The following is a 72,089-nucleotide window of genomic DNA, read 5'->3' on the forward strand; positions in this document are numbered from 1 at the left end:
CATTCTGAACACAACGAATTGGCAGTGTACCTTTCAGAACATTAAATCTATTTTTCATGAGGCCAATAACACGTGCGACTTGTATCCTCACGGAGGAAATTTTCCTTGATATCTCTACTTTCCTGGCGGATAGCTGTTTCTTACCTTTCGTAAATGCTGGAGTCAAAAGTTCACAGCTGCAACGAGTAGCAAAATCTGCATGAAGGGTAAACCCCCGGTCAGCAAGTATTTGGTCACCAGGCATGTGATACTTGGAATCAATAAAGCCAGACTCGCGAACTATCTGCACATCAGAAGCCCTCCCACCCCAACAACTAAACAAAAATGTGACAGTTCCTAATGGGTTGCAAGCAACAAATACTTTAACAGTGCAGTGTTTTTTGTAGCTACTGTAGCACTGAGCTCTGGCTAGCAGGTTCTTTGGTGATTCAATGAAGATCTCAAAGCAGTCAACAATTGTGGATTCCTGTCATCATTTGGCATTTTTCATCATTTCCTTCCACAGACTCTGAACACTTATTTGTTTCTTTCAGGAGTTTTTCAAGGTAAGCAACTCGCTGAAGAGCATTGTCCCGTTCTGTTCGCAAATTCTGGACTTCCTCATACAACTGGGCTCGCTCAGTGGTCGACATTGGCACATCAGCTACCATCTCCTTTTCTTGATCAAAACTGTCATTTGTTGTTTCTACAATCTTCTCGCTTTCTTGGCTCACAGTGCCACTTGCACACTCCTGAGACACAGACTTACTAGTACAATCAAGAGAATTTTCAAGATTTATGGCAACTCTGGCAGGTGATGAATCCGTTTGATCTTGAGGAGCGACACTGGGAGGCGATTCCGTTTCATTCAAAGTGGTAGATGGGCAGGCTTTGAATGATGCTCTTTGGCGGCGCTTCAAGGGCTGACATCTGCCAGGAACTGTAACTGTAAAATAAAATAAAATTACTTCACGATCCTGTATAGCTTTAATGCATAGGCTTGCCACCTGCCCCTTAAAATAAGGAAGAGTTATGAATTGGGAATTAAAATTTGCGTTCCGTATTGAACCAAGATGGAATATTTTTAAATAGATGCATTTCTATGCATTTTAGGAGTTTTTGGGATGTCCCTTTTTTTTCATGCCTGCACGGGTTTGGGCGTGGGGGGGGGGGCGTCCCTTATTTCTATTTCTGAAAGGTGGCAAGCCTATATGCGTGATATAGTAATCGTATACCAGTTTGAGATCTCCTTGATGCTCTCTCAAATCGTGCCACCTTACACAAAGAGCCAGTACTGGATTTATCTTCTTTCTTTTGGAAGATGGAGGGTACAAAATCTGGGTGGCTCTCCATGTTGACCTTATCACCTAGGAAAAACATGACGATTTTTAATTTGGGACCACAATAATGACTTACAATAATACGTGGAATATGTACTGTGTGGAACTGAGAAAGTTGGTAGTATATTTAGGAAGTGATTATTTCTGCTGTGACCGGTAATTCGCCTCCCAAGCGTTATTTAGCCGTGAATAGTTGTAGTAGAACTAAATGGGGTTGTCACGAGGCAAGAACGCAGTGCATCACGGCAAAATAACCAATTCCCACCAGGCCAATAACATACCGATTGACTTGGGGCAAACAAAATCGATTTAAGTTTACTCACCAGTAATAAAATGCAGGCTGCAAACGTAAACGTGCCTGGATTTAGGTTGCCACGGCCCACAGGCAAGAATGGTCCACGGAACCATCTTCTCTTACGGTTCCTCAATTAATGGCTTTCAACCATTTAGTCCTCCTTTTCTTCTCGCGAGGAAGAATAAAGAACTTTAAATGCGGCTCCGAACTCTTCCTTGTGTGACAACCCGCAACACAACAACTTCTTCCCATTCTGACAGACAAAAAAGACCGCAAAAAAGAAGAAAGTCCAGCATGTTTGTATTAGAATGCATTACAAAGCACTCGTCTTTTGGCCCCTTTTCAATATGGCGACGCTATCTTTTGGCTGGTGATGTCATAAATCCCCAGATGTCCGACTTGGTCCATTGTTGAGGTTTAACCATGTTGACTATTATAGGCCTCTCTAATATTTTGAGGTGGGAGACATTGCACAATTAGTGGTTGACTAAACACTTATTTGCCCCACTGCATATCGTGTATGCGCGTAGGGCAGCAAATGAACGGCTTTTCCGTACGGAAATGAATGCCGAAAACATTGTAAAATGTCAGACCCGACACCGTTTCCATCCTGAATGTAATCCATGGACAGTGAAAATTGATCTGTGATCTAGGTTCTCAATTTTCTGACTAAGCCTGTCGTGATATGCAACAATTCCATTTATCGCACGGCTAATGAAAATGAAAGCGGTAATTTTCCCGCTGCGATTTATCACCTCACGTGCATATGTGCGTGCGTGCGTGTGCGGCAGATGTGCGGCGGACATGCTGTTTAAAATGTGAAGTAAGGTTGGCCAACCATGTTTTTGAATAATATCAATGGTTAAACAATTAGAAGCATATTTTCGTTATTTTTTTAACGCAACCCTTCCAGATTCTTTGTTTAACCCATAGCAACGCCCTTGACAACAAAAATGCTTTTCTTTGGCAATCTTCAGAAATTACGTCACACTGGGAAGTGCGAGGGAAGTCCGCCATAGAACAGTATTGTTTGTTGCATTGTTTCTCGGTAAGATGCCACGGTGGTGTGTGGCGATGTTTTGTTCTCACTCTAACGAAAAGTTGTTTTTTGCAGGGCATGTAAATGGACATCTTTCGTTCTCACGAAGCGAATGAATTTCATGCCATCATCGAGTAGTGTTCTCTGCTGAACGAATCACTGCGAAGATGCCTGCTTCCTTAACCGGTCTGCTTATGATCAAGGATTTGCCAAAAAGTAAGTGTGATTTTTGGATAGATGACTGATGACTTTGTCAAAGCAGAGCTGCCAACTGTTGTGGAATGACCAGTATAAGCTAGCGACGTTAGCCGAAAGTTAACTCGTGGCAATCCCCAATCATAGTTGTTGTTGCGTTCGCTAGGTTAAAGGGTATGAAAACGCAAAGGGGGTGTGAGACATCAATAGAACCGTTATGTGCTAAGATAACAAATATTGATAAAGTTAACAAAAAAATCAATCACATTAATGAGCAATTATCGAAAATAGATAAAAAATGACGAACATTTCCGAAAGTGTTCCGGAAACAGCCGAATGGGGCGGAGACGTCATAACAAGGAAACAAAGGGTCGAGGCAGGTGCCATCGTTGTTTATCGACGAGAGAGTTGCGTTCGTGTTTTATCAAAAAATCGCTAAAATGGTTCAAACCTGTCATGCTATGTGGTTTACAAATAGCCATTTGTCGCAATGTAGTACCCATTAGTTCCCGAACGCGAGAAAAAGAGCTGGACTACGCAGACAATGAGTAAAGTTCGTCAGTGCTAAGAGGGCTAATTTTGCAATTTTACAGGGAAACGGGAACCTGACGAGCCAGAAGATGTGCCTACAACCTCAAAGAAAACAAAATTTATGCTACTTCCCAATCACTAAAGACCCACAAACTGCGAAGGAGTGAATTCGTGACCCCTATGTGAATAAATCGAGTGATTCGAGCATGTCTGTGGAACAGGAATATCAGCTTGTAGAGATCGCAAATCACGGCGACTTAAACGTACATTTGAGACAACAACTCTACCGAAGTTCTGGATTAAAGTAATTTCGGAATATCCCGACATCGCTTGGAGCGCGCTGAAAACTGCTACAATTTCCAACATCGCTAGCTTGATGCTAGCTTCTCTCACTCTCCCATCTCGTCTCAACGAAACAAACTCAGCCCTCCCACCGATTCAGCGGGTGAGTTGTATTTTTTTCCCTGCACTTAACACGACGGGGCTAAAAGCAAATGCTATTTTATATTTGCTGTATTTTTCTGCCGCACATTGCCGGTGTTCTGACAAAGTTGGCATGCACGTAATGTTAAAAATGACCACGAATTCAGCGATTCCTAAGTACACACTACAAACTTTCTTTAAAGAAACGAATATTAATTTACGTTTGCCATGTTTGGCGTACACAACAACTGCACGTAGCCCTCTCACTTAATGACTTTGCCGTGTCGTTAAGCGTTAATTTACGCCATTTCCGTGTTGCACATGTATGTTTGTGATGTAAATAGTTTTTTAGCACCATTGGATAACATTGACAGTCCAACTGAATATAAAAGAGGGACAACGGTCCGTGGAAAAAAAGACCCAAATCACACCGGGGACCCCTGCTCTAATCCCATTCATATTTGTGCCGGTTGGCAGAGCGAAACCGATGATAGCATATTAAATGATAATTATTCTATGCATTACTTTATTTTGCGGTCACGGTGTATCAGCTTCACAAAAAGAAATGCAAAACATACCATTTGGTGTTTCCCACACGAACTGTTGTCGGGGTTTCATCAGTGTGATTATGGGGTCAGATTAGTCTCATAAGTACACACACTCATTTAACAGGAAACACACACGTATTGTGGGATTCGTAAACACATAGCACGCGAAACACACACGTATTGTGGGATTCGTAAACACATAGCACGCGAAACACACATTGTGGGATTCGTAAACACATAGCACGCGAAACACACACACATTGTGGGATTCGTAAACACATAGCACGCGAAACACAAACACATTCATCAAATGTGTGTGTGAATTGTTTTACGCGCATTTGTAACGAGCTTCCAATTTCAAATTCCCACTTACGAGTGTGTTGATCGTTTTGATACTCGTCATGCGCAACTGAGAAGAACACATGCATTTTTTTTAACTGGAGCCCGTCTTCAGCCAATCAGACGTCTTCTTCTTAAACAGCCAATCACAAGGGCTGGGCTGTTTCATTACGTCACTGCTGTGCGCCTTCAAGTCCGGTGTACTCAAGTGACAAATGGGGAGCCCTGTTTTTGACAGCTCCTCAACTCGACCGCGGGGACTATCGATGCAAGGTGTCCCGTCGAACAAATGTAGCATACGTGTAGCATACGTTTAGTTAGGTCCTGCCACTGACTGTCGAAGCACTAATATTAAAGATTATAATTAGCATATTTTAGCAGGCTTATCAAGTCACACGTAATGATATTTTACTACGATTAGCATTTTTAATAGGCTTACGTCGTTTAACGGTTTTGCCTTTCTCTGTCATTGACAGCTGAAGACGTCCCATCCATTTTGAGTGGGACGACCTCCCATGCACTTCAAATGGATTGGATGTCAACTAGTGAAAAACTCACTGAACCGCTCAGCAGAGGGATGATGAGAGCAAGATTAGATGTCTAATACTGTACTATATGTGGCACATTTTTAACAGGCTTTATGTCTGCTAAATAAGTCTTTTTAAGACTACTTTCTCCATTTCAAGCCTATTTGAAAGTCATACTTGGGAAAATTCAGACTTAAACCAGACTTCTTAATGTATGATTGTGATGTCTATGCTTAAACCAATTTAAGACCATTTTAAAAGGAAAAAAAATAGACATTATAAGCCTGTTAAAAATGCTACCTACAGTGACAGTACTATTTAAAGCATGGTAGTCTATTACGGATATAAAAAAAATATATTTTTTGAAAGACTTGGAGCAACAGAGCTTAACCCTTTCTTGCCAAATGTATCACATTTGATACACTTAGGATTTCATGATTTTGAGACAAATTCAGAATTTAGAACTCTTTCCTCAAAAAAAAAAAAAAAAATGGATGCAAGTCAACTCATGCATCTGCATGTTCCATGAGAAAAACAGGATTTAACAAGGAAAATAGATATTAGAGCGCTTATTACACATTTTTCTTTACAAATTTGGAAAAAAAGGTTTAAGACCTTATTTTTCACATTTTGTGATTCTCTGACAATTGCTTCATATTGCAGGCATTAAGGGGTTAAGACCTGCCACATGAATTTTACTACCTTTTTAAACACTTTTTTTTATCGTGACAAACCTAATAAGTGATCAATGATGGCAAGAGAGGATAAAGCGCAGCAGCAAATCCTCAGATCTGTTCTTTGGATGCCTTTGAAAGTAAATAGTGACATTGAGAGCTATCAGGAGTTCAATTATGTGAGGTGAGGCGACCAAGTAAGTTTCAGACATTTTTTTTTATTTAAATAGACATCTCAGACTCCCAGCCTGTAGGAGGGCACAGGCTATATCTCCTCGAGCCTTCAGAACTTCGGGAAGGTGGGTCTAGTTGTGCCTGAGATCTCCATTGGCCATATACTCTTCCACAAACTGAAATAGCATTTTAGGCATTCTGTTACATATCAGTGCTAAACAACAACAGCAGCAAAGTTTTATTGCAGAGACTCCGAAATCTTAAAATCATTACCTTTAATGTGAAAACCCCACAGCTACTGTTGTTCTGCTGCTTGTTATGGGCCACAGTTTTGGTAGTCCAAGTTTCTATTTGGAACTCACGGCCCGCCAACCTCAAGAAGTTCCTAATTATTATTTTATAAGCAAAACAATGAACATGAACATTGAACTTTTAACTTCCATATTAACATAATACTAGGAATTTAAACTTTCTGAAGCGGTTACCTCCAATTCCGCAAGATTTTGCTCATATTTGTCTTCGTTACTCAAGGGATCGATGATCACCAGTGTTCTCTCAGAAATGTGGACAATCTATAAAAGGTTAGTTCCTTTGTGTAATTCTGCACAATGACAGATTTATGTAGTTAACTTACTAATGAAATTAAACTTCTGTATGGCATCAGCTAAATTAATAGCTATATATAATACATTCCAGAATCGGTAGGTCTTAAGAAAATATAAGAAACCCACTAACCACTAACATCCAATGAGCGCATACAGGACAGGACAGGACAAATCCACTTTTTTTCAACAGGGAATTTCCTCTGAAGAACATACAATACCAAATTATTGTTATTTTGGGTTACTGGCCGCTAAATAATATAGCTAAATATTGGCATGAAATAGATTACCTTTCTAACAGGCTGAAATTTTCCCAAAAGCAGACTCCCAGCTACCACAGCAGAGAGTTGGTGAATCGGCTCCTGTTAAAAAAAGGGGTAACAACATTACAACTATACTCCGCCAAAAAATAAATGCATTGAGAAAAACTATATCCAGCACTTGCCTGCTGCCTTTCAATGAGGATATGCATGTATGCATCAATTACTTGCATAGCAAAATTTTTAAAAAAAATTGGCAAACGGCAAGAATCTTTGTTATTTGCTAAATACTTATTGCTCCCACTGACTTCATCAGACAGCCAGCCGTTGCCTTTTAGCGTATGAAAAGACGTGTCATATAATTTATACGGTCCAACGATAGCCTCCACCTTGCCTTGGTCCTCTGCAGCCCACAGTAATTTAACTGAAAACACAACATTGTTAAATAAAAAAAAGTAATTATTTACGGCACTTGACCAGATGACCATCCGGTCAAAATTATCTACTGAATAGGCCAAACCACCAAACAAATCCTTTCGGTCGTTCACCAATTTTGTAAGAGCTGTACGAAGTAGAAGGGTACAATTAGATATACATTTTAGAACACCCAAAAAAAAAAAAAACTTGCCGTTTTATGTTGCTATTTGTCCTCTCATCCAGCCCATTCGTCTGAGGATGATATGCAGCTGTAACACTCCTTTCAATGCACAGGAGGGCACAAAGGTTATCGTTGAGCTGAAAAATTGATACATTGTAAATAAATCAAATTAAAAGAAATAATAAAAATAACTATAAAAAAGGGGGAAAACAACAATGCCAAAATCCCACTGTGAAAATAATTTAATGCATTCAGATACCTAATTGACAAATTCTCTTCCTTGGTCGGACAGGATTCTTTGGGGGCATCTATGTCTATAAACAATTGAGCAGATCAGTTATGCCACTTCTGATGCTGTTTTGGTTTTTAAAGGAAAGGCCTCAACCCACTTGGAAAAATAATCGGTGGCAGTAAGAAGGTACTGAAAGCCATCCTTGGTTTTTGGGAGAGGCCCAGTCAGGTCTATCCCAACCAACTCCCAAACAGCAGACACCTGTGAAAGGCAAATTCAATATTGAACATATCTCTTACAGCTATTCCTACACAATCTGAAGAGCACCATGTTTTATCTTTGAAGTTTTTAACTTAATCTGGGTAGATGGCTCCCACCTTGATATGAAGGGAACACATAAAAACCTAATTTTCACGCATGTCCAAATATTAAATACATGCATGACATTAGACAAAGCTGTTTCCAATTTTTCACGCATGTAATAAAAACCAGAAATACATTTATTTGATTACACACGGTCACCATAAAAAAATACCTTAATGCTTTGTAATGGCTGTGTCACACACAGCCAAAGAGTTACCAGTCCTCTGACATCCGTCGCATTCAGAGACCTTAAAACAAATCGTCATGAGAAACGGGTCAGGTTAATAAGATCTGAAATAGCTGACCAAAATTAGTTTGTGACAAAATGCAGAAATAAACCATCACATACCCATCAGTCAATGTCCACTGTCATGCCATCCCAATAATTTCTGGAGTACATTGAGGATCTGGTTTTAACAGTGCCTGTGTGTGCACCAATTGAAGCCGAGTGTACTTCATTAAACAGTGATCGTGCTTCTGTTCGGGACTGGATCACATATAAACACAAATACACACAAATAACAATTATATAGCTGTATACACACACACACACACACACACACACACACACACACACACACACACACACACACACACACACACACACACATATATATATAATTATAAATAACAGCAACATCACAAATACTTTGCCTACTCACCCTTCAGTTTGAGCTTCTGCATATATCTTCTTAAAGCACATTTCTGAGATTCACTATAAATTAGGGAATTCACCCCTAGACATAAAATTGAAAATCTCCTGGAACCTCTTCTCCATGTTGTATACCAACTGTAAAGCACATGCACAGAAAGACAACTTTGAAAAATGACTTCCAAATACTTTATACATACACTCCCGAAAACAATGATTAGCAGTTACGCTTTTTTGAAATTTTTTTATATATATATAGGACTTAGCTTTCTCAAAATATAATGGCTTAATTGGGTCACTAGCCATTTGTAGATATGGTTAATTTCTGTATGATTTCAAGCACAAAACTCCATTAAAACCCAGGTGACCCAAATGTTTAATGCTTATATCATACAATGCTAACTTCCGTATGCTGTTAACTCGCTATAATGTAAAAAAAATCTCTCTTGAACAATAACCGAATCGCCATTAAAACCTTGGCGACCCACATGTTTACTGCTTATCATGAGACGTTAACTTCATACGCTTTTGTCTTGCAATATCAACAATATTCCAATTAAGTATTTCGTGTATATGTAATTGCTTACAGAGGTTAGTGGTCAAAAGGCACTATAAAAAGAAAACACTGTAGAAATTTACACACCTGCACGACAACAACAGCAGGAACTGCGTCGTAGTCTAAAAGGAATCTCCACTCAACAAAAGTTTGACACGTGAGCATCCCTGGAGGGGCGTGGTTGCAATGCGCATGCTCAGTAGCGCTTTGGCTATCAATGTAACAGGGCTCCCCACAGCCCAGCCCTTGTGATTGGCTGTTGAAGAAGAAGACGTCTGATTGGCTGAAGACGGGCTCCAGTTAAAAAAATGCATGTGTTCTTCTCAGTTGCGCATGACGAGTATCAAAACGATCAACACACTCGTAAGTGGGAATTTGAAATTGGAAGCACGTTACAAATGCGCGTAAAACAATTCACACACACGTTTGATGAATTTGTTTGTGTTTCGCGTGCTATGTGTTTACGAATCCCACAATGTGTGTGTGTTTCACGTGCTATGTGTTTACGAATCCCACAATGTGTGTTTCGCGTGCTATGTGTTTACGAATCCCACAATACGTGTGTGTTTCCTGTTAAATGAGTGTGTGTACTTATGAGACTAATCTGACCCCATATCTATCTTCTCTGTTATTGCAACCGACCGCCACACACGCCTTCACCATTTTGATTATTAATGTTAACGAGCAGAAAAACACGCCATAATAGGAGGAATTTACATAGCGGTAATGCGTCAACATGACGAGTTGACGGACAATATGGCGCGGGGGCGTGGTTGTGACGTCATGTGAGTAGGGTCTATAGCGCCTCGCGTGCTTTCATATACCCCAAGTACCTTCATTTGGCCGAAAGATGGCAACATTGTTTCATGTATTATTACCAGACTGATTTTTTTTTTTTAATTTATTTTTTTATTGCCAGACTGATGCTATGATTTGGTATGCTGTGCTGACGTCAGTCATTGCAAACCAAACCACACAAAATCAAAATAATATTAAAACACTTCCGCCCTATGAAACATACCCTTACAAGAATGGGTATTGTTTGTATATTTTATATAAAATATAGTATATTTTTCCTGGTCGGAGGTTGGAAAACTCCGGCTTCCCACCTTCCTCGAACGCAGCAAAAAGAGCGGCCACTTTTTCCTCTTTGTTCTCTTTGATCTTTGATCTCCTCTATCTCAGTCACTTAACCGAAGTCACTTCATTCTTTCCAATCTGGCCGACCGATAACTTCGACACGTCGTCAAGCATTCAGAAATCAAGCGAGTAAAATGTCACCGGCTGCAGTAAAAGAGGAGCCTCCGCGTCACCAACGCTCGACTGTGTGCAAAATAATGCACGCAAAGAGTGTTCTTCACAGACTAGAAGGTTGGTTTACTTTCGATAATACGTATATGCTACTGTACATGACAGAAAGAAGACGAATCTCAGTGATGAGAATTAAAAGTAGTGGTGTCAAGATATTAACATTTTTATTCACACTTAATCGCATTTTTCATAGTTAATTGGCCGTGGAGTCGGCTTTCCGCAGGGGCAAGAGGGGGCAGTGCTCCCTCAAATAAATCTCTTGCCCCCTCAAATGAAAACATTTACACGTTGAGAAAGCACATTTTTAACTCACTCCATATACAAAATCTGCACATGGCTCTTAATATGGTAATTTATGCACATAACTTTGGCGGTGATAGTGTGATAGCGTGACACTTCCGCGAACCACCTTCAGGAGATATGCTGTGTTCACGTGTTTCGGGAGATCTGTATTTCCAAGTTGGAAAATCGTTCTAATGTGCTGTTAAGTCGTAATGTGGGATAAAGACATGGTTGCTATAAATAGGAGTAGCCTATTTTAATGCTCCAACGATACATCACAAGTTGCGTGACTGTTTGGCGCTTTTTATAGACGCCATGAAATAGAACATCATTTTTTCGATTAGCCCAACAGCACCTGAATGCAGCATCAATATTGGCATGTGCTCGTCATCCAGTCGATGGCAGGTGCGAATGGCATCTTCCCACCTGCTTTACAGGTTAGTTCCAATTCTTGTTCTTTTTTGTTGCCGACTGTATGTGTTGATGCTTGTTTGGTCGCCCATTCGCATAAATTGTAAATTTCAGTGGTTCAACCTTACGTATCAGGCAGTTAACTGAGGTAAAGTACTCTGGCATTGAATTAATGTAGCAGAGTATCTGCCGTGTTTTAGCCTACTGGCTATGAATACATTGGTAATTAAATACGATTTGAGTGAGAGGCTTTCGCTCAAGAGTTGTCTAATATTGAATTAATATGGTATGTGGTATTTGATCTTTATCAATACCGATGCTATTTATTGCTATTTGTTTATATGACCAAAATGAATCGAACTGAGTCAATTGCCTCTCTTTGAGATATAACCTGTAAAAATTTTGTAGGTGTTTTCATCATCATTTCCAGCTGTTTTACAAGCATTTTATTTGTGACTGCAGTCCCTGTAATCTCTGACAAGATGTATTATTATTTTTTACTTGTATTTGACTCAAACAGCATTACTCTTGCAAATGGATATTGGAAAGTTATTTGCTCGCAGCAAGAAAGAATGAGAGAGGTAGATAGGTAACCAACCCAGGCAACATAAACCACTTTTAGGTCACAAATTACCAGTTGAGGAACGAGAATTAATTGCATATCAGTTATAAGTGATATTTCTGTCCAGACAAAATAGAGCAGCAGAGTGCAGGTAGAGGTAAAGGAGAGATGGAAGTTAATGAGCACAGGTGAACTATGGGATGTCCCAATTTTGATTTGGAATACTGATGGCTGAAAAACAAAACAAAAAATGTCACTTTTTTACAGAAACTTGTATTTTGGTTGGATTTTATATAGTTTAAAGTGCTATGTCTGACTCTTTATGACAGATTAGTGGTCAAAAAAGTTTTTGCTTGCTCACCAGAGCTTCGCAGTGCCCCACATATGTTGCCCCCTACACATTTCTGACTGCACCCTCATACATGCCTTTCTACAACCGGCCCTGGTTAATGCCCAGATAGCAGACCGATGTTGAAAAGATGTTGAATCAACATTTCCCTGTCGATCTTATATTGCTGAATCAATGTTGACACCCGACGTTGATTTGTCATCACTTTTGCACCCTCGATTAATTTTGTTCCAATGTTGAAATCCTTCCAAAACCTAAATGTCATTTCGATTATTAAAAATATTGGAACAATGCTAAATCAATGTTATGTTTTCCTTCTTTTTCAACCATGACTATTATTGCTTTCCAATATGCCTATATTTAGAGGACCTGCTTTATTTACAGACAGAAGAAACCGCAAGGCTGACTAATAAAATACTATTAGGTAATATGATAAAATGATAAATGAATAAAAAAGTAAAAATATGGCTAGATTTCAAATTATTTTTAATAACGCTTGATAAACATACTGTTTTTAAACTTAAGCCTCCTCTTCAGTGTAATGAGCTTCGCTGCGAAGCTCGCCACCAGCGCGGCCTGTGCGGGGCATAGCGTAGCCACTTTTGCACAACAGCAGCGAATGCATATTCTGACATGTCCATCCTCATCTGCCTCTTCAGTGAATTTCAAGAACTCAAGCAAAACAGCATTCACAGTTAAGTCATATCATGGAATTCAAACAGATATCAAAAGTTAGTTGAATATACATTGCGTGGTGGAGTGAATTTCTTCACCAATCTCAAACCAAATTAGGGCTAAATGTGGGAACGGAGCTAGCTACGATGACCGCACTGTCTCAGTGTTCAGTAAATTCATCGAGACTAGGCTGTAATATCTAGTGATTTTAGCACTTGAATTGGAAAAGGAATTGAGTTTGCCTGAACTTCTACTTAGCTAACATCTAAGCTAGGTGGGGTTTTGCTTGAATGCCAATCACAGCAAATGCACAGTTTCTTACAATTTTGGCAACTTTGCCACATTATATCTGGCAAAGGGTTTTATATACCAGTAATAATGACAAACGCGGTTCTTTCTACAATAAGACAAAATTGCTGTTAAAGGCTCTAACACAGCACAGCAGGCTTACCTTAAAATGTGGCTTGCCTTAAAAGAGCCGTTTCCAGTGGAGTTCGTTTGAGGCAATTAGCTGTCTTCCCAGTTGACACCAAGAACACAACTATTTTTCGACCAAAACTCCCGTTCATCCATAATTTGATGACTTTTTAATCCTATTTCCCGTTCAATCATAAATCAACTTTTTGTCAACATAAGTTCATCAACTATAAAACAATGTTAACCCAACCATTGCCTGACATACCATAAAACAGCGTTATTGCAACGTCACTGTCATGTGTCATGGATTCAACCTTGTTTATTGTCGAAAATTTCGATGTCAACCATACTGACGATAATGATGGAAAATCAACGTTTATTCAAGGTCTGTCTGCTATCTGGGTGTGATGTCAAGCACTTTGAATTACTTTTGTGTTGGATTGGATGACAACAAATTATCAATCAACAAAAAATTGGCAATAAAGAATTTTCTCCAACAGAAACCAACTTTGGGGACAGAAGTTTGCAAATAAGGAAATAAGATTTGGCCCGTGTGTTTGTGGTCTTGCAGATCTAAATGTCACCCAAACCCATCGTCCTGAGCACCAGAAGTCTGCATGCATTAAGAAAGAGGGAGAGTCACCATACATCAAGGATGAGGAAGAGTCTGTACCCATTCAAGGTAATTCTAAGCATTGCTTTTTTTTCTCCTTCAGATGAGGCAGAAATCAAAAATGGTACCTTCATAAGTGAGGAAATATCTTTGTCTCTTGCTTTCTTAGTAGCTGTGCAGTGGACTCGTTAACTGACGTAAGGGTCGCGCCACGGCGTCGTCTTGACAATTATTTGCAGATTTCTTTCTATGGAAACGAATTTGAAGTAATTACATGATGTACAGTATATATTGCGCTCAATTACCAGGCTAGAACACACACACACACACACTGAGTAGAGCAAACGAGAGTGTAACACTGTGTAAAACATACTGACGCCAAACACCTGGTCACGCCAACCACACCAAGTGGAACATTTACACCCTTGTTTACTTTAACCATTCATTCATTCATTCATTTTCCATGCCGCTTTTCCTCACGAGGGTCGCGGAGGTGCTGGAGCCTATCCCAGCTAACTCGGGGCAGTAGGCAGGGGACACCCTGAACTGGTTGCCAGCCAATTGCAGGGCACAAGGAGACATACAACCATTCACGCACACACTCATACCTACGGACAATTTAGAGTGTTCAATCAGCCTACCATGCATGTTTTTGGGATGTGGGAGGAAACCGGAGTTCCCGGAGGAAACCCACGCAGGCACGGGGAGAACATGCAAACTCCACACAGGAAGGCCGAAGCCCGGGATTGAACCCTTGATCTTAGAACTGTGAGGCAGACGTGCTAACCACTCAGCCACCGTGCCGCCTTACTTTAACCAGTGCTTTTCAATTAACTTTCTTTTCCATGCTGCCAGGAAGATGTAAACATTTCACGTCCCCCAACTCTCTGCCGCCACTGTAAAAAGTATCATTTGTCTATAAAATTATTATGACTATACATACACCTCTGAATAACATTGTTCTTTTTAATATTAAAGAAAAGTAATATAGATTAATTTACAATAAACTTTAACTTCAATCTATCAAAATTGTTTGGTTTGTAACCGAAAATATTTAAATCACATCAATTAAAAAACAAAAAGTCACATCCAAGCGGAAAAATACATTCAAGGTAGATGTTTTTGATCATTTGTATAAATTCAAATTGATCAGCAACGTTAACCCATGAGGACAATATGCCAAACAGATTGACCGAAAAAACAAAAACTAATAGAACAAAAACTACAGTGTAAGTGGACTGTTTTGATTTTTTTTTTTTTTTTATCAGCTCCTTTGCTATGGTGTGGGATTATTTTGCACTGAGCAACTTGGCATGCCGCCTTATATGATGCTAACAGTGCTTGTCAGTTTGCTGACATTGTAGGCAATATTCAATCAAGCGGCTTATCAATGTGATTGGGCTCTAATGTCTTTAAATGAGTGATGATTGATTAGGTTTCCTGCTGTCTGCTGCAAACACTTTTAGACACAGTAAACAAACTGGTCTTTCCTCGTCTCCCACTGTATTGAAAGTCAAAGCTAAACGCTACATACGCTTTGTCATATTTCCTCGTCTTAGGGCTTCATATCTCCAGTGCTCTTTGCTGTGTGCTCTTGTTTGGTTCAAAAATACAGCACACGCTGTGAAAATGAAAGCGCCACTGCCACCCACTGAGTAGATGGGCAGTTACACGTTATTTTCGTACGGCAAAAAAAGTATGTTCTCCGAGTCTGCCTCTATTTTAGGAGTACTGACTTAAACTCGATCTGTTGCCGTATTCAACTGGCATAAGCCAGCAAGCAGTCAGTGCTAACAGCGCAGGGTTGGTGCCACCGTTTTAAGCAGAATCTCTTCTTCAACTCCACAAAGTTCATCAAAACAACTGGCACCAAGTTCGACGAGCAGAGTACCTGACCGGAATCGGCTAGTCTGCTTAAATTATTCTTTTATCTTCAACGTGTAGCTTGCAAAAAGTCTTGATGGTCATTAGTACTCTAGCCTTTGTCTCTTTTGTCCATTCATCAAAAAAGAAAAAAGACGATGGAGGCGATAAAAACCATGACAACTTGAGAAGGGAGGGGTTCTGCTGCCAGACCGCAATGGATGCCAACTATATCACTGGATATGTTTACATGGACACTTTTATTGGGATTTAAAGCCTGACCAGGATAAAAATGCCATTCGGAATATTTTGAAACCCGATCCAACCTATTCAGATTCTATTCTGAACGAGAGGAGTGGTTTATACCGATTGGTGATCCGATCGGCGCCGCATGTAAAAATTTTGGAACAAACCATCCCTGACGTCACAGGGAGTCCCCGGTTTACCAACGAGTTCCGTTCCTTGGCTGGCGATGTAACCCCGATTTTCGTGTAAGTCGGAATCAACTTTTTGAATTCCTCAAATCACCCTCTAATTCAAAAAAAAAAAAAAGATCCAAAAACATGTATTGTACTGTCCTCGCCAAGACGTTGGAGCCAAGTCGTAGCTAGACAGTGAGCTAAGCTCCGAAATGACGATGCCAGACATCCGTGTGGATTCCTGACTTTATTCAGCTGCTCATGACATCAACATTTGCGGCATCAAACTAAAATAAAATGAAATTAAATCAGTCGCATCATCAATAACAGCAATTCAAATGTGTGTTTACAAGTAGCTGCTGATACAGCAATACCACACATCAAAAACCATCACGTAAATTTGCCCCAAGTGTTCGACCACAATTGAAAACGCACAAAAAATGGTACAAAAGGGGTTATGTAAAGCTGTCACCTCTGGATGCTTCACAAGCAACAAATGAGCGCGCAGGCTGCCTCCTCTGTCACTCGGCTACTCTGTGTGTGCCGTGTGCGGGGTGGGCACGTCTGTACATGCACTCGCTTCCTCAACAAAACTAAAGTTAACATTGAAAAAAAAAGAAACACGAGATGCAGGCTTCGTAAAGTAGAAATCGTGTAAATCGGGTCCGGCGTAACCCGGGGACCACCTTTAAATGTGTTTGTTATTCCCAGAAGCTAGTAGATGCAGATCAAACAAAAGACAAGGTACAACAACTAAGACAACTTGGGCAAGACTAAATTGGTCTGTATCCGTGAGCAAGACGTTGCCGGAGATATTTAAGGATCTTAAAATTTTTGAAAGACTTTATGGTGGAAAAATGGGAAAAATACACAAAATAACGCGAGAGTTTAATGTCTAAATGGACGAAGCAATGCATTGTTGCACTGAGGTTTATATGTCTTCCTCTTCGTCTAACTACTTTTTCCGGTATATTTGGTCATTGCTGCCTTCACATGCCGTGGGAAAGGTAATTACGAGTAGGTTTTGTTCATGTGCTTTCGTTGTTTGTAAAAACAAAAACATAGCAAGCATGAACTTCATTTTGGTTTGTTGTGTGACCTATTCATTCATCTACAGCACAAAAAAAAGAAATAATGAATAAAAAAAGTTTACAAATGTGTACACTAAATTAATATGACGGCATCCAAAAAATGATGATAAATAAAACTTCGAACCATATTTACAGTGATTACAAAACTACACGAAGGCAACGTCAATCTGCGAACGTTAAATAATTAGTTCCGAATAGTTGAAGTTCTGATGCATGAACGCACAAGTCTGAATAATTTTATTGTCCATGAAATGGTGCATCCGATCATCATTTTAATTGATCGGATGAAGGTATTGTTGTCCATGTAAACGTAGCCACCGATCTAACCAACGTATCGGTCCATCAAAAAAAAGTTACGAGTCTTTACGCGTGTAATCTAAAGGTTACTTCCTGTTGACTTCATCTGGGGACATTCTTGAGTCACCTCCTTTTCAGCAGAGTGGGTAGAGTAGGCAACAATTTTACTCAAGTAATAGTAGCGTTACTTAAAAAAATTTTTTTAAAGTAGTCATCCAAAAATGTACTCAAGTACAATTAAAAAGTATTTGGTGAAAAGAATACCCAAGTCATGAGTAACATCGTAACTGCTTTTTTTTTTTTTTAAACAATGCCATTTTTTCCCTCAACACAAAATTATCTATATGAACTGATACTGTACAATAACACAGTACATAGCCACATTAATACAAAGAAATACAAAAAAAGAAAACAATCATTGAATTCCGGTGAGAGAGAGATAAAATACAGAATTGAAGCATTATTCATCCAAACAGCATGAGTGCCCTCTTGTGGAGAAAACATATTTCCTATTATGAAACTAAAAGGATCTTCTTTAAAAGGACGATATCTCCAGTTTTACGTGGTCAATCGGTGCCAACTAAAAACTGGGAGGGAGGTTAACAATTTTTTACGGTGCTTTAAAAACCCCACGTGATTGAACAGGCTGCCGTGATCACAGAACGGCAAGCTTGCATCTTATTGGTAAAATGTAGCCATGTGATTATTGTTGCAATGTCTCATTGGTGAAATTGGTAGAGCTACTTTTGGCATCACTGGCAAAAAAACAAACAAACTTGTATGTAGAATAAAGAGGAAAATGTTACGACTCGTGTAGCCCAAAGTAGCGGAGTAAGAGTAGCATTTTTTTCTTCACAAAAATATTCAAATGTAAAAAGTATGGCTCAGTTAAATTATTCTTACAAGTACTTTTTATTTTAGTTACTCAAGTAAATGTACCAGAGTACATGTAACGCATTACTACCCACCTCTGCTTTTCAGTAACCCAAAATGAGCAGGAAGTGACTCTAAATACCCCAAAATGGAAAGGAACTGCCCGAAAATCAACAGGAAATGACGTGAAATGCCTCAAAATGCACTAATTGCCGGGCATTGGGTGCCACTAACTTCCATAGACGTCCAATCTGTTTAAAGTGTGAGGGATGGAAGCGAATGAACCAATGTTCGTTGCTGCCACTCTCCCACTTCAAACGGATTTGATATCTACTAGAGATAACTCAATTCAATTCACAGCACAATGATGAAAATGGCTTGTTTCTGTTTATCACTTGTATGGTAGAAGATCGTAGAAGGATTTCCTGACCAATGTATCGTGAATTGTTTTATTGCCACATCGTGAGATCGTTATTGTGAGCCTTGAATCACAAATACTGTAGAATAGAAAGGAATTTGCCATTATACATAGTACAATAGGATTAAAAATAGCAACTCCCTTCCAGTGCATCACACAATGAATTTATGTCATGCATAAATAGATAACATACAAGAAAATTAACTTAATAAAATAAAAACAAAACAACTAGGCAGTGTACGAAGGATGTAGAGTGTTGATGTTGAAGAAAATAAATACATGATAACCAGGGATCATATTTGGCAGCCGACATGATAATAGTAGTAGCAGCAACAATAATGCAACAAGGTCATTGGTTACATGTTAGCATTAAGAGAGTTGACGGCTCTGGGAAAGATCGTATCATGAGGTATGGCGAGGTTCCCACCCCCAGTGGGAAGATATCAGGCCAGAGTGGTTCGCTCTCAGTTGAGCCAACAATCCATCAGTACCAATGGACACAACTTTCATTCAGTATTTCTGAGATGATTTACTAACAGTCTTCCCCTTTTGTTTGCCAACTGAGGGTTGCCAATCCCGGCACGTCTTCAATCAACTCCTCCTTTGCCTCATCATAATAGCTCACTAACTGAACATGATCAGTGGCGTCATTGGATTCGTCCACTGCCGAGGAAATGCATTTTGTATTAATCACAAAGGTGTTTAGACAAATCGTCAGCAATTATTTCAGTACGTCTTATTGCTGTCTTCTGTGACTGGGGTATTCACTTTATTTTAGCAACATTCCTTACCTTCTAACAAGGTGTCAAAATTTCTTGGATCATTTCTGCATCACGAAATGCTTTCTTGTGCTTACTCTTGATCCAGGCCACTATTTGCTGTTCTGTCATGCACGAGGTCAGCTTTGTGCGAGAAGTCTTTTGAGCTTTTTTTCTTTTAATTGATTTTGGGGGGCATTCTTTCTTAATATTGCGGTGGCCCTTCCCATAATGGCATTTATGTTTTCAGATTTTATCAGAGCAACAGTGCTTTGACACAAACGTCACATTGGCTTTGTGCTCGAAGATGGCAAACTTATATTTGTCAGTCTGTTCTTCATTCAGTCGGCAGTTTTCATTCAGTTAAAATATCTTGGATGATTCAACAGAAAAGATGTAAACATGCCCATACAACAAAAAGCTGCCCTTAAGCTGCTTTTTGTTTATTTATTTATTTATTTTTTACAAGAAAGTGCAAAAAAATGAACCATTTTAAAGGGAGTACTTATTCTCTCAACAATACAATAAAATTTACGCTGGCGGAATGAATTCCACATTTTCTGGACAAAAACAAAGAGTCTTTAGAAATAAGACTTCTTTTAAGCAATATACTTTGTTTTCACAGTGTTACCTGCCTTGTGTAACTCTTGGAGTGACAGGTGGAAATCACAACTGGTCTTGACACCGCCACACACACACACTCATTACAGTGCGCGCACTTTCTTCTCTCCCCCTCTCCCTCCCCGCAACAACAGATTTCTGTACTATTTCGCATGTTTGTAGTGTTACCGCTTTACTTACCCCATAATTTCTGGACTATTGGGCGCCCCTGATTACAAGCCTCACCCAGTACATTTTTAAAGGAAAAACCAGTTTTTACATACATAAGCCTCTCCTGCCTACAAGCCGCGTGTGCCCACTTAGTAAAATGAGACATTGACAAAGAAATACAGTTTTCAAACGTTTAATAACACACCTTAACTTTTCGTTCCAAACAGCGCCGGCAAACACGGGAGTTATATAACAGCGGCACGGAAGTTGCATAGCATCAGCATGGCGGTGCAGCACTAATTGTGCTGGTTAAGTAAAACATAAAAGTCTTTGTTAGCAATATTCATCTTCTTCCTGTGCATTCAAACCATGAAAGTCTTCACCCTCAGCGTCGGATATGAAGACGCTCAGATGCACTTCGCCATGCACACCACTTACTCAGTCTGTCCTTCGCGTCGCCTTCAATGTCTCCCATAATGAGGCATATTCACTCCCAGCCTGTGCCGTCCTCCTCGCAGCAGACTGGTCCCTCAAAGCCCACTTGTGATGGCGGACTCTTTCACAGCGCTTCACACGCTAGGCTCCCCCAAAGCTGCTCTTCGCATTCGGCGAGTCTTGGCAAGCGATCTCTCTCCGCTCGTCATCAAAGCGTCCCATACAACTCGGATGGCCAATTTAATTTCTTCTTGCATTTTCCATGATGCAGGTCTGCCAATTCTAGTCATGCACAAAGACGAGGGTTCGCCACCCCTATTCATGCACAATGTACAAAGTTAAACTACCGGTAGTAGTGCAAACTAGCGTCTTCCTCGACACATATATTCCACGTGTCTCACTCCCACATTCCATGTTCGAGCGCCCCTGGCGGCCGTCAGAAAAATACACAAATTGGCCGCATCACTGCACACACCGCAGGACCCAAAATGAGAGAAAAATGTAGCGGCTTGTAGTCCGGAAATTACGGTAATCATGGTTTTATACGTTCTGCACTTGAACTACACGATAGCAAATTAGCTAATTAGCTTAGCGCTCGGCGCTAACCATTAACATCTCGAAAACAACAACAATAAAGGCTGAACAGTACAAGAGTATTCGTGTACTCACCTCTTATAGATGCACACGTCTTAGCAACACACGCAGGACATTGTTCAATTGAAATGCCTTAAAGCTACAGCTGGAAATCTGAAAGACAAGGAGCAACGAACTATCTCTCTTCCCCTCTCGCTCTAAAAAAATAACTTGCGCACAAAAGCGCGACCGCTGGGTCGTGCTTTTGTTTCTGCCTGTCTCATACACAAATTTATTTTCCAGTCTTTTAAAAAGGAGTAAATCTCTCTCCCAGTAACTGGGAGCATCCATCATAACGTTGTGCGTGCGTCCGTTAACTGTGTCTGGGCGGCAGACGTTTCTTGAATTTCGTTTCGCTACGACCGGCTGTCATTAAGTTATGAGTGAAAATCATCGTTTTTGAACCTTTATGAATCGTCATCGAATCGTCACGTGTCAAATCACTAGAGGTGTGCAAAATTTCCGATTCTTAGATTATTCGCGATTCGGCCGTGGTAGATTCGAGAACGATTCACAAACATCCAAATTCCGATTATTGAAATATGCCAAGTAAAGCGGAAGTACAACACACTCAGCGCGCCGCACGGTCAATGAGCAACGGAGCGAGAGTAGCTAAACATCATGCTTCTCATTACCCGGCCCCTCGGGTAATGCCAATGCTCAACTCACGGCTCTAGCTCAACTCATGCCACGAGATAAAAAAAAACACAACAACATACCTGAAGCTGCTACAAAAGTACGTCATCCACATAATGTTACGGTAGATATCATTTATATAAGACTAGATGCACTACAGTAGCGGTAGCGTTTGCAGCACATCTACAAAAAGCTGGATGCAGACGTAGTAAACGGCCGCCATCTTAAAGCAGTACACTTCTCTGCAAGGCTGTTGTAGCGAACCTTCCAAGCAAACCTAATTAACTTTTTATCTAAAATACTCCTAAATCGGTAAAATATTGACTTGAATCTATCTTTAAAATAGTTTTAAAACTTTCACATGTCGAAAGTTGACAAAAGGGAAATTATGGATTAACGGGAGCAATTTTAACAACTTTAACGGTTGATTCACAACATTAAATTAATTGAATGTAGTTTAAAGCTGCTGATACAGAATGGGGACTGGAGTTTTTTATTTACTGTTATTTTTGTATATTTGTTTACTGCTATATGTTAACTTGATACTGAAATAGTAGTTTGGTTTAGCCTGAGTATATTTTTGAACAATTTTGGAACTAATGTACAAAACATTAAAAAAAAAAAAAAAATTTTAAAGGGGGGGGGGGTGCATCAATAATCGTTTTAGAATCGAATCGGACCATCTGAATCGTTATCGTAATCGAATCATTAGGTGCCCAAAGATTCCCAGCTCTACAAATCACGATGCATGTAATAATCGAATTTTTGGAACTACTCTACATGGCAGTGACAACCCAGAATGCATCTCATACGCGAGCGTATGTACGCGCGTGTACGAGATGCAGCTCTCAGCTAGTCTAACCTCACAGCCTACTAGCTGGACAGACGGTCCATAAAATATATCATTTCTCCTCTTGTGTCTTGCAGGTTTCAGCAAATATTTTGGTCCTGAGTGGCAGGGGTCTGAGTCTCCTTCCATTAAAGAGGAATTTGAGCACCCGCAAATGAAACGGGAAGAGCCAGAGCACCCTCAACAGCAAAAGAGAGAAGTGCAACTTCCAATCAAAAAGGAGGAGGTAGAGCTGCCATACATTAAAGAGGAGGACGATATCACCAGGTTGACTGGTGAGCCCCTGAAGAGCAAAGATTGTCTGAGTGAGGCCAGCAGAGGGACAGAGCCTCCAAGCAGCAGCTCAACAGAAGGCTTGCAAACTGACATTTTCATCGCTCCATCAGACAGAAATGGCGCCACATCACACTCAACTTACAATGATGATGGTCATAAGAAATCTCACCATGACGACAAACACTGTAAATGCTCTCAGTGTGGGAAAACCTTTGCTAATAAGCATACCTGTCTTAGGCATATCAGGAGCCACACTGGCGAAAAACCTTTTGTCTGCTCAGTTTGTAGTCAAGAATTCAGTCGAAAGCAAGACATACAAAGACACATAAGAACTCACACTGGCGAAAAACCTTGTTCCTGCTCCGTTTGTGGTCAAGGATTCACTCGAAAGGAACACTTGAAAATACACACAAGAACCCACACTGGCGAAAAACCTTTTTCCTGCTCAGTTTGTGATCAAAGATTCAGTCACAAGAGCACCTTAAAAAAACACACAAGAACCCACACTGGTGAAAAACCTTTTTCCTGCTCAGTTTGTGGAAAAGGATTCAGTCTAAAGCAAGACTTGAAAACACACACAAGAACCCACACTGGTGAAAAACCTTTTGTCTGCTCAGTTTGTGGTCATAAATTCACTCGAAAGGGAACCTTAAACAGTCACACAAGAACCCACACTGGTGAAAAACCTTTTTCCTGCTCGATTTGCGGTAAAGGATTCAGTCGAAAGCAAGACTTACAAAGACACATAAGAACCCATACTGGTGAAAAACCTTTTTCCTGCTCCGTTTGTGGTCAAGGATTCACTCGAAAGGAACACTTGAAACTACACACAAGAACCCACACTGGTGAAAAACCTTTTTCCTGCTCAGTTTGTGATCAAAGATTCAGTCAGAAAAGCACCTTAAAAAAACACACAATAACCCACACTGGTGAAAAACCTTTTTCCTGCTCAGTTTGTGGAAAAGTATTCAGTCTAAAGCAAGACTTGAAAACACACACAAGAACCCACACTGGTGAAAAACCTTTTGTCTGCTCAGTTTGTGGTCATAAATTCACTCGAAAGCAACACTTGAAAATACACACAAGAACCCACACTGGTGAAAAACCTTTTTCCTGCTCGATTTGCGGTAAAGGATTCAGTCAAAAGCACGACTTACAAAGACACATAAGAAACCACACTGGTGAAAAACCTTTTTCATGCTCCTCTTGTGGTGAAGCATTCAGTCAAAAGCAAAAATTAAAAATACATTTCACAACCCACACCTGAAAAAACCCTTTTTCCTGCTCAGTTTGTAGTCATTCGGAAAGATCGGATGAAGAGACGTGTGTGTGTTGGTGTGAGAAGCAGTGGCCAATGACTGTTTTGACTGTCATCCATGCTGTTGACGATTGCAGTTTTGGGGGCTTACATGTGCTTTGTCCAATCCTTGTTTGATGTAGATCCACACTATTGCCTAAAGTATTGGCTTACCTGATTTAACTCCCAAGTTAAGTGAATTGTGGAAACTGTTTCTTAAACACAGCCTCACGAGATGCTTTCATTTTTGTTGATTTTAGAGGAGGCTGTAACGTGCAACTTAAAATACATGGCTGCTTATTCAACTACATTACCGCCACAAAATGCAACTTTTATTCTCATAAAAATCGTACAACATATTTTCTCGCCATGACAGTTCGACTTTTTTTCCCCCCATTCTAACAGTATGACTTTAATGTCTTTTTTTTTGTGCGGCTCTTATACTCTGTCGTATAAATTGGACACTGATATTTTTATTGTTTGTGCTTTTCATCATACCAGCCCCCGCCAATGAAAATCTCTCGACTCTGCTGGGAACTTTTAAGTGTTTGTACTTCACCGTCCATGTTTATAATCATAATAAATACCTTGTTTTTATTCAGTCCTAGCCTCCTGTCCCGGTCCTTCAGAACAAATCTGTGTGTATGAAAAACGTTATCGTTCCTGTTGTTGTGCCACTTTTGGCCAATTTACTAGGCACATGACAATACACATAAACACCTACGGTATGATTCGGCTCGATATGGCAGGGTCACGATATGATAGAGTCAAAATAATAGCAGTCCAATGCGACTAAGTAGATGAAACGGTATATTTTTTAGCGCTACATAGCAAACAAGTTACCAGCAGGTTCAGTAGATTCTCAGAAAACCAACAAGACCCAGCATTTGATATACACACTCTTAAAGTGTATGACAAAAAAAAACAAAAAAAACAGCATTATTATTGGAAATAATAAATAATATTAATATGATATAAATAAATCTTATTTGGAGGCGATTCAAAGATATACAACAATTTGGAAAAGCTCAGATGACGAGAAATGCATCTTTAAATCTGCAGTTTAGCCCCTCCAGTCATTATAGTGCATTGGCGCCTCCATCTTGGTGATGACCGGTGTTGTCAAGGATTACTTAAAAAAGTAATTTAATTACTGATTACACCTCAAAAAAGTAATCTAATTACTTTACTGATTACTTTATTATCAAAGTAACTAAGTTACTTCAAAAGTAACTTATCCATTACATTTTCCCCTTTGTTCTCCTTTTGCTGCCTCAACATAAAAATAACAGAAAAATGTCATCGCGTGTTATTCAGTTTTTCACATAAGGCTTAAAGGGGAACTCCGGATTTTTTTTACATCAGGCTTAATCATCGAGTTAGGGGGGGTTAATTAGTCAGTGGAGTAGATTTCAAAATATTACGTAGCGTTTGTTAGTCTTTTATTATTTTTCAGGGCTCCGGAGTGGCTATGCTAATGCAAGTCAATGTGCCCAATTAGCATACCAATAAAAAAAACATATGCACGCAGGAGAATCACCGATGACGCATGCAATCAGTAGTGTTGGCTATGTTTTCAGGATAAAGTTATTAAAACTTACCATAGCATGTCTATAACTGCAGTATGAAGAGCAACATTAGTAATTCAGTTGCTTTGCAGAGAACAAGCGCCGGACACTCAGGGCGGAGGGATATCACGTTGGTCTTTTCACCGCAGTTTTTTTTTTTTTTTTTTTTTTGTGGCAACGACGCAACTTCCCGACACGAGTTTTCATGAACTCAATATATCGCTGCATAGTGACGATGAAAAAGCATTTCGATGCATAAGTGAACACGAAGACTTTTTACCACTTATCAACAAAGGTGTTCTAGAAAACTTTTTTCTTCGTTGACAAGATCAACTGAAAGAAAAAAACAAGGCCAGCAGGCCCAAATGGACAGCTATCAATGAGGTAAGTGAATTCCTGCATGCCTTATTTTGCCGCTTGTTGCGTCCGCTGGGTTAAACGTGTTTAAATTGTGCCTCACCTGCTATCTTGTCCGGGAAAGGGTTAATTCACTGTCAATTGGAAAGGGGTGTGGATTCGCATTTAAGCGGAAGCTGGGTCGGCGTGGCTGTCATTCACATTCACGTTGCCGAAAGAGACGCGCACCACCGGTGAGTTTGCCGCTCATTTGCTTGTATTTGTATTATGTATTTGCACCTACTGCATTGCTTTAGATGGCTTGGCGTTTCTTTCATGGCGATCACTCAATGGCCTTCCAGTTTGTGTGTTACGAGATCCGCTGAGAGCTGACAGTTGGCGACGAGCGCGTTGGTTTAGCGTAGCCACTGAGTCAATCTCGCAGCGAATCAGCGAGCGGTGCAGGGCACGCGGTGAACCATGGGTAATGTAGTCTCGGGACCCGCTGTATTGGTGCTTATAATCTGAATGCTTGCGGGAAAAAACTACATTTCCTCATGCCGTTAGCCGCCACCCTTTCAAAGCATTGGACGGCGTTCGTGACTTGAAGTGTCTAAATGATGCAACTATTGCCTAAAGAATAACGATTAAACGGTTAAAAATGTAAAATGTGATTTTAAAATACTGCATAATAGTTGGTTATTGCAATCTGAGCAATTTAATTGTGAATGAATTATATATATTATGCACAGTGTATTATTTATTCATTTAGATATAAAGAAGCTTTGTGTATATTTGTATTTAGCATGATCATAATTTGTATATTTATACACATATATACATTCTTTGCTTGCATTTATAGGTTTATAACCTGCTTGGTGTTTGCTATTTACTACTCCAAAACAAATCAACAATAAAAAACCAACAATATACTGTGAGCACAAGCCGAGTTATCCAGTGTGTTCTCTTTCGGATCCCTTTCGGCGGGGAAAACGCCACAAAAAAGCGTAAACGGCCGAACAGTTATAAACCGGTGCTGCACTGGGCTAGTGTAGCAGCAGCTTGCTAACCAGGAGGCAAAGCCAATCCAGCCCTGGTCAACCTAACACTCCAGTGATTTATTGGAGCTGACCGGGACCAAAATCTGGACAAACAATCGTGCCATCCTGGGAAGGGTTCTGTAGTCGGATATTGGACGGCACCTGAAGCCAATCAAGTCAAATCGCCAGCTAGAATTCCCATTGAGCTAGGGCAAAAGAGCCAGTCGGACCATAAAAGTGGAGAAAAGTCTTTAACGGACCCCATTGGTTGAACAGTCGGCTCTCCGGTTAACAAAAAAGGGAATTGAGATGGATGACTTGAAAAAACTTAAAAGTGCTCGTTCAAAAGCGCAGGCGTCATTCACCAGAAAAGGAAATGCGCTTACTACTTATTTGGCGGCTGGACTTCTGGATCCAAGTGAGGTTCCAAAAGAATGGAGGAGTCTCAAACTGGACTTCTCTAAAGTTGTTGATACAGGGCTTGAGTACGCCGACGCCTTGAGAGAGTCAGATGATGAAAGGGTTAAAGAGTCCGCTTTGGACGTTGACAGGCTGACTGCTGAGTGCGAGGCAAAGTTCCTAGAGGTGAAACGAGCCACCCAAGAAGCCTTTTGGAATGGCTACGCCGAGGAAATGTTTTCCGCCCAGGCTAAAGTCGCTGAATCTGCAGTTGCTCAGGCTGAAGAGGACGAAGTCAGCCCTCAACAACCAATTAAGGACCGCAGGCTTAGGAATAAAGGTCTGGACAGAGAGGTCTCGGAACTCGGTGACATGCTGGTGGAGTGGAAGGAATTGGTTCCCGCCTCTAGGTTGATTGATCTGAGGTTATGCTACCGAACATTGAGGAAGAGGCTCCTGGCTTTGTCAGACAAGCTGGAAGAGGAAGAAATGGAAGAGCAAAGTGGTGAACCACTGGCCCCAAATTCCGGAGTGGGAGCGTCCAGGATGGACAGGCAGTCTCCCCCAGCCGAGTCTGTCAAACTAAAACCAGGACCTGACACCTGGAAAGCATTTACTCCAAACCTTGGAGCGGGGACCCCAAACACAATCACCCAGCCTTTCTCACCACAAATCGACAACAGTAATGTTCAGGGAGCTATCGCTATAAAGCCCCAAATCAGTCTTGAAAGGGCAAGACTACCCAGTTTTTCTGGTGATATGAGGGACTACTACAGGTGGAAGGCTGAATGGGTGAACCTGGAGTTATTAGGCAACCCATATGGAGCTGAATCTGTGAAAAAGTTCCACCTTCTAAGCAGCCTGCATGAAAAGGTTAAAAGGGAACTTGTTCTATCCAGCTGTGGTTCAGCCGATGATGTATTCAGGCTGCTGGATAACAAGTATGGAAACAAGCAGAAGATCGTTTGGTTGATCACGAACGAGGTCCAGGCTCTTCCCCCTCTGAAAAGTAACAACCCCAGAAAAACCATTGAACTAATACAGGCTGTGGAAAGAGCGCTTTGCAACCTTCAGATTCTTGGAGAAGAGGATGCTGTAAAAAATCGGGTTGTCTGCCAGTCTCTCGAGAGCAAGCTTCCCAGCATACTGAAAAAGGAATGGATCATGCATAAGTCCAACCCTGCTTCTGGATTCTCTCCAACAAACCACTTTGATTGCCTCTTGGAGTTCCTGAAAAAACAAGAGGAGATTCTGGAGGAATTGGACCAATTAGAGCCAAGCTCAGTGGAAAAGGATGCAATGGAGAAAAGTTTATCGGTTGTTAAGGTGAAGAAAGCCTCCACTAAATCCACAACTGGTCAACAAGACGTTCAAGCTAAATGCACTATGTGCGGTGACAACAAGCATGCTGGCAGGCTATTTGCGTGCAAAGCCTTCAGAGAACAAAACCTTGCTGGTAAGAAGGCTCATCTGAAGAAGATTGGGTCATGCATCAAATGCTTGCGGCCTCACACCAAGGATGGCAACGGCTGTACCCAGAGATTCCTTTGCCCAAAGCCAACCTGTAGGGGATCAGGGGTTTCGGACCACAACTATCTCCTCTGTCCCAAGCCACCTACTCCAAAACAGGATGAGAGTGAGGACCGGAACAGCACACAAGCTGAAGGAAAGAGCCTTGGCTTGACCAAGAGACAGGAGGAGTTTCTGGCAGAACTCACTCCAGAACAAAGAGAAAGGTGCAAGAAGGTTTTCTCAAACAAAATCTCATCAACTGTATGCAGCAACACTGGAGATGAACTGAAGGAACACCCAGTAGTGATGATGCTCCTGAAAGCAACAACAAATTCAGGCTGTCTAATTGGCACCCTCATCGACCTCGCCTCCGATACAAACTACATCACTCATGAAGCAGCCAACCGCCTTGGTCTATCTGGCGACAACATCAAGCTGATAGTCCATGGGGTGGGGGGTATGAGGAAGACTGTCCTGACAAAGAGATATTCCCTTCGGCTGAGGGTGAAATCACCCAAAGGTAACGTAGCAGACCACAAGATACTCTGTTACGGCCTGGAGAAAATTGCTGAGGTGAATCAGTCAGTCTCACCCAAGCAATTACAAAAATTCTTCCCTGATGTTCCTGCTTCTGAGCTGGTACGGCCAAAGGAGATAGACCTTCTTGTTAGTCACCGTGAGGGTCGGCTTGTTCCTCAGCCAACCAGGATTGTGGGAGACCTTGTGCTCTGGGACGGCCCGTTGGGCAAGACCGTCGGAGGAACCCACCCCAACCTCATTGAGGCTGTCGACCTTGCCGTGTACCGCTCTGACACCCACCTTGCAAGGAGCATGAGGTCTGCTTCGGTGGCATACAAAGAGACCATCTTTGACCAAGCAGCAGAGGAGAACACAGCTTCCCAGAGCTTCACGGCCACAAACAAGGAGGTCCTTGAATGGTTCAAGTGGGATAGTATCGGAGCAGCCTGCAGTCCCCTGTGTGGTGGCTGCAGGTGTGGCAAATGTTCCCCAGGTGGGAAGGAAATGACTCTCAGTGAAGAGAAAGACCTGGAGAGGATAAAAGCCTGCATCACTTACGTGCTGGCTGACAAACACAGCAATTCCCCCCACTGGGACGCAGCGTATCCCTGGAAGGGTGACCCAGCAACTCTGCCGGACAACCGTCAAGCAGTTGAGGCGACCTTCAGGAGCACTGAGAAACGCCTAGAAAAGGAACCTGTGTGGAAAGCCGCATATAAAGAACAAATCCATGAAATGGTGTCCAGAGGAGCTGCTGTCAAACTCGCCAAGGAAGAAATTGACAGCTGGACTGGACCAACATGGTACATAAGTCATCTAATAGCACCAAACCCTCACTCCACTTCAACCCCTGTGCGGATCGTATGGAACAGCAGCCAAGAGTTCCGAGGGATGAGCCTCAACAATCTCCTGTACAAGGGCCCCGATGTTCTCAACCCAATACGGGGAGTGCTTTTGAGGTTCAGAAGTGGCCAACATGCTGCACTGGGCGATGTAACAAAAATGTATAACTCAGTGTGGCTGAAGGAAAAGGAAGTCCACCTACATCGCTTCCTCTGGAGGGATAACCTGGAGGATGAGATAGAGGTCTTCGCTGTTGTCAGGGTAAACATCGGTGACAAACCCGCTGGTTGCATCGCCCAAGTTGCCATGAGGGAGACGGCCAACCTTCCCCAGTTTGCTGACAGGGTTGAAGAACGTCGGGTTCTGACCGAGGATAGCTACGTTGACGACATCTTGACCTCTCATGATGACCTCGAAACCCTGCAAAAGATCACCAGAGGGGTGGTGGACATTCTGAAAGCAGGAGGTTTCCACCTCAAGCCTTGGGTCCTGTCGCACCAAAGTGGGAGGAGTGGTAAACCTTCTGACATCAGGGCTGAAACAAAAGCTCCCAGGACCTTAGTGCTGCCAAACCAAATGAAGGATGAGGAGAACAAAGCTCTGGGTGTCGGCTACGAACCCGAGACAGACAAGCTTCGGCTCCTGACTTCCATCAACTTCTCCAAGAAAATGGGGAAAATGAGAACTGGACTCGATCTGAGTGAAGAGCTGGTCAGGGACTGCACACCAACCCCCTTGACACGGCGTATCCTGCTCAGCCAGATCGCAGGTTTCTACGACCCAATTGGTCTTGCCTCACCAGCCAAGCAAAAGGGAGTCATGCTAGTGCGGGAGTCATTCCAAGAAGCCGGCAAAGACAACCCTGCCAAGGACACATGGGACATCCCTCTCTCGCCCAGACTCCGAGAAGCAGCAATAACACTCTTTGAAGAGTATATAAGACTTAGCCAAGTCAGATTCGAGAGAAGCCTGACACCACCTGACGCTCTAGGCCCACCAATGGGAATTACATTTTCAGACGGGAGCGAATCCTCTTATGGAGCAGTGCTCTACCTTCGGTGGACAACCCCAAATGGGATCATCGTAAAGTTGGTGGAGTCCAAAGCAAAACTCACTCCCCTAGACCAAAAGGGGGACGTGATCAAGGCGGAGCTCTGCGGCGCAGTCTTTGCTACCCGCCTAAGGCAGTACTTTGAAAAGCACTGTCGCATTAAAGTACAGCGCTGGATCCACTTCGTTGACAGTCAAACGATCCTGGCAGCCATCCAAAAGGAAAGTTATGGCTACCAAACATTTTTTGCCAATCGAATTGGTGAGATTCAGAAAGCTGGACAAGTGGAGAATTGGAGGTGGATTGAAGGCAGCCGAAATATCGCAGACATCCTCACCAGAGGAGCTTCCCCTGAGGAACTTGGCGAAGGTTCGACGTGGCAGAAAGGCCCCGAGTTCCTACAGTTGCCAGAGGAGGACTGGCCCATGAAAATGGCTAGCGAAATAACAACCTCAGCTGCTGAAAATGTAGGAAAATTACAACGGAAGGGGTTCTCTGCGGTAGTCACCAGGGTCCAACCAGACCATAAGACAAAGACCGGCCCCAAAGACGAAACAACCCTCCAAGAGCCAGAGCAACCAGCTGGTCCAGAACCAGCGCCAGTACTAGGCAAACAAAGAACTTGGAGCACTGGACTGGTGCACCTTGTGGAGCCTCAGCGTTTCAGTTCCCTGTCGAAGTTGTGTGGAACTTTGGCCTGGGCTCGACGAGCCGCTGAGATCTGGCTTAGGAGGCTCAAGACACCAGATCGACTAAAGTGGGAGGAAACCAACTCCATACTGAGTGCTAAGGAAAGAGCAGGAGCCTTCCAAGATCTGGCCCTCGCAGCCCAAGATGGAGTTGAGTTCAATGACTCTACACTGAATCGCTTGGTGGTCCACAAGGAAAAGGACACTGGACTCCTTCTCTGTGGAGGCAGAATCCAGTCCTGGAAGGAAGGTGGGACAGCTGTTCCACTTATCCCATTCCATTCCTGGTTGGCGACCTTGCTGACGAGAGATGCCCATGAAAAGAACCACGAAGGCATTGCTACCACACAGCTGCGGACGAGGAAGAAGGCATGGATAGTACAAGGTCGGAGAATAGTGAAGAAAATCCTGAATGATTGCGTTCCCTGCCGTAAACTGAAAGGGAGAATGTGCCAGCAGATCATGAGCGACTTGCCACCAGAGCGCTCGGAGCGTGCCAGTCCATTTGAGTACACTACACTTGACCTCTTCGGCCCTTTTGAAATCAAGGATGCCGTCAAGAAAAGAACCAGCAAGAAGGTCTGGGGCATAGTGTTTTGTTGCATGGCATCAAGAGCAGTTCATGCAGATCTTGTTGATGACCAATCGTCTGAAAGCTTCCTCCAAGCCTACTCTCGTTTTGTAGCTCTGAGAGGCCATCCAAAAAGACTTTGGTCTGACAGGGGAACAAACTTTGTTGGCGCTAAACCAGCCTTGCAGGAACTGCACAAACACCTGGCGAGCCTGCAGGAAGCTTCCATTAAGAATGAAGCCGCCAAGAATGGAACAGAATGGTCATGGGACTTTCATCCGGCTGACGCACCTCATCGTAACGGAGCTGCTGAAGCTGCAGTAAAGCTCCTGAAAAGAGCCCTTATGAGTCTTGGAGGGACAGAAGGCTCATTCACCTGGAGTGAACTCCAAACCCTTTTCTATCAAGCAGCTAACCTCACAAATGAAAGGCCAATTGATGCCAGAGCACAAATCCAGGAAGACTCAGTCGAGTACATCACACCTAACAGTCTACTCCTCGGACGAACTGGACTTGGAGGCGACACGGATGGCCTCAAGCTTTGCATCCATCCCTGGCGCCGTCTGAGAGCCATACAAATCAGTGTGGACATGTTCTGGTCGAAATGGAGTGAGCTTGCTGGACCTAATCTATTCATTCGGCCAAAGTGGCACCACACGAAGAGGAACGTTGAAGTTGGCGACATCGTGTGGATCGCTGACCAGAATGCCTTGCGAGGACAATTCCGTCTTGGACGGATTCAAGCAGTCTACCCAGACAAGAAAGGACTTGTTCGAGACGCTGATGTAAAGATGTGTGCTGGCCTGCCTGCAGTGCTAGCAGTCAGGCAACGCAGAAAGGACCTACAACAACTGACGACAGTCATCCTCCGGAGAGACATCAGGAGATTGGTTGTCCTCATTCCCACTGAAGAACAGAATGGTTCTGCTAGGCAAGGCACAAGCTGACTGGCTGATGTCATCCATCGCCTGGTTCTGGAGGTACCGCATCATGACATAATTGTCCCGACACCCAAGCGCTGCCACTGGGACACACATTTGCACATACACGAAGATGAGTACACACATAATTGTGCCCTGACAGTACACACCCCTGTCAGCGTAGGTGCCCGAACAGTGACATTGGCATCATCATCTTCGTTGGCAAGTAAGATTGAACTTTTACTCAATACAAAAAAAAAAAAAAAAAAAAAAAAAAAAAAAAATTGTGATGTGGTGTTAAAGTGGGTGACCTCTCTGAATTATCAGTCGGTCAAGTGGGAGGTGTTGCGTCCGCTGGGTTAAACGTGTTTAAATTGTGCCTCACCTGCTATCTTGTCCGGGAAAGGGTTAATTCACTGTCAATTGGAAAGGGGTGTGGATTCGCATTTAAGCGGAAGCTGGGTCGGCGTGGCTGTCATTCACATTCACGTTGCCGAAAGAGACGCGCACCACCAGTGAGTTTGCCGCTCATTTGCTTGTATTTGTATTATGTATTTGCACCTACTGCATTGCTTTAGATGGCTTGGCGTTTCTTTCATGGCGATCACTCAATGGCCTTCCAGTTTGTGTGTTACGAGATCCGCTGAGAGCTGACAGTTGGCGACGAGCGCGTTGGTTTAGCGTAGCCACTGAGTCAATCTCGCAGCGAATCAGCGAGCGGTGCAGGGCACGCGGTGAACCATGGGTAATGTAGTCTCGGGACCCGCTGTATTGGTGCTTATAATCTGAATGCTTGCGGGAAAAAACTACATTTCCTCATGCCGTTAGCCGCCACCCTTTCAAAGCATTGGACGGCGTTCGTGACTTGAAGTGTCTAAATGATGCAACTATTGCCTAAAGAATAACGATTAAACGGTTAAAAATGTAAAATGTGATTTTAAAATACTGCATAATAGTTGGTTATTGCAATCTGAGCAATTTAATTGTGAATGAATTATATATATTATGCACAGTGTATTATTTATTCATTTAGATATAAAGAAGCTTTGTGTATATTTGTATTTAGCATGATCATAATTTGTATATTTATACACATATATACATTCTTTGCTTGCATTTATAGGTTTATAACCTGCTTGGTGTTTGCTATTTACTACTCCAAAACAAATCAACAATAAAAAACCAACAATATACTGTGAGCACAAGCCGAGTTATCCAGTGTGTTCTCTTTCGGATCCCTTTCGGCGGGGAAAACGCCACAAAAAAGCGTAAACGGCCGAACACCGCTGGACGAATATTCGTAATGGTCTCATGATAAAACTACCTATGGTATACTCTAAGCTTCATTCTACTTCAGGTAAGCACTTATATCATCTCAACTGTAATGCATTGTGAGCGTAAAAGCATGATGTCATTACCAAAAGCAGTAGCTGTATGGCAATTATTTACGAGAATGTGCCTAAATCATCACGGGATATGTCAAAAATGAAAAACATTATAAAACCCTGACATAGGCAAATGTATTGAACATAACTTCAAGTATCATTTCATGTATTACAAGTGCCGGTGATGGGCACCTTTGAGCACTTGAAGTTACGTAACTTGCGGACTATAAGTCGCTTCTTTTTCCCCTCATTTTGAATCCTGCTGCTTGTAGTCAAGTGCTGCTTATTTGCTGGGTATATTTAAAATGTGTATTGCTAAATAATCTAGAGTTCTGTAACTTTTTATTATATACTGTTGATCTACAACATGATGATTTCTTTCTTGTTAAAGGGTATGTAGCGCCCTGGGAAATTTTTAATATTCCATCATTTATCCATAAAAGCATGCCTTTTGTATTCATATCATGCCACTTCGTGTAATTACACACAAGAAAATGAGAGAAATTTGGCTCGATTGTCAAGCTGAAACGACCGGCGCCCGAGATCTGGCAGATTGTGTGCGTGACGTCACGACAAGTGAAGAGAGTCCCACCGGCCACTAGGGGGGCAGCGCCTGTCTGCATCAATAGAATTCCTTCTAGTGAGGGGAGAATTAGGGGTGTTTTGAGCTGTTTATGCTGATGCATTGTGTTCGTCCTGCACATATTCCAGGTTCCCTCATGAAGAAACACCCCTCGTTGTCAATAAAAGAGAATTCAGAATTGTTTCTTCAACAAGAAAAAGGCTCAGTGCTTTAATACTGAATGGCGGCGATGATGGCAGACAATTTCGTTTCTAGTTTCAGCGACGAATCCGACGTAGAAGGACGTAACGAATGTTCATCTAATGGTGACGAGGAGAGTTATGAAGCTTTAATCGGTGTTTTAGGTTAGCAATTTGAGCCCAAACCAACGCCAATGCTGCGTAATGAAACGGTCATTCATGGGAGCAATGACACTGATGAAACATCGGCAGCGGATCGTGTGGGAAACACCAATGATTTGTTTTGCATTTCTTTTTGTGAAGCTGATACACCGTGACTGCAAATAAAGGAATGCATAGAATAATTATCATTTATTGCGCTATCATAGCTTTTGGCTCTGCCAACAGACACAAATATGAATGGGATCAGAGGATTTGTTCTATATATTTTACGAACGATAATTTATACATGTGTCCAGTCCTGTATCCAATGCGTGACTTTTTTTTAATTATAAAAGAGTACTCACTCTGGCCATTTCGATCTTGGCTGCTCCCCTCTTTTCCTTAGCCTTAGCCTCCTTGGCTAGTCATCATCCTTTTTCTTGATATCTCGGGACATTTCGGTCGCTGCGCGTGTATGGTCGGCACCGCACCCCAGAAAAGCGTGCCGGAGGCTGTGTCTAGAAAATTAGCCCTCTTTGCACGGACGAACTTTACCCATCTTCTGCGTAGTCCAGCTTTTTTTTTCGCGTTCGGGAACTCATGGATACTATATTCCGATAAATAACTATTTGTACACCACATAGCACAGCAGTTTTGAACCATTTCTGAGATGTTTTCGTCAAACAAACCCCAACGCTACTCTCTCGTCGTTAAAAAACAATGGCACCTAGCTCCGCCTCAACTGTCAATCACTTGTCGTGACGTTGCCGCCCCATTCGGCTGTTTCCGGAACACTTTCGGGAATGTTCGTCATTTTCGATCTATTTTCGATAATTGCTCATTAATGTGATTGATTTTTTTGTTAACTTTATCAATATTTGTTATCTTGGCACATAACGGTTCTATTGATGTCTCACACCCCCTTATCCAAAACATCCCCTTTAAATCACCCTCTATTATGGTTTTGTTTTAGGCAACTCTGATTGGTAGCATATAGGGTTGTTCTTGACTGGGCGTTGAAAGGCGAACATCTGGGAAGAGGCCAGCGACGTGTTCTTCCATCGTGTGTCGTCTCCTGCATCCGTGAGAAGTACCCTTCTGTCAGTGAGAACTACAATGGTTTTAGGGAAGCTGAAGATGCTATGCAATTTTTCTAAGTACGACTTACTTGCATACCTTTTCATACCATTTCCTCCATACCCAGAAACTTTTTATCTTTTAAACCTTCACATTTCACAAATTATACAATATGTGTGTGTTTTTTTTTTTTTATTATTGTCCATTCAAAAATATCTACATTATAAAATATCTATTAAAAAAAAAAAAGGAAAATGTCTGCCTACTTATTTTTTAAAGTGACTGACATGTTGTAAAATAACTTTTTCTTTGTCAGGCCTTTCGATGTTTACAATGTTAGGTGGAATAGTAGTTGGAGGCTTGAAATAGAAGTCTGGCTCAGCAAACTTTAATGATGAATCCTGCCGTCTTTCCAGGACACGCTTCCACCAAATTTTCTCTGAATGTCAGCGTTGTTTGCTCGTAACAGCTCTGGGCAACCCATCTTTTTGTTTGCTTTGGAAACTCCGAGCTGTATTTCAAAGTGCCTAATAGAGTAAATTTGATAGAGATATGTACACGATAAGAAAGGTAGAGTGCAATTGTAATGGGACAAATGTTGACAGATTTCAATTTGGTCCATGACGTATGAGTAAGCCTACCATCAGCGTTCCTCTGTTGCTGGCGCCCGACATTTTCATTGTGGTCCATAACAGACATTAGTGTCCTTGCCTTCATGGAGTTATAGACAAAGTGGAGCCTCTTTTGGGTGTACTTCAGCATCGCACTGTGGTATACCTCCAGGTCACCTACAGATCACAATAAAAAGTAGCTTGTGAGATATGTCATGATATACGCCAGTGTTATAGACACAACCGCACCACGGAATAAGGCAAACCCAAGTATCAGAAAAAATTAAATAATGCAGTATTTTCATGTTCAGCCAAAAAATACAGGAGACCAAAAAGATTTAATCGATCTGGTGTCCTGATGAGGCAACAACTTAGTCACAAATTTGCTCCTGTCGATCATCATTGTGTACTTTTGTTTTAAACAAAACTAAAATTGCATTTATATTATGTATGTGTAATGGACTAGGGATGTCAATGGCAGAGGATAACATTTTCTACTGCAATAAAATAAATGTTTGGAAAATTGCTTCTAATTCAATCAGAAATGAAGTGAGCTATTAGTGTTGTAAATAGTGTAGTGTGTAAAAGGTCTAGTCCTTCAGTGTTTCGGAATGTCAATCTATCTCTCATAGTTGAAGAGGCTAAACAAACAGGATGCATGTCTAGAGGTGTGACAATATCAGAGGTTGCGCTAGACATTTTCATTGTCATTTTGACTGACAGGGTCATAAAAATCCGGTCATAATCTATTTTTACCAGTCACTTAAATTTTTAAAATGATAATGATGACATATTCAATAGTATTTAGTTTTCATTCATTTTTAATTTTGTAACGCTTGCTTGGCGGCGAAAAATTAGACACGGAAGTTGTATTTTTCTCCCTCTTTTTACTCTGCTTACCGCCAACAACAACAACAAACAAAACTCCACTCCCAAAGAAAAAGAGGCAACTATATAGACCCCAATCACCAACGTCACACAATGATCTTAATTGTGGTTGTAAGCCCAAAATCTTCTAAATATATATTAAATGCATCTTACCAGATATAAAATGACTACTACATAGTCTGTGGTGATCGTTTGGTGCCGATTTCTTGTCGAATTACAGCAGTCCATCTCGCTCTCCTCTTCGGGTCTCTCAGAATACGGTAGAACTTCAAGTCTCTCCGTCTATCTTCTCTGTTACTGCAACCGACCGCCACACATGCCTTCGCCATTTTGATTATTAATGTTAACGAGCAGAAAAACACGCAGTAATAGGAGGCATGTACGTAGCGGTAATGTGTAAACACGACGAGCTGACGGACAATATGGCTGCTCCAGTCAGGGGGCGGAGTTGTGACGTCATGTGATTGGGGTCTATAGACAAGTTTCCTGAGCGAAATATGGGCTCCGCCATCTTGGAAAATGTCTGCTTCGCACTTCCGGTCCGGTTGAGTAGCAGTGTATTAGCAGTGTATTGACGACGATAAAACTACGAAATCAAGCCAGAGCAACCCATGGAATCTTCAAAAATATGACACGTAGATGAGATTGGATGGCAGTTAGTGTCACTTCGTTGATCATTTGTGGACAAAATTATTAACAACGGTCAGCCTGTTAACGTGAGGAATGGATTGATACTACGGCCATTAGTGACCAAAATGTGGTGAAATTACAAGTTATATTACATTTGCCGACTGCAGAAGGGCTGACATGGATTTTTTTGTTACAAGGAAATGCTACAAGGTTATGTACATATGATGTTAACACAAATAGTATGTCATTCTTTTTTTTATTGCAGGCATTGATCACAATAAAACATTTAGACATGATTCCATTTCTTGTTTTTTTTTAAACGATTGGTGCACTCCAAAACAGGTCAATAAATCACATTTATAAAAGTATTGCAAAAATAGCATACGAGAATGTGATAACAGACCGCAGAGCTCCGGAGCCTCGTGAACAAATAGCGACATCACGGAGCCCCTCGGCGGCATTTAGATGTGTTTTTTTTCCCGTCCTCGGTAATTCCAGCTCCAATAGCATATATTTAAAGACGCTGCCGTTCACAAGTTCGTAGTTGGATCACGGCGATCTCGGCGAACCACCGTCTGTCACAATTCCTGCCTCTCTCTCGGCCTCTCCCGGGAGTCGAGCTGTCATCATCATTGTGGAACGCAAACGATATATGTTCGATATATGTCCATCAACGTACAAGTCAAGTTGTCTTCCCTTTTATAACAGTGTTTCCCAGCTGTAAACAAATGAATAAAAACTTGTAACACTTGGATTTATGCGGTGCATTCAAACACGATTAGCAACAGGCGGCTAGCAGCAGTAGCAGAAGCTAGTTGTTGTAAAAATGATTAAGCTTCGTAATTACAATCATCATCGTAATATCAATAGCAAAGGCAACAAGTCGTTTCATGCGCCAGATTTTAGGTTTCGTATTTTTAGAGCACATTACCTTCCATTACAGCGGGGGCATGACTGCAGGAGCTGTCAGTTTTGTACATCTCCTTCCCTCCCTCCTGTATGACGAGTACGAGCACCCATGGTTTGGAAATCGACATGGTATGAAGCATGGAGGCCTTGGCTTGGTTCTCCACCCGCCTACATCAAAATAACATTCCCGGGATCTTGTATAAAGACCTTCCAACTTCGATTCCACCGCCATTGACTTCAATGGTAAACAGGCGGAAATGGAAGGGGAAGGAAGACGTAAGGAAGTAAACCCGAAGTACCTCGAAAACTTGTCTATACACAGGCGGCAATCTAGTCCACCAATTGGATGACGCGCTAGCACACCGGGTGCACCAATAAGAACCTTGCGTTGATGTGTCAATCACGGTGCTGCCGCCAGACCCCGGTGACGCTACAATATTCTGACAGAATAGCCAACGACGTCATGCATTAAGAGAGACAATAGCTAATTAATATGCTCACTCGCCACCCTGTGGTCTGGGGTGTGAATTGCAACCTGTCAAAAAGACGGACGGACTTCAGTTTTTTCCGTCACCGTTTTAAAAAACCGGTCAACGACGGAAAATATTCGGTTAACGCGACCCCTGGACAATATATAGAAAAGATGATATATAGCGATAGTCTGTAGCCCAAAAGGTTATCGATATACTCCCACCAAAAAGTGATATATATTTAAAACACTAGAAGTGCAGGGGGATTGTGTTTTTGGCTATAAAGAAAGACCAGAAAGTCATTAGATGACCACTATACCAAACTCAGGTGGATAGGTACAATTAACATCTGAATGTTTGCAAATGCAGGACTACCTTGGCTTTGTCAAACAACAGACCACTCAAACAAGCAATCAAGCAGAGGGGTCGCTGCCTGAGTGTGAAGGGGGGGCACTCTTTATAGTTGCGAACAGCATTTGAATATTTGCAAATGCAGGACTCCCTTAGCTGCAGTTTCCTACTTACGTACGTCAGTGCCCTGAGGAATTCTGTGCCCAAGAGCTGGTGGAAATGATCCTGATTGAAGTCCACCCATGTGACTGAGATGGAGAGGAGATCAACCTTCAGCTGTGTTGGGACTTTGAGCTGTTTTTTTCTATCTTTCTAATTTTGTCAAAAAGCGCACAATTCAATCACATTAGACAACCATACTGAGCAGTTAACAAACACTAAAACATAATTATCAGGACATAAAGCTATAGAGATTTGTAGCGTAAAATAGAGGAAGGAAGTAAGTAGAGAGTAAATGAGAGGTGCTGTCGTAACTTTGCACCTCAATTCACATACAGGAATATGTAAAAATGTCGTCTGCTTGATTTTCTGACAAAGCCAAGGTAGCCCTGCATTTGCAAATATTTAAGATGCTTGCTAGTGTGAATGCGAATGCCAAATGAGGACCTCAATGCTCAAAAAAATATTCTGATTAGAGTTAGATGACCCTTCTCTGGAAACAACAGTGATTTGTATCAACTGATCCACCTTTGCCCTGGCCAGTGTTCAAAAGGTGTCACTGTTTAGAAATATAAAATAAAGAAAATCTTTTATTAGATGAGTGTCTATGTTTGCTCAATGGCTGCCATTGACGGCGCTAGACATGCAATTCATTTTGAGTGGACTGGACATTGAGCACAGTCAATGGCACTGAAACGAGAGCACGTCATTTACAGGTCATTTCTTGTTCATTTTAGGGCATTTTGCAGGTTACTTCCTGTTGCATTGGAATTGCTTCCTAACTGTTTGGGGACATTTTTGAGTGGTCAGTAAGCCTAAATCAACAGGAAGTGACCCGTTAAAAGGAAGTTATCGAAAATAAACTGGAAATGATGTGAAATGCCCCAAATCGAGCTCATCGAGAGCCAAATACAGTACGTCCAATCCATTTGAAGTGGAAAGTTGGCTGGCAGCGAATAACTATCCACTGCCATCCCTCCCTCTTTGAACTAATTGGATCTCTAGTAGAGGTCCAATCAGTTTCTCTGTTTATTTATTTTTTTGTTGAATATCCTAGAAGCATTTCCTGACCGATTTATCGATAATTGTTGTATTGTTTGTGAGATCATCTTTATCATAAGTCTTGTATCGCAAATCGTATCGTATCGTGAGGCACCCAGAGGTTCCCAACCCTAATATCGTGTGGCAATTATTACTAGATCACTTACTCGTGATGATTGTTGAATTGTCCTCGGCTGGCCTGATGTTGATGTGGTATCCTTCACTGGCGTGGACTGTGGTACAGCAGATCTTACCTATATTTCATTATCACAAAAGAAAGTATGAACAAATGCTTGGCTTAGTAAGGCCTATCATACAAAAGAGAGAGCTGCTCGCTTTGTTTTTTTTTTTCATGTCATTTCAGGCATTTACATTAATATTTACAAATACAGTTCTGCTTTTACGCAAACGACAACATTTTAAATAAATGCCTGAATGGGAATGGGACGAAGAAAACTACTAACTATAGGTAGGGTGACAATATTAAGATTTCCAAAAAAAGGGGAAACTCGACCCGGCCTCGAGTAACTTAAATTATAATATTTATACACTAATTATACTATAATATAGGATGATTCAAAAAGAATGTGCCAAAATCATCATGTGATAGAGCGCAAGTATATAGGTTACAGAACTCTAGCTTGGACACATTTTCAATTCACCCAACAAATAAGCAACACTGGACTATAAGCAGCAGGATTTAAAATGAGGGAAAAACATAGCGAATTATAGTCCGCAAATTACGCAATTTCAAGTTTTCAAATCAAGTGTTCAAGGGGGCCACTTGTAATTCAAGAAATAATACTTGAAGTTATGTTTAACACATTTGCGTATGTCCGAGTTTTATAAAGAGAAAGTAGAACGCAGACAGAAAAAGCAGCAGCATCTACATGAATTTAGAAAACCTCTCGGGACGCGCGAGGACATGACAGGGCAAAAGATCACCCTGCGAAGTTATGAACGGCACAACATAAACCAATTACGAACCATTTGTAAACCGAACCCAACCCAAATTGGAATAATTTACTGCATTTGGGATGGTTATATGAAAGTTGATCGTTGTTTCCTATTTAAAAACACAAACCATAAATATGCCCGATGTTTGTTACAAGTAGCTCGCTTTTGGCGTGCATGTACACCAACACCTAGTAGAAGTGTATATGCGATATATTTCCATACATGATTTTTTTTTTTACCTGTTTATCAGAAGATCTTGAAGCTGTTTGGGCAGTCGAAGGCACAGCATTTGATTTCAGGAGAGAATAGCCACAAAATGTTTTCCTGATGTCGGTTGTTGCGAAATGCTGCAAATTCGCCATTTTAGTCCTTTTTCCACCGGTGTGTGAATGTCATATCCAGCAGAGAGTAACCAAAGTTTATATAGTTCCTCGTTCTTCACAGGCAAGCGGTGGACACTTTCTTTTGTCCATTTCTTCTGTAAGTCTCCACAAGTTCTAAAAAGCACATTTCACCATGCTGACGTCCTTTCGTGCAGACTGACGTGAAGACAAGTGGCCGTAGCACTGCTCTCTAGTGGAGTGTCATTACGCATAAGAAACAATAGTCCCGCAGAATTGAATAAATTACGGCAGTTTGGTGCGACATTTTTTTGGGCTGCAGGGGATTTTTGTACATTGAGCTGCGTTTTCAATTTATTTGACTGTGTTAGATCTGTGAATATCGCTTTTTATTAGCATGCTAATTGGGCACATTGACTTGCATTAGCATAGCCACTCCGGAGCCCTGAAAAATAATAAAAGCCTAATAAATGCTACGTAATATTTTGAAATCTACTCCACTGACCTAACTCCACCTAACTCGATGATTAAGCCTGATGTCAAAAAATCCGGAGTTCCCCTTTAATGTTTGAGTTAGCGGGGTTTTAATTAGTCGATGGAGTTGATTTCAAGCACCATTGACTCGCCCTAGCTTAGCCATTCCGGAGCCCTAAAACTAACAAATAACTGGCAAACTGCACGAAATTTGTTTAAATAAACTCCAACGACTAATGAAACCCCCGCTAACTGCAAGATTAAGCATAATGTCAAAAATTCTGAACACCCCCTTTAAAATAAAGACCTAGCCGTTAAAATGTTGTCTATTAAAGTTGTAAAGTAATAAAACAAACAACAAAAATTAATGAAATGACCAAAAATCCTACAGCGTAAAGTTTTCATCATGTGTCAGAATCATTTCTCTAACAGATCATGTGACCTTGGAGACTATCTTTTGCTTAGCCAAAACTACACCAGATGAGGCAAGATGGATATTTAGAATTTCTTTAAACCTAAGCTTTCAAATGCTACCAACAACAACTTGAACAGTTGATTGAACTCGAACAGTGTCAAGATGTGTGTGGGTGTGTGTGTGTGCGTGTGTGGTGTGTGTGTGTGTGTGTGTGTGTGTGTGTGTGTGTGTGTGTGTGTGTGTGTGTGTGTGTGTGTGTGTATATATATATATATACAGTAGTGGCCAAAGGTTTGGAGACACCTCAAAGGTGGATACTTTGAAGAATGTATAATACAAAACCTGTTTTTAGTTATTTCACTTTTTTTGCCATTCCACATGTTCGTTCAGTTTTGATGTCTTCAGTGAGAATTTACAATAGTAGTGAAAACATATAAAATGCAAGAATGATGAAGTGTGTCCAAACTTTTGACTTTTGTTTCAGAGTCTTCAACATGCTTTCCCCCCAATCCCACAAATGTAAAACTCCACCTATGATTACAAACTCTAACTATAAAATGTACATAATTACACATATTATAAAGGCTGGTTACAAACTGTAGAAGTGCTGGCTGTCTAGTTACCGGCCGGCTTTGTTTCAAGGTTTTTCGCGTTGTGCTGTAATTCCAAGTGCTTCCTTGTTGAATTGGATGTCCAGTTTTTAGCGGTCGACAGTCTTTCTGAGCCAGCGCAGAGTTTACAACGCACGGAGATATTTTTGTCATTTTTACTGGACGGATATGTGAAGTAATGGCTGTATCTCCAGTGAGCAAATGCAGCCGTTTGTTGTATCTCTCCGGCTCCTTTATTGTTAGCATCCTGATAGGTAGCCAGGCTATGTTGTTGACCGCCGTGGCAGACGGCGTGCACACAGCATGGTAATACGCGTGACCCATTTTTCCGATGAGAAAACGTGAGATGTGATGTCACTCCCAAACTCAAGAGCAGTACTTTCTATTCAAATGCTCTTCATACATGACTACGGTATTCTTCATTCTACATACAGTATGAGGCAACAACAAAATAGTAACACAAAGGCACTGAGGAAACTAGCTTTAATCCGATTACTGGCTTGGAAAAATGAACGCGTTTGATTGCTCGTTACTGAAAGAAAGTAATCAGAGCGTTACTGACAACACTGGTGATGACGTTAGAAAATGAGCGATTTCAGCGGATTTAGCCTTGAGCCTAATGGAGGAGGAAACGTTTTTCAGCTATTCTAGTTCAAGTGTGGATTTTCAGAAGGATATTGTCGAATCGGAGGAAGTATTTGACATACAGCCATCTATGAGTCGTATTTGGAGGAGGATGAGGATTTTTTATTTATTTATTACAATTTTACTTATTTCACTTTTTATTTATTACAATTTATATTTAATTATTTCAACATTTATTTCAATTTTTATTTATTCCAATATTCATTTTAACATTTTTTTATTTCAATTTTTATTTATTTCAATTCAATTCATTTTTATTTGTTTCATTCTTGCACTCTTGCTCCCCTTGTACAGCATCAAATAATTGTATCTGTCATTGGCTCGTCAAAATTGGTGGGCGGGCGTGAACTAGGCGGGATTTGAGTTGAGCGAGTCAAGTACATGGCTCTGGAGTCAAGCTAGTGCTCCTTCCTTCCCAACATGGCAGCGATTGCTAAGGTTCTGAATGAGCTTTCTCGGGATTTAATAATGGACATGATGAGTATAACATATGCTCAGGTGGGAGAGGACGCTGGCGTTGACTGTTCGTCGCTTCTCCATACCGGATTCATTCATTCCCGCACACCACATAACCCTTCAAATCCGTCCTCCACGAGATAAGTTATTTTTTTTCCACTTTGGCTCTCCACGTTCCCACCATCGCTCCTTTCTTTTAATACATTTTACCATCAAGCCCGGTGCACCTTCAGCCTGAATGGTGTTGCTAACACGGAGCTAGCTGTCAAGCTCACCTCGGTGCTGGCGTTTGAGCAGACATCTATCTGTTCGCCTATTATCGGCTCCTGCTTGCTGTCTGCTCTCGAGTGGGTGTCTGGGGGTGGACTGCCGTCTCTGTGGGGGCTTGCGATCGTCCTGGCTGCGCGGCTGCCATCCATCGTCGCTCGCCGGGATCCTGGCTAATGGCTAGCGCCGGTGCTCCTGGCCACTCCACCGTCATCTTTACGCCGCTTCAGAGCTGCCGTCACACCAGCGCGTCTTCTGGTGAGTTCCATCTCCCATGCCGACCCCACTACATCCACAGAGGATCCGGTCGGCGGTTTGTTCAGTCGGGTCTCGGTGACCATGCCGGTGTTGTGCAACAGGTGTTGTGCCGAAAAATAGCCGCCCCGCGTGAAATGTCCCCCCTGACGGAACGCTTGTTTATAACGCATTATTTGAGCGTTTTTTGTATTTTATTCATTTGTTTATTTATTTCATTATTGAGCGCCCGCACGTCAATTTTACAAACAGCTTTTTCTTACCAATCGATGGACATGGAAATGATTTTCTTGTGCCGTGAATATGTATTATTTTACTCTGCTTGAACTAATAAATGTCATACCTGTGTGATTGTCATTAGGATATGGTCGTGAAAACCTGTAGACTAATACATTTCTGTTGAAAGATGGTTATGTGGCCCAATCCAAGATTTGTTACTAAAATACAGTACTAGTATTTTGTGTAATTTATTTATTTAAAACTGATTTTACAGACGTAAATCCATTACCGTAATGCGTCCATGAAAACATTTGACGTTTTCACCTCAATAAAGCGTTATAAATAAGCGTTCCCGTCAGGGGGGACGTTTCACGCGGGGCGGCTATTTTTCGGCACAACACCGGGCGCATCGCATCCCTCTGGTCGGTGGTGCGCGCCATTGCTTCGAACGCTGGAGGTGGGGGTTCGTGCGCCTCGGCGGTGAGAAAATCCGGAGTGGATCACAGCGTTCTTCGCCCACTAACTGGACCGGACTCTACAAGCTATTCCACACTGGAACTACTCAATGTGCAATCACTGTCTAACAAAGCTGGACTCATCCAAGATAATATCACAGACAAGAAAATAGACATTCTCTGTCTCACGGAAACCTGGCAGCAGCCGGATGTTTATTCTGTCCTCAATGAGGCTTGCGCCCCTGGATATAACTATCTCAGTAAGGCTCGCACTACTGGCCGCGGGGGTGGCCTCGCTGTATTTCACCGTAGCACCATCCAAACATCCTTACTGTCTGTCCCAGACGTCAACACTTTTGAACACCTGGTATTCAACTGTAAACACATCACTTCAAATCACGCCACTTCTGCAACCATAGCAGTTATTTATCGCCCCCCAAAACCACATCCATCATTCCTCTCTGAAGTTCATGATTTTCTCATTTCACTTTGCACCCTACACGCTAACGTACTGGTACTGGGCGATTTCAACATTCACATGGACTCACTCTCCTGTCGATTGGCTGCAGAATTCAAACAGGTTCTGGACTGTCTCAATCTCCACCAATCTGTCGATGGTCCCACCCACACCAAGGGCCACACCCTGGACTTTGTCATTACAGATTCCATTCACATTTCAGATCTTCACATCCAGGACATTGGCATTTCTGATCACCATGCAGTCACCTTCAAAATCCCTCTCCCTGCCCCCTCACCAAACTTCGTCGTCATATATCCTTCAGGAATTTCAAGAACATTGACTCCACATCCCTCAGTCAGCATCTGCAGCTCCTTTCCCCTCCTCCAAATACATCAGTCACTGGACTCATGGATTACTACAACCACAATCTCCTGTCTATCCTTGACACTCATGCGCCACTAAAAAACCGGACAGTCACCTTCACCCGTTCAGCTCCCTGGTTCACAGAGGAGCTGAGAACACTAAAAAGGACTGGCCGAGTCCTGGAGCGGGCCTATGTTACATCACGGCTGCTGGTGCATAAGTTGGCCTACCGGGAACATCAACGGAAATATGCCAAAGAACTCTCCAAGGCCAGGTTAGCTCACTACTCCAACATTATTAACAGTAACTCAGGTAACTCCAAACAACTCTTCACCACCGTCAAACACCTCCTTAAACTTCACACTATAGCACACCACAATCAGACAGTCTCACAGTGCAACAAATTCATGGACTTCTTCACTACCAAAATACACAATATCCGCGCGTCTTTCTCCCATACTTACAGTTATGTCACATTATGTGACATTGCACCCGTCACCCACAACCTGTCTCACTTTTCCCCCACAGTGCAGCAGGAGGTCGAGAAGGTCATCAATAAATCCAAACCATCCACTTGCTCCTTAGACCCTTCCCCTTCCCCTCTGCTTAAAGCACACTGCCACTCCATTAGCCACTTAATAACAAAAATGATCAATCTTTCCCTTAAAACCGGGCATGTTCCGGCCACCCTCAAAACAGGTGTCATCAAGCCCCTCCTCAAAAAACCCACTCTTGATCCCGATCCTCTGTCGAATTATAGACCCATCTCCAATCTCCCCTTCATTTCCAAAATTCTTGAAAAAACTGTATCCGTCAAACTCCATAACCACCTGAAATCAAACCGTTTATATGAAAAATTCCAATCTGGTTTTCGTCCATCCCACAGCACCGAGACAGCGCTCATCAGAGTCACCAATGACCTTCTGATGACCTCTGACTCCGGTTCTACTTCCCTCCTTATCCTTCTCGACCTCTCTGCTGCATTTGATACTGTTGATCATCACATCCTCCTTCACCGCCTCCAACACGATATAGGTATCTCTGGCACTGCCCTACAGTGGTTTAAATCATACCTCACGGGAAGGACCGACTTTGTAGCCCTGGGGGATGCTAAATCCCGCCCTAACACTGTTGTCTGCGGAGTCCCCAGGGCTCTGTGCTCGGTCCAACCCTCTTCACCATTTACATACTACCCCTCGGTCGTGTCGTCAGTAGGCATGGAATACAATTCCATTGCTATGCTGACGACACACAACTATATTTCAAGGTCACTCCGTCCTCCACCCCCTCCTCCTCTGTTTCTCAACTTGACTCCTGCCTGGAGGAGATAAAGGCTTGGATGAGTGAAAACTTCCTGCAGCTGAACAGTTCCAAAACAGAAGCCATTCACATTGGTACCCCTCACCAGCTCCGTTCCGCCCCCATTTCCTCAGTCTCCTTTTTCGGCCACAAATCTTCCCTCTCCCGTTCTGTGACTAATTTGGGAGTCAGGTTTGACCCCCATCTTAGCTTTAACAATCACATCAATTACATTTGCAAAACCTCCTTCTTTCACCTCCGCAATATTGCCAAACTCCGGCCATCTCTCTCCCGTCCTGCTGCAGAGAGACTCGTACATGCCTTTATCTCCTCCAGGTTGGACTATTGCAATGCACTCCTCATCGGGATCCCTGGCAAGAGCCTACAGAGGCTTCAGTATGTCCAAAACAGCGCTGCCAGGGTCCTGATGAGGGTGCGTAAACATGAGCACATCACCCCCATCCTCCGCACCCTACACTGGCTCCCTGTTCACCTCCGTATTGAATTCAAAATCCTCCTTCACACCCATCACTGTCTACACGGTGTAGCCCCCACCTACCTCACCGAACTCCTCACATCACATACTTCAGACAGAACCCGGTCAGGCCAACAGCACCGTCTACTCCCGCCCAGGACTCGGCTCAAGATAGAGGATAGATTTTGTGCCCGAACCCGAACCCGACCCGACCCGACCCGACCCGAATGTCGGGTCGGGTCGGGCCCACATTTTAAGCATTCACGTTCGGGTCAAGTCGGGTCGGGCCGCCATGCCGGACTAATAAATTATTTAAAAAAAAAAAAAAAAAATATTAAAAAATAAAAAATAAAAAAAATTTAAAAAACTGGAGAGCGGGCTCTCAGTATTGCGCTTTTGCTTGTGCGTGTGCACGAACGCCGTGGCGCCGGTCGCTTTTTGTTCTTGTCCTCCCGCTGTACCTTTGCGCACGGACGAGGCGCCGCTCTCATTTTCATTTTCTCCCTCTCTGCACCGAGTGTACACAACTCATCCTCTTGGTACTTTTCCAATTTGGAGCAGAAAGAAGCTAAAAACAAACTGAAGATGGGGGAATGGAAGAGGCAAGAATGCACTGGTAGTGAGGTGTGGAAAGAATTTCATTTGATCGTGGAAGATGCAACAAAAAACTGTGTCGGCTTCGTCGAATGTAACAAGTGCGGCACATTGCTCTCGTACGACAGCAAAAAGACTGGCACTTCGACGCTGAGCAGGCATCTTAAAAGCTGTGCGGTGTAACGCGTGGCAGGGCAAGATGAGTGCATAAAAGGTAAAAAAGGGAGTAGACGTCCACTTATGCACTTTTAATAGACAAAAATAAATAAATCCAGCTCAACCACTCGTCACTCGGGAGTGCAACGGACCATGCACACATGATCACACTTGACTCCCCAAAAAGTAGGTAGCAACTGAAGAAGAAAGTAAACATACAACATAAAGAGGCGCCACCGTGTGGTGGAGGTCCAAAGGAACAAAGAGGATCACAGAAGTGACCGTTACAGCGGGCAAAAAAGAAACTGCTCAAACATCTTTATTATCCTTTGTTTCGAGGGCCGCACCTCTTCGAGTAAAGCAGAACATAACGGAGAAGTACGGCAATTTTATTTCTGCACGACGACGACCAAAAAATATAACCAGTGTAAGTATAAGCCATAATATCCTGTTGTTCAAATCGCCGTTTTTAGTCAGAGCCGGTCTAATTATTTCAAAGTAATAAAGAGCAAGACATGAGGCGGGGGCCGCAAGTTGCCGATGTGCAGTCAAGGCCAGCCCGCAGTTTAAAGCTTTTATTTCATTTTAATTTTTTATTTTGGTATTGTTGTCGTTACAATAAAGAATGTTATTTCAAAGCATTTGTAGTTTTATTTTATTTTTTTTTGCTGCTGTTCCCTCTCCTTGTCAGAGAGGCGCATCCATGTGAGAACAATATCCCACACACTCAGAAATATGTTTAACAAACTTTCCCAGCGTTATTTCGTTGTGTGAATGCTTTGATAATTCTCAAAAAAATATGTAGATTATTTAAACATTAAGAAAACTTGCGTTTTTTTCTGCCAACTCGAAGAAATGAAAATAAATTGCTGCTGCTGCGTTTTTTCCGCGTCACTCAAAAAAAAAAAAAAAAAATCAGGTTTTTCGGGCTCGGGCCTGCAAATCTAGTTAAGTAATCGAGCTCGGGCCGGGTCGGGCCTCAATACCAGCGGGCCGTGTCGGGTCGGGCTGGATTTTTTAGGCCCGAACTAGGCTCTAGCTCAAGACTAAGGGCGAAAGGGCCTTTACAGCTGCTGCTCCCCGTCTGTGGAACGCCCTCCCAGACCATCTCAGAGCCCCGCAGACGGTGGATGCATTTAAAAAAGGACTAAAAACTCACCTTTTTAAAAAAGCTTATCCTAGCTAATTTTATTTGACTGTCTTACTTTTATCTGATTGGTATCTGATTTTATCTGTGCTTGTGTCTGTTTTGCTTTTACTGTTTTATTCTTAGTCTTTTGCATTTTATTTATTATTTTCTTTTTTTGCCAATGTGCACTTTGAGATTTGTTTTTCAAATGTAAAGTGCGTTACAAATAAAATGCATTATTATTATTATTATTATGTTAGATTTAGCAGAACACGTTGACGTTGGAAATTCGGGCCCTAAGCACTTGGCTTGCAAAACAGTGGTTTATCGTGAGATGTAGATGTCAACGTGGGTAGCAGGCTGTTTTTGGTTTAACTGTTCACTGGTAAGTGGAGGTATCTGACGAGGGGCACGCTGATCAAGTCCTGGGGGCGAGAAAGAATGTCATAAGCCGGGTGTCAAAATCAAGGTATATATTAGGAGTGCGAGAAGAACTGACGAGACAACCTGACAAGTTGATCGGGAGATGTGGTGGTATGTTCGCTGGGCTTTTAAGCTGGCTGATGATGATTGCTGTCAGCTGGCTGCTCCACCCGTCAGAGATTCGACCTGTAATAAAGCAAACTCCACTCACCTGAGGCAGGGCTCAGGAAGGAGGGGCTGAGGCCCTAACATTTGGGAGTCAGAGCAGAGGAACAAAGAGGGTGACAGGGGAGAAACCTCGACTTGTAAGAGAGTAATAATTAGAAAGTGAAGGAAGCCAAGAAGATGATAATATAGAGCATACATACACCCTGCCCAACACACACATAACACGTGGATCCGTGCCGCGATCCGATCCCCCTCATCCAGGTCAGGACTCTAACCTGCACGCACTGCATGGCAAGCGAGTGCGCTGACCGCTAAGCCATAAGCCTGGGCAAGCAGATTTAGCTGCCAGCGCACCCAAATGAAGCCATAGGGAGGGAGGTTTCCACGCACCGCACACTACGGACCCGCATGTACTCGTTACACTCACCCCCCGAAATTTTCACTGCCGATCCGGGTCACGGCACCAATGTAACCGGTGTTTGCCTTAAACCGCGCCGCACGACACAATCTGTCCCCCTCGTCCAGGTCAGGACTCGTACCCACACTGCACGACTCGTCCTCCACGGCAGGCGGATGTGCCGACCGCCAAGCCAAAAGCCCGGCTTCGGCTGCCAGCGCACCCACATTACGGCATTGGGAGGTGCGCACACTACAGACCCGACTGTACCCGTTACACATATACAATACAGGCCAAAAGTTTGGACACACCTTCTCATTCGTGCACTTTATTTTCATGACTATTAACATTTTAAATTCTCACTGAAGGTAATAAAACTATGAATCAACACGTGTGGAATTATGTACTTAGCAAACAAAGGTGAAATAACTAAAACGTGTAATATTCTAGTATCTTTAAAGGAGCCACTCTTTGCTCTGATAACTTTTTTGCACACTCTTGCCATTCTCTTGATACACTTCGAGAAAGAGTCACCTAAAATGTTTTTTGATTTCACAGGTATGTCTGTTTAGGGTTAATTGGTGGAATGTATTGCTTTATCAATGGGGTTGGGACCTTCATTTGTGTTGCATTGAATGAGGTGTGTCCAAACTTTTGGCCTGTACTGTATGTTTATATGTATGTAAATATGTTATGTATAATGTTTACATATATATTTGTGTGCATGTGTGTGTGTTAGGCAAATTAGCCTGACCCAGATGTTACCTAAATTGGAGTAACTGGTGGTATTTTTCAGGGTTCGAAATTACAGCCATTTTTGTTACATATGTGCACAAAATGTAATTTGTGCGACTTACAAATATTTGGGAACAAACAGTTACTGTGTTGTGAGTGAAAGTCATGACATTAGCCTCTATGATTTTGTATGTGTGTACATTCAAAATCATGCATACACTATATATATATACAGTGGGGCAAATAAGTATTTAGTCAACCACTAATTGTGCAAGTTCTTCCACTTGAAAATATTAGAGAGGCCTGTAATTGTCAACATGGGTAAACCTCAACCATGAGAGACAGAATGTGGAAAAAAAAAATCAGAAAATCACATTGTTTGATTTTTAAAGAATTTATTTGCAAATCATGGTGGACAATAAGTATTTGGTCTATACCAAAAGTTAATCTCAATACTTTGTTATGTACCCTTTGTTGGCAATAACGGAGGCCAAACATTTTCTGTAACTCTTCACAAGCTTTTCACACACTGTTGCTGGTATTTTGGCCCATTCCTCCATGCAGATCTCCTCTAGAGCAGTGATGTTTTGGGGCTGTAGTTGGGCAACACGGACTTTCAACTCCCTCCTCACCCCGTGGCCTCAAAATGATAACAAGAACGGGGAGCAAAAATCCCAGAACCGCACGGGGGGACCTAGTGAATGACCTACAGAGAGCTGGGGCCACAGTAACAAAGGCTACTATCAGTAACACAATGGGCCGCCAGGGACTGAAATCCTGTACTGCCAGACGTGTCCCCCTGCTGAAGAAAGTACACGTCCAGGCCCGACTGCGGTTCGCTAGAGACAGGGGCGGACTGGGACTGAAAAGCAGCCCTGGACTTTGACTCAGCCCAGCACACAAGAATCGCTGTACGAAGGGAAACACAGACCCTCTACGGGGGTCCGGGGGCATGCCCCCCCGTGAGAGTTTTTTTTTTTTACAGTTTATTGTAAAATGCATCGATTTTGTGCACTTTGAGAGAAAAATGAAGAAAATGTGTCTCGACTGTGACTGTCTGACTTGGGGTGCTCAAAGTACTGCAAGGCTGAACTGGAGTTGGATTTATGATCTTCTGCCCTAGCTCTATGATCAACCTGAATAAACAAATGAAAGAATTTATTTTTCAAAGCAAGTTTTATGTATCCAATTGATTATAATAACACCTATCCCGTGTCTATAAAATGACTTCATTGTTTATGCCATAATTAATCTTGCCACACAGATAATAAAGTTCAATGAAAATACAATAAACATTTAAAGACATATCCTGTATACATAACCTTCATTGGAAAGTATTAACCAGAAAACAAAGCAATATATAAATAATTAAAAAAAAAAAAAATCATATGAATTTAACTACCTAAACTTTAAAGAAGTAAAACCTTTCATTTTATTAATATTTTGTTATATTTCTTCTGAATTAATATTTCTGCCGCGTGTGCATACATTGTTTTACAGCTAAAAATATTTTTTCTTAGGAGAGTGATAGTAGGACAAGCATACTGTAACTTGACACGATTGCAAACGGGTACATGGACTAGCTGGCACTAACCCTTTAATTGCCATTTATTTCATTTAAAATGTAGCTACCTGGAGGATAACAATTGCCAGTATACTGAGCAGGTAACCCTCTTCATCCCTACTTACTTGTTGCCTGGCACGGCCAGACTGTTCTCCCTGTATCTTTTAAACACTGACAGAATAGCTGGAACAGTGGTGAGTCTGGAGTACCAGGCTAACTTACTTGCCTGACGCTTGTCTGGGGAACTTCCACCAGCTTATCATTATCCCCTCCCTCTTCTTTCTCACTCCCTGCACCGGCTGCACATCAGAGTGGCTGCCGCTCCCACACTCACCATCGCCGGGGGCTGTTGTTACCCGACGTGGCCAATGCCATTGCAGCCAGACTGCTGCTTGCAAAAATATTTGTCAACTTATGACATTTTAATGCTTCGCTCTCCAGTTTCTTGTATTTTTTTCTCCCTAACCTTCTCCGCGCCACCCTTCTCTTTTCTTTGTTTGCCACCACCATCCATATTGTTCATTAACGCTCGTCGCTATTTTGCTTCCACAAGGAACGAATGAAGGCTACTCTGTGCTTTCTTCGTTCTTCTATCATATTGGCGGTGAACAGCCAGGCGCATTGCTGCCACCTTTCGGATTGGATGCAAACTGTAGATAATCAGAGGATAGGGGGGATAAAACTTGCCTGGTACACCAGACTCCCCGCCGTTTCACCTATTGAGTCTGGCCACCATTCAGCGGATACAATTTCCAGGGCGGGGCAAGCCACGGCAAACAGACAGCGGACTGGACCAATCAGCGACGGGCAGACGTGACGTTAGTAAAACGACGAGGGCAGGACGAGGGACGAAAGGAAACATACGAGGAGAGCGGAGTTTACTCAACATGGCTAGGCTAGACAGACTATTGTCAATGATCGTGTCGATGTGTTTTTGGTAATTTAAAACTGATTTTACCGTGGATTGGAACATTTTCTCGGCTCACCATCTGTGTTGTTGTTGTGGAGACGACTTCCGACGCGCAAGAGTGACGTTGCTCGTTAAGAACACATCACGCAAATAAACAAAATCTGATTTGTCGACTGATTTTGTACCTACTCGAGAGGCCGTTAATGGGCTGGGTCCCAGACTTTTCTCTCAGTGTTTGAAAAATACAGGGAGAACAGTCTGGCCGTGCCAGGTAAGATAAAACCAGTGATGTATAATAAATGGCAGCCGCCGGCCGTCCAGGGCACCGGCCGTTCTGTGATCCTCCAGAACCCACAGATTACCAGTCTGCCCCTGGCTAGAGAGCATTCGGATGATCCAGAAGAGGATTGGGAGAATGTGTTATGGTCAAATGAAACCAAAATAGAACTTTTTGGTTGAAACACAGGTTCTCTTGTTTGGAGGAAAAATAATACTGAATTGCACCATACGCACTGTGAAGCATGGGGGTGGAAACATCATGCTTTGAGGCTGTTTTTCTGCAAAAGGACCAGGACGACTGATCTATGTAAAGGAAAGAATGAATGGGGCCATGTATCAAGAGATTTTGCGTGAAAATCTCCTTCCATCAGAAAGGACATTGAAGATGAGATGTGGCTGGGTCTTTCAGCATGACAGTGATCCCAAACACACAGCCAGGGCAACAACGGAGTGGCTTCGTAAGAAGCATTTCAATGTCCTGGAGTGGCCTAGCCAGTCTCCAGGTCTCAACCCCATAGAAAATCTGCGGTGGGAGTTGAAAGTCCGTGTTGCCCAACGACAGCCCCAAAATATCACTGCTCTAGAGGAGATCTGCATGGAGGAATGGGCCAAAATACCAGCAACAGTGTGTGAAAAGCTTGTGAAGACTTACAGAAAACGTTTGGCCTATGTTATTGCTAACAAAGGGTACATAACAAAATATTGAGATGAACTTTTGGTATTGACCAAATATTTATTTTCCACCATGATTTGCAAATAAATTCTTTAAAAATTAAACAATCTGATTTTCTGGGTTTTTCTTCCACATTCTGCCTCTCATGGTTGAGGTTTACCCATGTTGACAATTACAGGCCTCTCTAATATTTTCAAGTGGGAGATCTTGCACAATTAGTGGTTGACTAAATACTTATTTGCCCCCCTGTATATGTGTGTAAAACAGAGACAAGACTGAAAAAGCAATTTCTGCTCTTGTACTCATCTTGGATTCATTCAGATTCATGTTGCATTAAGCCCCCGAACTATTTTTAATTTGTCTGTTTTACCTTGGAAACCCCCATTTACAGAGGTTGCGCAACCGCTTTTGTTTCAACCTAGCCATAAACCGAAGGTAATTAATTATTTTTATTATTCAAAATGTCTGTCATTTTTAGCTTACAATCATTGATTTATGTCTAATATTTCATTAAAAATATATATATATATATTCACTAGCAGATTTTAAACTTTTAAACAAATTACGTCACAATTAGAAAAATGGTGTCTGTAAAAGTCACGGATATCTACCTCATAACTACCGCTTAATTGTATATTTTTTGTTACTGTCGCATTTCCCCCCGATATGTTAGATGATAAATAATCGATCCAAACAAAGAAGAAAAAAAACATTCAAAATGGTAAATATATGAAAAAGAAAATCTCGTCAACTCCTTGATGTCTGCGATTTCTGCATCGTGACCCTTGTTATATTACCATGTTTCACCCATAAAATAAAAGTTAACAAAAACAGCAATAACCCCAACCTCCATCTCCTAATTTTATTTTCCCTCATTTCCTCACATACTAAATGCCAAATCTTAATTTTAACTACTTAAGAACATAGGATGTATATTAAAATTGAAGTTAATATAAACATTGTTGTCTTTTTGAATAATGAAGATATTAGTAACATACATTCAGAAAAATAAGTATAAAAAATGATTTATGCGATGCAGAGTGAAACGGAATATGTTTTAAAGATGGAGCAAACTTTGACTTTTTTAAATCATAAGGTAATGAATAAGTAGCCTAACATAAATAAACAAATATAAGTCCAAAGTGCACATTGACAGCTAAGATGTTCTGAACCTCCCCATCACAGCAAATAAAACTAAATATGATAAATAAGCCTTCTTAACTCATGCCTTGCTCTTAAAGATTCGATCCATTTTCTGTTGCAATGCCCTTTTTTTGTCGCATCAATTCGACAAACTTTTTCTTTTTTTTTTCTGTGTTTCAGAAAACATGCACATTTGAACTAATCAGAGATAACTGTCCCAGGGGGCATGTCAGCCAATTGAACAAATTCAATGAGTCCAGGCGTTTTGCTCTGCTGCATGCATTCGCACATTTATGTGACTCGTCATCGTCAGACTCGGCTAACTGCAGCAACTGGGGAAACCTCCATGCCTTCCGTGGATTAAAATAAATAATAAATATCAGTGGAAACGGATTACGCTACACAAGCCCTTTATTATGCTTGTTGTTAACACTTGTGTATGTAAATCTGATGTTGGTAGATTGTTTTCTTCTTGAGGATGAAAAATGCATGTGTGGCAGCTTTGTATTTAAAATTTTTTTTTTTTACATAGCGTTTTGACAATGGCTGTCATATTTTCGGAATCAAAGCACCATGTACTGGAACAGCGTTCCAGCCCTGACTCTTATACTGGAACTGCCTTCCGGTACTGAATAGGCGCTTTCGCACTGATGGGAACTTGAGTACTTAGCTCCTTTAGCTATCCCACCCTCCTGTAGTTCGAGGAGCTATCCTTCGCGAAGCAGTCGTGTTCGCACATTGGGTACTACGCCCAATACGACCTGCTGTGACGTTTTAGTCTGCGCCAGTGACGCATTATTTACTCGCCAGTCGCCACACCCACCAGCGGCGCATAAGCTAAACGGAAGACAACGAAATGGAGACCGTTGAAGACACCGCAGCAATTCTTGAATGTTTGAAGGGAATCGTTTCCATCAGCGAGCAATCCCAGCGTCTAACGACGAGACTGGTTGCGCACATTAAAAGACAACAGATCCAAAGGCAAGCGATGTTTCTTCGTTTCATGGAGACCGAAAGGGTAGCAGACCACCGTAGAAGACATAGGAGGCTGCGGGTAAAGCCTGAGTTATACTCCCGCGTTGCGGTGACGGCGTAGCGACTACGGCGTCATTCGACATTCGATAGTTCTGCGGTGAGGGAACGCGTTGCTCTGTAATTCACCGCCAAGCCACTAGAGGGATGTGGCGTTATGTTTGTTTTGGAGCATGCTTGTTTACTTCCGCTAGTCGGAGAAAAAATAAACAATGCAAGATGGAACTCTTGAAAGTAAATATTCTGCTCATCAACACTGAATAAATATTGAACATACAAATGTTGACGGGCAGGCGACGCAGAACACGGTTTCGAGGCGGTCTGGCCGACTTTTGATGCCGCACAGAGAGTTTTAGACTCGGGTGGAGAGAGCTAGCTGTGGCGGCTAGCTTCAAACTGGCGTCGAGCACTGCGTTCAAGGTCTGCAAAGCCCTCCAGCCTGATTTGTTTGCCGTGTCCTACAACCAGCCAGTGGGAAGCCATAGCAGATTTCTGGCATCTTGGGAACTTCCCAAACTGCGTTGGGAGGCTTGATTTTAAGGTTATCATAAAAAGCACCGAGGCACTCTCAATCAGTGATGATGTATTGTGTGTGTGAACTGTCTGTTATTGAAAATGAAAGATCAAAACAACTCTTTTGACACCAAATCTGTGCTTTATTCTTCATATACTTGAAACATATGTACACAGTAAATGATGAAGTGCACCAACCAAAAATACGACATAAAGTGATAAAAAGTTGGCAGTTTTTGGCCGAGTGGGTCACCGCTTCGTGTGGCCACTCGATTCCGAATACCCACGTCTCGGTGGTTCTTCCATTTTTTTTTTCCGATTGCCGACCTTGCCATTTGGCAATCACAATAATAATGTCTTGACGAGACTTGCTCTTCGATGATACTCCCGTCGGCTTGGTGCATTTTTGCGTGTAGAAAATAATGTTTGATTCTATTCTACAATGGTGGTGTTTTCGCGGTAAACCGGAAACAACAGTCTGAGCAGACCAATCACAGTCCGTTTTCGTCACGTCATACACGTCTAGGTGACGCGAAGGTTAGAAAATTCGAGAGGCGCGCGTCAGCCTACGGCGTAGGGTCGTAACTCGATTCTTCCTTGACGGCGTAGGTCTGACGCGGAAGTATAACTCGGCCTTAAGTGTAAAACAATGTATTTGACGTGTGTACTAAGGATGTAAGTGTTCACGTGGGTTTATTGAACTGTTTTTGTTTTAATTGCGTACTGTCTGTTTTCTTTTGATGCATTTGAACCCCTCATAAATTTACTAGCGCAAGCCAAGCGATGCGGTCCTGCGGGAGTTTCCGCACGGACGCTTTAAGTGTCGGACAGTCTGGAATATGTACGCGAAAAAAAGTCAAGTGGATAAATGTATTATAATTGTTACATTTTTTTTTTATTTGAGGAACGAGGTGTTTTATATGTATTCGAAATATTATCCAAAAGTGTTTTTTTTTCACATATTCTATTGTTTACATTTTGAAAAATAAAAGCATTACGTATATTTTTTCCAACCTTTTTTTTGTACAGACTTAACTGCACTGAGCACTTCAAAAACTGAACCAAAATTTAATTTTAGTGTACTGTTACAACCCACCTGTTACTGTATACACATGTACTGTCATATGTACAAACATTTGAGCCAAGTTTGTGTTTTTGAGTTTGTGACTTATGTTACCCAAAATACCCAATAAAATAAGTTTTCCATTTCCGTTTCAGATTTTGCAGCGACTCATTGCACAGCGATCCTCGCCATCTGTTTGGGGGCGAACAAAAGCCGATGACTGGTGGAGACGGGAGGATCAAGTCCATGGTGCTCACGTGCTGTGTGCTTCATAACCTCTGTGAAAGTCACAATGAGATGTGGAGAGAGGAGTGGAGCGAGCCACTGCCACTGCAGCCAGACACGCCTGTTCAACCACCTGCTACAGATGCTGAAGGTGTAGCTGTGCGTTCAGCCTTGATGCGCCACTTTGTGTTGCCCAACTAAATAGGTGTACACCACCACCCATGACTCGTTTTTTTTTCCATCCAAAATAAAAGTCTTTTAATTTTCATTCATGTTTTATGTGCATTATTATAAACCCCTTTTTCCATCTGTAGCTGGCTACAAAGGCCAAATTTTTGAATGTGGTGTCATGTGTTGACGACTCACACAATGTATTGCAAGCCACATTTTAAGGAATACTTCAGTGTACTAGTAATCAGACATAAAACATTGTGTTACTCAAAGTAATATTTTTTTAATGAAAAGTCACATTGCCACAAAAAAAAAATTAACATGTGCAAAATTAAGTTTAAAAATAATATATTGTCATGAAAAATCACACCAACAAAAGAAAAATTAACATGTGCAAAATTTGTTTTCAAAGTAATATATTTTACAGAAAACTCACTCTGCAACAATAGAAAAATTTAGATGTGAAATATTTGGTTGAGTCCAATTTCTTTTAATTAGGGTTTGTCATGCCGATTTGACATTCTGTTCATGATGTCCCGAATACCCTCCATTACCATATGATGCTGCCGGCTGGACTCAACAGCAGAGCCTGACACTGCTTTTCAATGTGTTGATTTTGCTCTTCAAACACCTGCAGCATCCTGTCAAATTGTGCATTTCGTTGCCTTTGGTATTCTGCGTCCGAAGCCTGCCATTCCTGCACAGTTGCAAGCAGTGTGTCATTCTTTCTCCTCTTTGCTGCAAAAAAATAAGGAAGGTGGAAACTCAGTGAAGAACTGGCTGTGCACCACACTACAAGTTGTCAACAAGCTCTCACTATTTCTTAGCAAGATGCAGGAACAACAGATTATTTACTTACCAGGTCTAGGATGGCAAAGGGGGCTGGCAGCTGGGCGGCGTTGGCTGATTATTTGTGAATCCGGACAAGCAAGAAACCGGTGTGTAGTGACTGAATTTCAAAAGAAAAAAATAACATCAAGTTTCTCATCCTTCATTATTGATATTTGTTGTGCTATCAGTTTTGTATATTTTTCTAATCAGACTTAAGTGCAGCAATGATATGATCCCATTAGGTTGTGAGTTCACTCAGCCAGGCTAACCACCATTATAGCAGCATTGATTTTGCACATAAAATAAAACATTTCTTTACCTGATGTAAGCTGACTGGTACTGGCACTTTGTGGGGGCAAGGAATGGCAGGACATCACAACGGTGTTTTCTGGTGGGTACACAGGGGATAAACATTTTTGAATGAACAAGTTCTGGGACAAGTGGTTAATAAAAAAAAAATGTTTTTTAAAACTTTTTTTCCTTTCAAACAAAGCATAAGTGCCACCATGATATGACCCCACCAGGTTGTTAGTGCACTCATCAAGCTAACCACCACTATAGCAGCACAGATTTTGCACATAAAAGACAATCTTTCTTTTCCTGATGTAAGCTGACTGACTGGTACTGGCATTTTGTGGGGGCAGGGAATGGCACGACATCACAACGGTGTTTTCTGGTGGGTACACAGGGGATAAACACTTTTGAATAAAAGTTCTGAGACAAATGGTGGTTAATAAAGAAACTTAGCTCAATTTGTTACTTTTTCCTTTAAAATGAGTACAGCCATGATATGACCCTGCTGGGCAACTAACAGTTGTACAACAGCAGGGATTTTGCATGGACAAGTTTCTTACCTGATGCGGGTTGGCGGTTGTCACTCAGAGGGGGCATGGAATTGCTTGATAAAGCCATTGGTGTTTCTGGTGGTCAGAGAAATATTTTGGATTAGACCTTAATTCAGATAAACAATAGGAATACCACACGTCCTCTATTTACATTTAGCTAATGTAAGTTAGAGAAGATCACAAAAGTCAAGATTTCTGAATGCATTCAGGCAGCATGACTTACCTGATGGGCGACAAGGGGTACTGCAGGCAACAGGAATTGGATTTGATTGAAGAGATCTGTTTTGCTCTGTTTGATTAGAAACACAATGCATCTCAACAACATAACATTTAAAGGATTGAGAATTTAAAATTTCGTTGTGACAAAATCTAGTTTACTTTCTTAAGTGTAGACACAACATCTTCTGTTTCTGCAGTGTTATCTAGGTCAACATATCTGTACCGCAATGTCGACATACAGTGCCTTGCAAAAGTATTCGGCCCCCTTGAACTTTGCAACCTTTCGCCACATTTCAGGCTTCAAACATAAAGATATAAAATAATAAAAAGATAAAAAACTGAAAAGCGGGACGTGCAATATCATTCGGCCCCCTTGCATTAATACTTTGTAGCGCCACCTTTTGCTCCAATTACAGCTGCAAGTCACTTGGGGTATGTTTCTATCAGTTTTGCACATCGAGAGACTGACATTCTTGCCCATTCTTCCTTGCAAAACAGCTCGAGCTCAGTCAGGTTGGATGGAGAGTGTTTGTGAACAGCAGTCTTCAGCTCTTTCCACAGATTCTCGATTGGATTCAGGTCTGGACTTTGACTTGGCCATTCTATCACCTGGATACATTTATTTTTGAACCATTCCATTGTAGATTTGGCTTTATGTTTTGGATCATTGACCTGTTGGAAGATAAATCTCCGTCCCAGTCTCAGGTCTTGTGCAGATACCAACAGGTTTTCTTCCAGAATGTTCCTGTATTTGGCTGCATCCATCTTCCCGTCAATTTTAACCATCTTCCCTGTCCCTGCTGAAGAAAAGCAGGCCCAAACCATGATGCTGCCACCACCATGTTTGACAGTGGGGATGGTGTGTTCAGGGTGATGAGCTGTGTCGCTTTTACGCCAAACATATCGTTTTGCATTGTGGCCAAAAAGTTCGATTTTGGTTTCATCTGACCAGAGCACCTTCTTCCACATGTTTGGTGTGTCTCCCAGGTGGCTTGTGGCAAACTTTAAACGAGAATTTTTATGGATATCTTTGAGAAATGGCTTTCTTCTTGCCACTCTTCCATAAAGGCCAGATTTGTGCAGTGTACGACTGATTGTTGTCCTATGGACAGACTCTCCCACCTCAGCTGTAGATCTCTGCAGTTCATCCAGAGTGATCATGGGCCTCTTGGCTGCATCTCTGATCAGTTTTCTCCTCGTTTGAGAAGAAAGTTTGGAAGGACGGCCGGGTCTTGGTAGATTTGCAGTGGTCTGATGCTCCTTCCATTTCAATATGATGGCTTGCACAGTGCTCCTTGAGATGTTTAAAGCTTGGCAAATCTTTTTGTATCCAAATCCGGCTTTAAACTTCTCCACAACAGTATCTCGGATCTGCCTGGTGTGTTCCTTGGTTTTCATAATGCTCTCTGCACTTTAACCCTTTAACACCGAACGTGTCGGCAGCGACGCGTTTACGCATATCGTCTTTGAAGCTTCGTCACGCTGTAATTACATCACCCAAGTGCTGCTGGTTGGTCTCGTTTGAAAGTGCGGAAGTTGATGTCCACACCAGTTTTTATTTGAAGTCAATCGGCCAAGAAAAACGGGAGATAATGTCATTTGAATTTTATAGTTTTATTGCACTCATAAATATACATTAAAACGCTGCATGGACCATGTATCCATCTCCATATTGTCATCATTTCTTGTCCTTTTTCAAAACTGAAAGCTGCACAAAATACTACTTATCCCAAGAGTCGTTGTGATGTCAGGAAGGACGAACCGAATGTGATCATTTTTAATAAATTTCCGAGCGAGGCGCCAACTATTGAAAGGGAGGCATGCGAAGCAAGCAGCGGCTGGTGTCGTGCCGAAAAATGCACAACACCGGTTGGTTTGAGCGAGCGACTTTGAAACATGCAGAATGAATCTAAAACTACATTTAGCACAAGCTAATGCATTATTTCATTAACTCAAGGAAGAAGATGAGTCGTATTTGTTGTTGTTTTCCTCTGATGAATCGGCGTCTCGGCGAGTAGAAGTGACAGTAGAGCGCAAACGGCGAAAGAGTAGGCTGTGTGACGTTGTCTGTGACGCAGCTCCGTGACCTGTTCAAGAAGAAGCTTTATTGAGTGCGCAAAAAAAAAACAAAAAAAAACTTTATTGGGTCGCATGCCTGAAAAATCCAAGAAATTGAACTACTTGTCAATATTTTTTAAAATACTTTTTTCAATGTTATATATATTTTTTCTTCACTATAATCTTTTCAATTTTTATGTAGATGTGTGTGCGAGAAGCTTGATTGCATGTACGTATGTACTTTTGATAAGGTGATGGGTACAACACCTAACTTCACAAAGAGATATCTTCCAAACCCTTTTTGTGTTAGATGATATATAGACATTTTTTTCCTCACTATTTTGCACACTATATAGCCTGTTTTGACCATAGTATGTGTAAAGGCCAAAAACGCCTATGACCATACCTGCTGTTTGTGTTGAATTGTCAAACATAAAACTATTCAATTATATTTTTTTTTATTGAATGTTTATCCTAACAAGTTGAATAAATATTATCAAGCTTCAAAACGGTTGGTCGAGCATGTTTGGTTGTCAGTGGCACGTCAACTTTACAAATTTTGAAAAAAGATTTTGGGATTTTTTTGTCTTTTTGGGTCCAAAATGTGGATTATAATTGGTCAGTGAAGAAAACAACAGTTTAGACATGAAGTTCAAGGTGTCCTGAAAAAAGGGACCCAATTTGGCCATTGTAAACAATTTTTTCTTTGAAATTTAAAGGCAACATCAAATGCATGCAAATTCGGCCAAAATAGGCTAAGGTGTTAAAGGGTTAAACAGAACTCTGAGACTATCACAGAGCAGGTGCATTTATACGGAGACTTGATTACACACAGGCGGATTCTATTTATCATCATCGGTCAATTAGGACAACATTGGATCATTCAGAGATCCTCACTGAACTTCTGGAGTGAGTTTGCTGCACTGAAAGTAAGGGGGCCGAATAATATTGCATGCCCCACTTTTCAGTTTTTTATTTGTTAAAAAAGTTTAAATTATCCAATAAATGTTGTTCCACTTCACGATTGTGTCCCCCTTGTTGTTGATTCTTGACAAAAAAATTAAATTTCATATCTTTATGTTTGAAGCCTGAAATGTGGCGAAAGGTTGCAAGATTCAAGGGGGCCGAATACTTTTGCAAGGCACTGTAACTATGTATTTATTCACTTACCTTTCTCTATTACAAAAAGTAAAACGAGACTAGTCATGTCCGACACTTAATGCGTCCGTGGGGAAACACCTTCAGTAATTCGGTTCCCGATGCAGCGTTTAGAATGCATTTTATCAGGGGAAAAATACAACAAAACCGACAGTATACGCAAGTGAACGGAACCGAACATGCAAAAACAAATGGTTACACCCTTAAATAATTTCTTGTTCCATACCTTCAAGCAGCTGGGAGGGTGGGTTGTTCTCCTTCTGCGTCATCGACCGCAAAAGTGAAGCAGAGGAGTCTTTTGTTTCGGCGTTCCCATATGCTGGTCTGTGGCCCAATATGAGGTCGAGCGTCTCATACCATTTGCCAGTTTTTCTGTCTGCCCCGCTCTGGTTGTTGTGGCCTTTGATTTTCTTGTAGTCCTGTTTCAGTTTCTTCATTTTTTCCCTACATTGTTTTGCGCTGTGGTAAACCCCAGCCTTCTCCAGTTGTGCACTTATCTCGGCAAATATTTTTATGTTGTGTTGCGACCCCTCAAGTCCTCTTTGGACGCTCGCAGTTGAATAAATAGCAAGGAGGGCTTTTACCTCCTCGTCGCTCCATTGAGCTTTTCCTGGCTCCATTGTTTTTCCTACTGGCAACAACAACAATTTACAGACAGAGTAGTTGTTTTTTAAATATGGCGGCTCCACGTGATGCGCGAAAAGTAAGGGGCGTGTTTACCGCTGATTTCAGCGAATCACCAAAGAGCTACGTAATATCGTTCCCGCGGCCCCGCGGAAAGCACTCACTTTAGAGTCGGCGCTAAAATGTTGCTCGGAAGACGAGGTCCTCGTCCTACGTTCCTACATATCCGAACACACAAAATGACGTCATCCATCCCCAAAAGGGTCGAGGAACTGCGGATAGTTACACCAGTGCGAAAGCGCCTATTGTCTTGCTGAAAGACCCAGTGAAGACCCATCTTCAGCTATCGGGCAGAGGGCAACAGATTTTGATTTAAAATGTCCTGGTATTTCAAAGCATTCATGATGCCATGCACCCTAACAAGGTTCCCAGGGCTTTTGGAAGCGAAACAGCCCCACAGCATCACTGACCCACCCCCATACTTCACAGTGGGTATGAGGTGCTTTTCAGCATGCGCATCTTTCGTGGCACGCCAGACTCACTTAGAGTGTTTGTTGCCAAAAAGCTCAATCTTGGTCCCATCTTCAGATGATAATTATGGAGGGCACTGTACATGTGTGTCAGCACATTTCAGCAATGCATAGCGGCCTCTTCTGCCCTTGATCTGGCAAAAGGCAGACCCCCTTAGAGTGTTTGTTTCCAAAAAGCTCAATCTTGGTCTCATCTGATCAAAGCACCCGCTCCCAGGCTTCAACTGGGACCGTGGCACGCCAGACCCACTTAAGAGTGTTTGTTGCCAAAAAGCTCAATCTTGGTCTCATCTGACCAAAGCACCCGCTCCCAGGCTTCAACTGGGACCGTGTGCTTTGGTCAGCTGAGACCAAGATTGAGCTTTTTGGCAACAAACACTCTAAGTGGGTCTGGCGTGCCACGAAAGATGCGCATGCTGAAAAGCACCTCATACCCACTGTGAAATATGGGTGTGGGTCAGTGATGCTGTGGTGCTGTTTCGCTTCCAAAGGCCCTGGGAACCTTGCTAGGGTGCATGGCATCATGAATGCTTTGAAATACCAGGACATTTTAAATCAAAATCTGCTGCCCTCTGCCCGATAGCTGAAGATGGGTCGTCACTGGGTCTTTCAGCAAGACAATGACCCTAAACATATGGCCAAATCTACACAGAGATGGTTCACCAGACACAAAATCAAGCTCCTCCTATGGCCATCTCAGTCCACAGACCTTTTGTTGGCAAAAGGGGGTTGTACAAAGTATTAACGCCAGGGGTGCTAATAATTGTGACACACATTATTTGATGTCAAATCATTTTTTCTTTATGTGGGATTTTTCCCCACTGAATGAATGCACTGGTATTGAAGGTTGGATTTTTCTCTTTTTTTCCATTAACGTCCCATATTATTTGATTTTTTAAAAAATTATAAGAAGCTAAAAAACACATCTTAACCACAGGTGCCAATGATTATGGAGGGCACTGTATGTTTAAATTGCAAGCAAAGTGCCACCGAAGACAGTCATGTCAAAAATGCACAATCATGACTTCGATATGGCTTCTACACAGGAATATTATTACCTAGGAAATAATTGATGTTAATGATTTATTTTGCCTTAGTTCCATTATTTTTGCAGCAAACCTATACAATTGCACAATTCTAAGTCCCACTGTCACCTGGGTACTTAACTGAATTAGGACTTCACTGCGCAACAACCCGTAGTCATTTTGTTTGTAAAATAAAGTAGCGCCACACAGTAGTACAGTGACACCAGTCTGTAAACAGAAGGGACGTGAGAAGGGAGTCTTCGCTGACCCACTTTCAATTTTGTATTCTGATTTGTCGCACCACTGATAAAAAGTCCCAAATAATGTTTTCAGGAATAGTACTCCAGCCAGAATCCTTCCCAAGGAGTTTTGGAGTTTTTCCTTTCCGACATGGAGGGTCAAAGGATGGGGGTTGCCCAGGGCTTGACCTTTATTTATTTCATTTCTATTTATTTCATCTGCTGTTTCTGTGCATCATATTGTCTATGCAAAGCCCTTTGAGACAACCTTGTTATGATATAGGGCTATACAAATAAAAGTGAATTGAATTTTAAGATGTCATCAATTTCAACTATGCCGAGGCCAACCACTACAAGAATGACTTTTACTACACAAATAGTTATGGATCTGCGTATGTTTTTATTATTTATCATTACTTTTTGGACTATATTTAAGCCATTGTCTGGACGGAATGGTGGCAGTGGGACTTTATTAAAATCACCTGGAAAAATCTAAGCGTTATTGGACTTTCAGTTTTCATTATGGGTAAACCAACCTCATCACATTCCTGGGAGTGATATTGCTGCCCCAATTGGGGAGAGGTTCCCGTCCGTTCGTAGGGGGTGGTCATCCCAGCCATCTCGGAAAATATCAAGGTGGCGTTGGATAAGGGGAATGAAGGCGTAATGGCAAGCAAAGATGTGAAGATTGCTGGACAGATCAAGATGCCCCTCCTCCTCAAGCTGATGTAATATATCATAGAATCTGCTGGTGACAGCACTAAAGCCATATCTCCAAAGGCGTTCAATTCTGTTTCAGAAAAATGTGTGTTAGTGTTTATCCTAACACAAACAAAACAATCAATGGGGGACCTGTTGGGGATAAAATGTTTGAAATGTAATGCAGAATTTGAATTCAGAATAAAAAAAAATTCTCTTACCCATTAGTTTTATTTTCACTACAGCGTTCCTATTTACTATGTTGTTACTACTTGCAAACAACTGTAGTATCCAATGTCATAAAAATTTAAGTCATGTCTATTTCTTTCATATTAATTTATGTTGATATTTGAAACTTGCATTATACATTTTATGAAATACTTGTTTTTTTTTTTTTTTTAACGAAGGAGCCTATCTATATCTATAGTTATATATAAATGGAACTTTCTCTGTGTGCGTTTGTTTCCTGTGGACGCCGAAACAACTGGCCGGATTTTTACAAAATTTTACACAGTTGTACTTTATCTGTCTGGGAGTGTTCTTAGATGGGTTTCATCTCTATACATACGCCCTCCTTGTAGTATGGAAAATGAATTCCAAACGGCCAAATTTAGCAAAGAAAATGCGACCTGAATGTGGAGAAGACAGCGCCATTTTTTGGACAAAAGTCCAAATGTCTCTTGGATTGCAAAGTGCCAGTTGGCTTTCCAACTTCACAGTTTCATGTACAATTATGATATGTTGTAGCTTTGAGTATTCCACAAGATGCTGGATTTCAAAAAATTTGCAATTTTCCAAAATATCAATAAGGAATTGAGTTCAGCTGGATATATTTATACTATACACAATAATGGAAAAGCGATTTGGCTATAACCCCTTTACAGAGTCCTGTTATGATTACTGCATTACAGCTGCATCTCAAAGAACAGTATGTTTTATCTGTGATTTGGTTGGATTGTTTTCACGTTACACCACCTGAACAACGCCAGACCATACAGCTAATACTTCAAAACCATGATGTGATGACAAAAATTTACATCAGGTTCGGGTTCTGCACCCAGAACTGAGTACAAAACAGCTGTCAGATCCAACTCAACAAAAACTGTATTCCTTAGTGTTCGTAATTGTACATTTTAACTATAGGTGAGTGAAGCAAGGTAGGTAATCACACTATAATAACATGGTCGTTTTTATTCATTATGATGACAGACTAATGAAAACAATTACCTTTGGTTATGTACACTTTTACCGTCGATGAAACTGCTCCTCCCTGTTCCTCTGACAGAAAACATAAATCGTGCCACATCGAAATTCTCTACCCCATGATCACCCCGGACTCTGATAAAGTAAAGAAAACAGACATTGTCCACAGTAAATACGTAGAACTCTTGGATTTTTAACCAGTTGTCTAAGTCTCGATCTAACCAGGTCTTACGATAGCTCAAGTAAGTCAGCCAACAAAACTAAGCATTGCTGTGCTCAATTTTTACCTCGGTGGTACGCCGAACATCTCAACTGTCTCATGGAAGAAAACCATGGTTGTCGATGCCAGGTTGTTGTTCGAGGCCCTCAAATACATGATCTGATATATATATATATATACATATTATGTTTGTATATATCAACACACAGTATTTGCGCATATTATCTGAACAAATTTTAAATCCTTCGCTCTGGAACATACAGAATGAATACAATCTACATAGTACCAATGTTATGAATCAATGTGGTGGTGATTAATATTTGAAAAAAAGACAATATCATTTAAACATAACGATATACAGTGGTACCTCGACATGCGATCGCTTCTACACACGATGTTTTCAACATCCGACGTAAAATTTGACTCGCCATTTGTTTCTACATCCGACGACTTGCTCGAAATACGTTTTTTTTTTTTTTACAGCGCCGCAGTTTCTTTGTTTTGCCAGAAGGCTGATTTTTTTTTTCTTATGAGAAGTCAACACTGGATCCAAAAATATTAGTACTGGAGGAGAAAAAGGAAAAGGTGACGCTTACCATTGAAATGAAGATGTAAATGATGGCAAAATATAAGCATGGTGTGTGCATCCATGAACTGGGTCGGCAATAGGGCCGTAGAATGTCGAACTCGGCAGGCGGTTCTCCTCTGTTCGCCAGTCTTTATAAGTTAAGGTGACAACTCTTATTGTGGTAACATAGCCAAGAAATCGCCAGCTTCGACAGGTCGTTATTTATTTCAGACCTTATCCAACACAAAACTCCTACTGTCTCCCGCAGTTGACGGTGTTCTGAAGAAAACATTGGAAGCGAAAGTAAACTCAACTGCACCGCTTCTGTCAAGTCAGTCACACGGTGCATCCAGGTACATAAAAAAATATCCGCCACATTAGAACCTGATTCGTTACATTATTACAGGAATTATTATTATAATATTATTCCGTTTTTTTATTTATAATTTGTTTGTTTTGCTATGTGTAATTGACATTTTTAATAGTATCAGCAGTACTTATTAAGGATTTAGTGTAGTTTTTTGGGCTGTGGAACGAATTCATGGAATTATAATGTATTCTTATGGG

The 72,089-nt window shown here is 41.8% G+C and overlaps 2 protein-coding genes and 3 long non-coding RNA genes across 7 annotated transcripts; 1 reads left to right on the forward strand and 4 right to left on the reverse strand.

Moving 5' to 3' along the window:
* Window positions 1-6,263: 6,263 nt before the first annotated feature.
* Window positions 6,264-7,623, reverse strand: LOC130929120 (uncharacterized). The gene is made up of 5 exons (XR_009066817.1): window positions 7,235-7,623; window positions 6,957-7,028; window positions 6,800-6,869; window positions 6,550-6,636; window positions 6,264-6,449 (listed from the first exon to the last, which is right to left on the reverse strand). It is a non-coding gene; the product is annotated as an uncharacterized LOC130929120 (long non-coding RNA).
* A 166-nt stretch (window positions 7,624-7,789) lies between these two features.
* Window positions 7,790-9,133, reverse strand: LOC130929118 (uncharacterized). Its single transcript, XR_009066815.1, has 5 exons — window positions 8,782-9,133; window positions 8,469-8,606; window positions 8,292-8,367; window positions 7,914-8,017; window positions 7,790-7,838 (listed from the first exon to the last, which is right to left on the reverse strand). It is a non-coding gene; the product is annotated as an uncharacterized LOC130929118 (long non-coding RNA).
* Window positions 9,134-10,515: 1,382 nt separating this feature from the next.
* On the forward strand, window positions 10,516-25,117 carry LOC130929097 (gastrula zinc finger protein XlCGF57.1-like). 2 transcript variants are annotated; one of them, XM_057856033.1, is made up of 4 exons: window positions 10,516-10,698; window positions 11,265-11,357; window positions 13,906-14,016; window positions 23,069-25,117. In XM_057856033.1, exons 1-4 carry the CDS (start codon window positions 10,602-10,604, stop codon window positions 24,532-24,534), a joined length of 1,767 nt encoding a protein of 588 aa, XP_057712016.1. In that variant the 5' UTR covers window positions 10,516-10,601; the 3' UTR covers window positions 24,535-25,117. The 2 variants fall into 2 exon arrangements, with proteins under 2 accessions (XP_057712016.1, XP_057712018.1); XM_057856035.1 differs by lacking the exon at window positions 11,265-11,357.
* A 12,751-nt stretch (window positions 25,118-37,868) lies between these two features.
* Window positions 37,869-43,738, reverse strand: LOC130929218 (uncharacterized). The gene is made up of 3 exons (XR_009066844.1): window positions 43,633-43,738; window positions 42,604-42,690; window positions 37,869-38,165 (listed from the first exon to the last, which is right to left on the reverse strand). It is a non-coding gene; the product is annotated as an uncharacterized LOC130929218 (long non-coding RNA).
* A 17,931-nt stretch (window positions 43,739-61,669) lies between these two features.
* Window positions 61,670-69,485, reverse strand: LOC130929187 (uncharacterized). 2 transcript variants are annotated; one of them, XM_057856192.1, is made up of 7 exons: window positions 69,369-69,485; window positions 66,641-67,045; window positions 63,203-63,268; window positions 62,989-63,054; window positions 62,454-62,522; window positions 62,163-62,252; window positions 61,670-62,000 (listed from the first exon to the last, which is right to left on the reverse strand). In XM_057856192.1, exons 2-7 carry the CDS (start codon window positions 67,032-67,034, stop codon window positions 61,948-61,950), a joined length of 738 nt encoding a protein of 245 aa, XP_057712175.1. In that variant the 5' UTR covers window positions 67,035-67,045; window positions 69,369-69,485; the 3' UTR covers window positions 61,670-61,947. The 2 variants fall into 2 exon arrangements, with proteins under 2 accessions (XP_057712175.1, XP_057712173.1); XM_057856190.1 differs by having other exon boundaries at window positions 61,670-62,041.
* Window positions 69,486-72,089: the final 2,604 nt, after the last annotated feature.

The sequence above is a fragment of the Corythoichthys intestinalis genome, chromosome 13 (assembly GCF_030265065.1).
Source record: "Corythoichthys intestinalis isolate RoL2023-P3 chromosome 13, ASM3026506v1, whole genome shotgun sequence".
Taxonomy (NCBI): Eukaryota; Metazoa; Chordata; class Actinopteri; order Syngnathiformes; family Syngnathidae; genus Corythoichthys; species Corythoichthys intestinalis.

What these genes read in the sequence shown, in the direction of transcription:
- LOC130929097 (XM_057856033.1), top strand. Translation starts at nt 10,602, where the DNA reads ATGTCACCGGCTGCAGTAAAAGAGGAGCCTCCGCGTCACCAACGCTCG. An exon ending in TGTTCTTCACAGACTAGAAG is followed by an intron (nt 10,699 to 11,264) that starts GTTGGTTTACTT and finishes TTTTTCGATTAG; the next exon opens with CCCAACAGCACCTGAATGCA. An exon ending in TCTTCCCACCTGCTTTACAG is followed by an intron (nt 11,358 to 13,905) that starts GTTAGTTCCAAT and finishes GTGGTCTTGCAG; the next exon opens with ATCTAAATGTCACCCAAACC.
- LOC130929187 (XM_057856190.1), bottom strand. Translation starts at nt 67,034, where the DNA reads ATGGAGCCAGGAAAAGCTCAATGGAGCGACGAGGAGGTAAAAGCCCTC. An exon ending in ACCCTCCCAGCTGCTTGAAG is followed by an intron (nt 63,269 to 66,640) that starts GTATGGAACAAG and finishes CTAATCAAACAG; the next exon opens with AGCAAAACAGATCTCTTCAA. An exon ending in TACCAGTCAGCTTACATCAG is followed by an intron (nt 62,253 to 62,453) that starts GTAAAGAAATGT and finishes TTTGAAATTCAG; the next exon opens with TCACTACACACCGGTTTCTT.